The sequence below is a fragment of the Euphorbia lathyris genome, chromosome 2 (assembly GCF_963576675.1).
Source record: "Euphorbia lathyris chromosome 2, ddEupLath1.1, whole genome shotgun sequence".
Lineage (NCBI taxonomy): Eukaryota > Viridiplantae > Streptophyta > Magnoliopsida > Malpighiales > Euphorbiaceae > Euphorbia > Euphorbia lathyris.
In genome coordinates, this window is record NC_088911.1 from 24,211,808 (window position 1) to 24,283,896 (window position 72,089).

A 72,089-nucleotide genomic window follows, 5' to 3' on the forward strand; every position below is an offset into this window, starting at 1 on the left:
TCTATCCTAGGTGATAATTTCTGGATTGGTTGTAGTTTTCTAGAATTAAAATCTATACATATTTCGTCTGGTATTGTTATTATGGAGTTTTCAGTTAACATGTGGAACTCTCTTTCGTTTCCACTTTGGGCTTTTTTTTCTTCATGTCACTTGTCAATTGCTTCCTCCTTTTCACCATACCTCTCTTTCGTGAGAATTATACCTCTTCACGGCCGGGGCCGTGTCTTCTGGACTGCGTTTGGACATGAAAATTTATCTTTAGGTCCAGTCCGGTTTAGACCCGTTAAAATCCGTCTCTTTTTTAGACGGATTTGGAATTTATAAAAATAGCACGGACTGGTCCGGCCCAGTCCGGCCGATTAACAGTGAACTGGACTGGACTGGACTGGACTTGGGCTCGAGTCTGGCCCAACCGGCCCATGAACAGGTGTAATGAGAATGCATCAAAGTTAAAATAAATAAATATAGGAATAACCTCTAACAATGGAAGCAAGAGTAATTTTATCATCTAAAAATGATGTAATGTAAGCAAAGAGTAAATTTACCCAGGTTGAGTTAATATGAAAAATAATCATCAAATTATTTTCTTAATCAATGAATCTTGTCATCTGCACTTCACATATGCGTCATTTTATCACTTATTAATAACATATTATAAATATATGAATATACGTGGAAAAAATAAAATTAAAAATCAATGTTTTATAATGATGTCTGAAATTGACCAAACTTACTAACGTTAGGGGTAAAATTATATTTGGCTGACAATGTTAAAGGTAAAATTGCACCATTTTAGATATTAGAAGTAAAATGGTAAATAATTGTAAATGTTAAGGATATATTTACACTTTATTCAAAAACATATAATTAATTTTAACTAAAGCTCTAGCATTAATGTCATCCACAAATAATTTTTTATTTATTCCTAAAATAAAAGGATAATTTAAATTATTTTATATTTGGTAAAAATCAATTAAATGTATATGCATTGAATCAAAACTTTATTTATTATTTAAAAAAATTAAAAATATATTTACTATGGAGCGGATGGAGTATTTTCATGAATGGGTATGTATTTTCTATAAGATATATTATTCCTGAATAGTAGTGTTCATATGGATTTTGACTAATCAAATCTGTTAGATTTGAACTTTATTAGAATTATACGATAGAGATTAAAATTATCATAAAACTTAAATCTAATTGGCATATGATAATTGACCAACTTCATTTGGCCAGTCAAGAGTATATGAATACTATTGTATTCTTGAAATGCGATAAAAGTCTCATCATTTACAGTCAAAGCAAAAGCACATTTACAACTAATAATTTTAAGAACTACACTCTTAAAGCAATTTTGAGCTTGCATGAAGATGGAACCAGTGGATACAAAGGTGTTAATACATCTTCAACTAACGAAGACCATCCTTTATAAGGATAGTTCCCCTTGTCCACCCATCTATTTTTATCTATGGGAGGTTGATTGCACCCCCAGTAGATAAAAGGTTGTATTTTTTTCTGCACCGACCTAGGTCAAACGGTGTCTTTTTTGCTGGGATAGGAACAAAAAAAACTCAATCAAATAGACTGAATTTATTTTTTGGACTCCAAAAAGTTAGATGTTGAATCCACAACTGTCTAAATCCAAAATTGTTCCGCTTTCCTAAATTTTTTACTATAAATTTAGAACTTATGTCCATCTTGTGCTAAATAAAAATAATAATAACATAAGTAAATATTAAGATTAGTGTTGAGCGATTTCCGCAAGTGCACAGTATACGCTTATAGTAATAAAAGATATCGATTCCACAGGGGACGCTTTTTAACAAAAACTTATTTTGAATCAGTTAGATTTACTTTTAAGGTTTATAATATGGAAAATCGTTTAATTGGATTTGGTTTTGAAATCGCTAGAGTAAGAATTAGATTAGAGTATAACGAATGTTAGAAATCACTTCTGATTTAAGGATAAATTTACAAAACAGAAACGTTTAGTTCTTTAGAAAAGTAAACAAATGTATTCGTTTGCATTAAGCAAAGAAAACAACTTTAAACTTTGTATAAATTATAACAATGAAATAAACGTCGATTCCTCTAATTTTAAGGCTTTGAACTGCAGTCAATCCTCCTACGGTCGGGTTAGATTGCTACCTTAACCAAATTGATACTCTACTGATGATATCAATTTGCCTAAGTGTTCAACAAAGTTTCCTTGTAAAGATTTTGAATTCAACTACGTTTTAATGAAAACACCAGAACTCACTTCGGATCATTTACCAAAGTGCTACATAAAAATCTATCGAATAGAATGAACTTTATTAGATGAAATATGAATTTGATACAAGTTTACAGAGAACAAGAAGCATGGAAACTTTCGACGACTTGCAAGTGAACGGGTTGTCAATCCTTTCCTTGGGTTTCGTTAGAGTTTGTCAGACTCCGGGGCGGATCATCTACTAAATCTTCTCGCTGTAACTTCGTAATAGAGATACGGTCGGCTTGTCAAACCCGACCCAAAATAAGATCAGATAAGACGGTGAGACATTACCACCGACTTATTATATAAACCAGTAGCAATATCTCTCAATTAAGGAGAAAAATCAAATCAAAAACCAAATTCTGGTTTAAAGCTAAAATGAATAACATATATCGTTTCGAGCTTAACTTTTTCATACGGAGTCCGATTAAGGCGATTCAAAAACCCCTGGAAACATAAGATAAAAATAAAGAACTTTCATTTAGGACTCCATGACAGATTCGGCCTATATCTGGTCAAAACCTGAATGTCAAGAAAGTTTTAATATATTAAAGTCAAGACTTATCAGTGCTCCTGTGTTAGCACTACCTATAGTGGGTGAAGGTTATACAGTGTACAGTGATGCATCAAAGCAAGGTCTCGGGATTGTATTGATGCAGAATGATAACGTTATTGCTTATGCATCACGACAATTAAGGCCACACGAATTGAATTACCCGACACATGATCTTGAATTAGCTGCTGTGGTGTTTGCTTTAAAGATTTGGAGACATTATCTTTATGGTGAAAAGTGTCTAATATTCACTGATCATAAAAGTCTGAAATACATAATGACTCAAAAGGAATTGAATTTGAGGCAAAGGAGATGGATTGAGTTTTTGATTAAATCCTTTATAAATGTATATATGTAGTTATATTAAGTAAAGTTGATTTTTATAGCTGATAGTTTCTTATTGAGATTTTTATCTCATGTTTTCCAAATGTTTTTATTGTTTTGTTTTAGGCGAGGAAGTGCAAGGTACCGAGAGGGGTACTCGATCCTAGGGCGAGGTTCGGTTACAGCTACGAGGTGCAAGTCGTCTCTAGGGTATTGCATCCACTTTGTTCATGTATATATATGTGGATAGTATACGGACACTTGTATAACTTGTTTTTGGCAGTGTCCTTTTGTTTGGTTTGAATTATCTACTGGTATATCTATAATTAGCTGGAGTTGAGAACTTATGGAATAGTGTGATATCGGTTATGATTAAGTCATAACTTTGAGCTAGTGATATAGAGAATGGTCTATATAGGTGCTGCTGGAAGATCAGATTCATACCTGAATCTTGTGATGCATTTATCTAAATATCAAGCAATGGTAGATTGTTCTAAAAAGAAAGTTAATCTAGTATTAGCTAGTGGGGAGGGATATGTGTTTTATGGTGAGAGAGGTGTACGTAGAAGTATAATCACAGTTATGACAGCTATGAAAATGCTAAGGAAAGGATGTGACGCTTTCTTGGCATATGTGGTAGATAGTAATAAAGAATCTCCCAAATTAGAAGATGTGCCAATTGTGAATGAGTATCCAGATGTCTTTCCGGATGAAATACCAGGGTTACCACCAGTAAGAGAAGTAGAGTTTGCAATTGATTTGCAGCCTGGTACCGCTCCTATATCACTTGCACCATATAGAATGGCACCGGCAGAAATGAAAGAATTGAAAGTGCAGTTGCAGGAGTTATTGGATAAGGGATATATTCGACCTAGTGTATCACCATGGGGAGCTCCAGTTTTGTTTGTAAAAAAGAAGGATGGTACAATGCGGTTATGCATTGATTATCGTCAACTAAACAAGGTTACTATTCGTAACAAGTATCCATTACCTAGAATTGACGATAATCTTGTATCCATTCTTGAGTTCATCCCCTTATAATTCAAATCACAATTCACAACATATACGAGACGTCTCTTAACATTGCCTATCCCATATGGTCTTACCCAACACTTCTCTGCCATACCCAATAGGTCTTCAGACTGTGTACACAGGCCATATTTCTCACTAAATATGGTCTTTGAAAATTAAATCCACCATACCGGACTACTCTCAATGGATACCAAACATTTAATTCCATATATATATATAGATTGAAACCAAAAACATATATGTGTATATGTATATACTTCACTTGATCATAATCAAGCTCACAAGTGTTCAATTCTCCAAAATATCAATCCTTAATCAAATAAAATTCCAAAGTTAATCAATCAACGAAAACCTCAGATCAACATAACCAAGTAAAATCTGTAATTCATATAAACATAGTCCCCTATTTCAAATTAAAGAACTCATTTCTCTTCGCTTTCTGGAATGTTTCAGTCAGATATTCTCTCATAAACTCACGTTTGAAAACTCCCCAATTCAAACCTTCAGGATACAAACCCCTAACTCGAGTTAACCATGCATCTGCTGGTCCATGTAATAAACCAAACACAACCCTGACTTTATCCTCATCCCGTAACTGCATAGTACTAAAGGCCTTTTCTGTAGCTTTTAACCAATTATCAGCTTCCCCAGAGTCAATTGTACCTTTGAAATCAAATGCCCCACAATTTTTGGCATCCTCAATCAGCTCACTGGGCCTTCTATGTGCTTCCCGTGTTTCCATCATGGTAACAAAAGCTTCAACTAAAGCTCGGGGCTCAAGTTGTACTACTTGTGGCATTGCAGCTTGTGGAGCCACATATGGTGCAGGTTGTTCAGCTTGAAGATTAACAGGTCGACGTGGAGGTGATGGTCGTTGTTGTCTTTGAGGTTGGTTAATGGGTGGAACTCTTGCATCAGAGGCTTCACTATCCCCTATGCCCTCAAGACCCCATCCTAACTCTCTTCTTTCCTCATCTCTACCTCTACCTCTACCTCTATTTAGAGGCGGTCGGCCACGCGGTCGTCTCGGATGCATCTATATGATAAAGACACCATTATAATTATATGTAGATATATGATATGCATGAATGTCATGTGTGCAACACAAGAAATACAAAGAATCACATTATATTACCTATATATCCACTTATGGATATAGATTAAACCTATTCTCTGATACCAAAATGTCAAACCCGACCCAAAATAAGATCAGATAAGACGGTGAGACATTACCACTGACTTATTATATAAACCAGTAGCAATATCTCTCAATTAAGGAGAAAAATCAAATCAAAAACCAAATTCTGGTTTAAAGCTAAAATGAATAACATATATCGTTTCCAGCTTAACTTTTTCATACGGAGTCCGATTAAGGCGATTCAAAAACCCCTGAAAACATAAGATAAAAATAAAGAACTTTCATTTAGGACTCCATGACAGATTCGGCCTATATCTGGTCGAAAAATGCATCACAAGATTCAGGTATGAATCTGATCTTCCAGCAGCACCTATATAGACCATTCTCTATATCACTAGCTCAAAGTTATGACTTAATCATAACCGATATCACACTATTCCATAAGTTCTCAACTCCAGCTAATTATAGATATACCGGTAGATAATACAAACCAAACAAAAGGACACTGCCAAAAACAAGTTATACAAGTGTCCGTATACTATCCACATATATGTACATGAACAAAATGGATGCAATACCCTAGAGACGACTTGCACCTCGTAGCTGTAACCGAACCTCGCCCTAGGATCGAGTACCCCTCTCGGTACCTTGCACTTCCTCGCCTAAAACAAAACAATAAAAACATTTGGAAAACATGAGATAAAAATCTCAATAAGAAACTATCAGCTATAAAAATCAACTTTACTTAATATAACTACATATATATATATATTTATAAAGGATTTAATCAAAACCTTGTAAAATATACTCAAAACTAAAGTTCGTAATAGGATCAAGGTATTAAACCAAAAACCAAAAATATATAATCTTGTATCCATTCTTGAGTTCATCCCCTTATAATTCAAATCACAATTCACAACATATATGAGACGTCTCTTAACATTGCCTATCACATATGGTCTTACCCAACACTTCTCTGCCATACCCAATAGGTCTTCAGACTGTGTACACAGGCCATATTTCTCACTAAATATGGTCTTTGAAAATTAAATCCACCATACCGGACTACTCTCAATGGATACCAAACATTTAATTCCATATATATATATATTGAAACCAAAAACATATATGTGTATATGTATATACTTCACTTGATCATAATCAAGCTCATAAGTGTTCAATTCTCCAAAATATCAATCCTTAATCAAATAAAATTCCAAAGTTAATCAATCAACGAAAACCTCAGATCAACATAACCAAGTAAAATCTGTAATTCATATATAAACATAGTCAATAGTTCATTTGAACTATAATTTCACAATAAAAAAGTAAGATTGTGAAAAACCTCAATTTTACAAAATTCCGGCATAACCCTAAAATATCAATTTCTGGAAATTCTTTGATTATATATATATCTATATACATAAAACTCAAAATATAGTTGATAGTTACTTACCTTAGCTATGAATTGAAGAAAATACACCCGTTCAATTCTCCGTTAAATCAGTCTAAGATGTTTCCCCTCCAAACACTTCCGAAATTCAGAAACTCTTCGATTAGGATTTAGATCTATGCCTAAGGATGCTATAGTTTAAGTTTCAAGTGATTTGGACGGTCGAATCTCCGTAAATCAAAGAAACGGTGGAGAAACGGTCGAAGAACGGTGAATTTGCAAGGAGCAACCATATTTTCAAAAATTGACTTGAGAACCGGGTATCATCAATTGACTTGTGAAAAACCTCAATTTTACAAAATTCCGGCATAACCCTATAATATCAATTTCTGGAAATTCTTTGATTATATATATATCTATATACATAAAACTCAAAATATAGTTGATAGTTACTTACCTTAGCTATGAATTGAAGAAAATACACCCGTTCAATTCTCCGCTAAATCAGTCTAAGACGTTTCCCCTCCAAACACTTCCGAAATTCAGAAACTCTTCGATTAGGATTTAGATCTATGCCTAAGGATGCTATAGTTTAAGTTTCAAGTGATTTGGACGGTCGAATCTCCGTAAATCAAAGAAACAGTGGAGAAACGGTCGAAGAACGGTGAATTTGCAGAAGAAGAAGAAGAAAAAAAAAGAAAAGATAATGGTGGTCGTCGTATCCTCTGGAACATTTGGATACATATACCAAATTTGGCAAATATCTCTTTTGGTCCTCCATCTTTATATAATCTTTTAATAATTACCCGAAACTTTTAATTTACACCTAAACCCATCGAATTAATTTACACCTAAACCCACCTTAAGAAATTTCGTCCATGAAATTGTACTTACCCGTCTAGGTGAATAAATGGGGATATTATTGTCTCATATTCTCCTCTCTTTCCCAGGTTGCTTCCTCACGAGAGTGTCTGTGCCACATGACTTTAACAAGTGATATGGTTTTGTTCCTGAGGACTTTCTGTTCTCTAGCTAGGATAGCTACTGGTTCCTCTTTATAGGACAAGTCTTCAGCCAATTCAATTGGCTGCTCTTGAATGATGTGATTCGGATCACTCCTATACCTCCGTAGCATTGAAACATGGAATACATCATGTATATTAGAGAGATTCTGAGGTAATTGTAATCGATATGCAACTGGTCCAACTCTTTCCACAACTTCATATGGACCAATGAATCTAGGACTCAACTTCCCTTTCTTGCCAAATCGAAGTAAACCCTTCCACGGTGATACTTTCAGAAATACTTTGTCTCCCACATCATATTCAATTGGTCTCCGTTTCAGATCCGCATAGCTCTTTTGTCTGTCTTGTTCTTCTTTTAACTTCTGTTGTATGATTTGCACCTTTTCTGTTGTCAACTGCACTATCTCAGGCCCTAATAACTGTCTCTCACCTACTTCAGACCAACATAATGGAGTTCTACATCTTCTTCCATATAAGGCTTCATAAGGTGCCATATCAATACTAGATTGATAACTTTTATTATATGCAAACTCCATTAAAGGCAAATGTACATCCCAACTACTTTGAAAATTCAAAATGCTAGCTCTCAACATATTACAATGGATTTTGTCAGTGGATTACCTCGTACACAACATGGTAATGATTCTATATGGGTAATTATGGATCGATTAACAAAATCATCCCACTTTCTTCCGATGAAAGTGACTTTTTCTTTAGAGAAGCTGGCACAGTTGTATATCAAGGAGATTGTTAGACTTCATGGTGTACCAGTTTCTATTGTTTCTGACAGGAATCCTCGCTTTACATCAAGGTTTTGGCCTAGTTTTCAAGATGCATTAGGCACAAGATTGAATTTCAGTACAGCTTTCCATCCACAGACTGACGGTCAAAGTGAACGTACCATGAAAAGGAAAAAGAAAAGATAATGGTGGTCGTCGTATCCTCTAGAACATTTGGATACATATACCAAATTTGGCAAATATCTCTTTTGGTCCTCCATCTTTATATAATCTTTTAATAATTACCCGAAACTTTTAATTTACACCTAAACCCATCGAATTAACTCCAAATTTTTCCTATAATACCACATAAAAATCACATACCCCATAATTATAATATATATTAATATCTAGATATAAATTCTAGAAATTTGGACACGGACATGACACGGCTACTACCAAAATGTAAACTAATATGAACAAATCTAAACGCTACTGTGTTTATAATTATTTAATAAACAATGTGTGTACATCATATTGCTTTTTACATAATCGAACTTCTAACTCTGAATCGCTTGACTCAGAATTTCTGCATTAATTCTATACTAATCTTCTCCTCAATTTTCTATATCTCCAACTCTCCATCAACTCTTTATTTATAGATGGTAAAGAGTCGCGATTGAAGTGTCGTGTCCGTTGTGAATGGTCGTATCCTCTGCGAAGAGACGTTTCTATCCACCCGAACGAACGCTTTTCGTCGAAAACGAATGTGTATGAATAGCTCTCCAGGAATTTCTGAACTATTCTCGGCCGAGAATGGGGGAGCAAATATTTTAGCCTTCGAAATGTCAAGGGGAGAAGCTGGCGACGCGTGTCGCGACCAAGAATGGAGGATTCTCGGTCGCGACACGGAGTAATTTCCGTTGTCTTTGACTTCGTCCTCGTCCTCGTTTTGGCGTGTTAGATCTTCGTCGTCTTTGACTCCTTTTGTAGGGTTTTTATTCTGTTTTTAACCTCTTTTCGTTCCTATTTGGATTTTACCAAATATTTAGGTACCTTACAAGAAAGAAACATATTCGAAAGTAAAAGTATTCTAAACAGGTATAAATAGCATGAATTCGTAGCAAAACTGATGTAAATATTAATGATATTTTAGGTATATTTTGGGCTTAACAAATCTCCACACTTAATCTTTTGCTAGTCCCGAGCAAAATTTCACTGAATTTATTCTTTAACTAATCTCTTTATAAAAATAAAACATATATCTCTGTATTACTTTTTAAATTAGTTAAGCCGAAAAGACTAACTTCGCATGGTAAATTTATACGCAAAATATCAAACTAACAAGTATAAAGGCGATATATCATTCGTCTCGTATCTTTATTTTAAAACTGAAGTATTCGGGACGATATAAGCACGCATGTTATTGAGTCTTTCGTCTCAAGGCATTTCAAAGCACAAAATTTCCTTTCCCAAACCTAAACTAATATATGAAATATATTAAATGAATAAGTACTTGGGTTAATCTTATTTGCTTAGTTACGCCCGAGATAAGGGTGGTCTTGATCGTAACCTTATACGTATTTTATTGCTTAGTGTTCGCTTAAGAGGTCCCGATCATGCCATGGGTGGACGCAATCGTTACTTTAAACTTTAAACACGCTTAATTTTTGTTTAAACGTTCCTTCCATACCTCGATTGTGATAAGGGTGGTCTCAACCGTGGCCAAAAGTAAACGGTACTTAATTTTCTTCCCTTTCATACCTCGATTGTGATAAGGTTGGTCTCAATCATGGCCAAAAGTTAAGAATTCAACTAATTGATTAATTAATATGAATTATAAAATTTAAATTGTAAATTGGGAAAAAGAAAGATAGCACATTCATCCTATATTGACTTAAAATTCAACATGTATTATGGCTAAAGTTTCCTTAAAAACTTCAATTGGTGTTAATGTAAGACGAAATCAAACCGAGCTAAAATTGTTAGTTCAATTTAATGCCTATAAACCTAATTGAAAATTTAAAATGAAATTTATTGAATCATGAATTGCATGATATAAAATAGAGATTGAAATAAAGAATTTTATTAACTTAAATACATTCACTCGAGACAATTTACTTAAAATTGTATCGAAGATTTGTGAAAAATTTGAAAAATATTACCCGTATAGAAATATTATTTCTATCGATAATGATAACCTAAAAATAATCATAAGTTAAAATATTTTAAACATATGAAAATATATGTTTTATAAAAATAATGTTAAATAAATTGTGTTGCAATATATGTTACATTTGTATAAAACAAGTGTTACATTTATAAATTATTCTTATTCATTGTATAAAAATTATTCGTTGCATTTATTCGTACTAAAAAAATAAAATAAAATGATATATGTATATCTCCTCCCACACTTAAATTGGACCATGTCCTCATTGGTGCAAAAATAAGGATATAACATGAAAAATTAGCACGAAATAAAGCATACGAAAGAATAGAGAAATTTAGCAAAAGAAAAACATCCAACATAATATAAAATTGTACGAAACATAATAAATAGAAATATTGTACCATACTGAAATTGAAAAACAACATAATAAGATAAAAAGAAAAGATAAAACCTAAGCATTAGGCGGGGAATCCGGAGGGGTTGGTGAAGTTTCCACATTTCAGCGACGGAAGAATGAAAGCATCCGATGCCGAGTAGACTTGTGCTCTCTCATTCATCACTATATTATTCTCCACCAAATCATCAATTCTTAAATTCATTTGGCGATTATTGGAATTGATTTGGTTCAAAATCCGCCTTAAATCCACCGGATCATCATCTTGAGGTGCTTGGGGTTGTGGTTGTGCGTGCGGTACATCTTCCTTTTCCTCCGCCGCGCCTCCTTCGTCAGTACCTACAAATTGGGAACTAGAAGCTCCTCCACCCATAGTGCCACGAAGATGGGCAATACGGGAAGCATATGAAATAAAAACGGGAGGAACCGAAGTAAGCAATAAGTGAGCCCGCTCAAGAGCCGAAATGTCCAAAATCGGAACATACCCATGGTAGGTGGACATGTCATAATCGGCTAATTCACCCCGTGCTCCCAAAACAATAGCAGTGATAAAATTATCGAGAGGTACTTTAATTGTATGAGCCCTCGAAGCACGAAATAAATTATCAAATAGCAGACCTATGTTATCAACCCTCAAACCCTTAAACAAACAATCCAAAACGAACAAATCCCGAACTTGAATTTTTGAGCTCTCAACATGACCAAATAATGAAAAACTCAGAAATTTATGGAAGAAGAACACACAATTGTCCCTAATCAACTTGCTTGAAGTATTTTTCGAGTTAAAATTATCTTGATCCGAAAGAGTTTGCCAAATAGAGTCGTTATCAAAATCCTTAGGCTTGTCATAGAAATCACTAGTAGGGAAACCAAACATATTCCCCATAGCCTCATAATCTATGGTATAAGTCACTCCATTATTTCTAAAGGAGATTGATGTCTTCTTCTTATTCATGGTCAAAGTGACCAAAAATTCTACTACATATTCCGTAATACGGGGAAAACGCATAGAAACAAAAGCTTGCCAACCCAAAGTCTCAATGAAAGCGTTAATTCGAGTAGAGAAATTTAACTCTCTTACCGAATCGAAGTCAAGGAAGTGCATATCCACAAACTCCCTCTTAGAGTTCGAAAAATGAATGAATCGAGCGGCTTCCTCCTCCGTTTCCATGTCAAAATAGGCTCCGCAATGTATACGAAGGCGATTAGCTTCCGTAACCTGTGGCTTGTGACCAACACGCGTTGTTCTAGGCATGTTAATGGTGTTTAGGGTTTGCAAAGAAGAAGAAGAAGAGATGAAAAGAGAGAAAATCAAAGGTGGAAGATGAATTGGGAGTTGTAATGTGTAATTGAATGAATTGATAAGTGATTAGAAAGGGTAATGAATAAATTGGGAAGAGTAAAAGTAATGTATGAGGAAGAGTTTAGAGTAGGGGATTGGGTAAAAAGTGAGGTGATGTGAGGTTTGTGTAAGGAGTAGGGTTATATAGGATGAAATAGGGAGATGTATAGGTAGAGTAGGAATAGGAATAGGCTAAAAATATGTCAAAAATCCGGATTAAATCGGCCTATAGGTCGCGTGTCGCGACCGAGAATACCGATCCGCGGTCGCGGCACGCGAATTTCAGAGAACATTTCGCTCTGAAATCGGCCTGTTTTTGCTGGACTTACCGAGAATTCATAATTCTCGACCGAGAATCGGTCCCTAGTGGCTGTTATATGTGTATTTTGACTTGGTTTGTGCAATTTTCTGATTAATTGCGTCCTGAATTGAATTAAAACTGTATCTGCACTTAAAAACTTAAATGAAAAACATTAAACACAAGGAAAACCAAAGGTTTATCTTTATTAATTGTAAAAATAAAGAAAAATAAATGTCTTAATAAGAATCAATGAAACATTAATGTACATTTATGCATATAAGTTAAATGAATCATGTTAAATGAAATAAATACAAGTTCATGTATTAATTAATTGAGTTAAACCTTAAGTTATAATGAAAATGGATTAAATGTATAATGTGAGGAAAGCATGAACATATTTGTTAATTAATAAAAGCCATATTAGTTCATTATAACCATTTTTATCTCTATTTGAGCAAGAATGATTAGAATTGGTCAACATGAAGTGAGTTAGTATAGATTGATCCATGATCACATAGGAAATGGAACAAATTTATATTAACTATAGTCAAATCAAGAAATGAACAAAAATAAATAGAAATTTTTATTGAATCAACATAGATGTACAAAAATTGAAACAAAACATAAAAACAAAGAATGAAATTAAGGAACACAAAATACATAAATATTTACAAAATATTAAAAGAAAAACTTATAAACTTGAACTATTCTATATACTCATCCCTATTAATCGGGATTTCTCTAGCCCTATATCGTTCAATTTTCAATTGCACGAAAGCTTGACATTCTGGTGCAGAAAGAAAATGCGGGCCTGCTCGAAAAACACGTTTCACTAGACCTTCATATTCTAAAAACTCATAGTCCAGTGTCGGAAAAGATTCATCCTCACTCCAAGCAACAGTGATAGCACCCTTGGTACCCAGAATTATTTCGCAAATTATATTCCCGAATCTAATCTTTTTATCCTTGGATCGAGAAGCGGCAACAAGACCCTCCATTAGAATCTTTGAAGAATCAACTGTATTCCCTTGAAATATATCTCCAAGGACATATAAGTCGGTGTCTCGGACAACACTGCTAAATGTGCGACCGAACAGACTGTGACACAAAAATTTGTGTAGATACAGCATTGAATTGGAGTGAAAGCATTGATTGTAGGCTAGTCGAGGATTGAAACGCCAAAATCCAGTGAGCATTCTCCATATATCTGTGGATGTCATATCTTTGCTAGGATGACGTTTGATTGTATCTCTCGGGGGAAAACCAAACCAGGCATGCAACTCGGGATATCCGAAAGTAAATATTTCGCCATCTCGACGAAAACTGAGACGCACCCTTCGTTTGTTAACAAAACGAACGGTACAGAAAAACTTGAGAATCCAATCGCCAATTATAGGAAACCGCATGTTGGCGAATTTTGTCCATCCCAATCGTTCCAAATAGCGACTCATGTCATCGCTTATGCCGAGTTGTTTATTAAAAAACTCATCCATATATAGCTTTCCAACGAAGAACTTGTAACGAAGCCTATAGTAGCGTCTGCCTTCATCATGATTGAAGATAGGAAATGGCGCACCATATCGTTTGGATAAGTCGGGACGCTTATTGCTTGAAGCATCAATTTTCTTAGGGGATTTGTGTTTAGTAGTCATGGTTTTGTGAGGAACTAAAGAAACAAATGTGTCTGTAACTTAGTTAATAATGGTGTTTTGAGAAAATCAGAATTTTGTTTTGACAGAGATGAAAAGAAAATAATGTAACAGAACTCTGATCCTCTAGGATTTATTTATAGAATTTTAGGACGAAAAAAGGTGTTGTTTTGATGCGAAAAGGCATAAAATCATACCTCAAAATGTTGAAGAAACTCAATTTTTCGAGTTTGAAAGGCTATGTCTGCAGGATAAAGAAGAAACAGGTCTGATGGTGCAGAAAACACCCATGTCGCGACCGAGAATCCCAATTCTCGGTCGCGACACGCTGATTTCCTTGCGGAAATAAGACGTCGAAACCCTATATTTCTGATTCTTGGCCGAGAATATAAATTTTCGGTAAGTTTAGAAATTTCTTACCTGTTTGGACAATTCTGAAAATGTGAATTCTCAACTGAGAATTCCAAATTCTCGGCTGAGAATCACCAAATTCCTCCTAATACGAACTAATGACCTAAAATTAAAATAAAAGCATGACTTAAACATATTTTTATGCATCTAAATCTTAATATAAAGTCTATTAATAATTAAAAATCATAAAATTGGCATGTGTAAAAATTTAAACTAAATCAAAAATCATTAAACTAAATTAAAATTAACAAAATAAAACAAAATAAAATAAAAGTAAAGCACATTAGATTTAAATGAATTAATCTTCAGAAAAATGCGTTACGAACGCAATTTCTTCGTTTGAAGCATTTTCGTAATAGATTTTACATCTATTACCGTTAACTTTGAAACAAACTCCGTTAGGTCCTTCAAGTTCTAAAGAGCCATAGTCAAATACTTTAATGACTAGATATGGTCCTGTCCATATGGACTTAAGTTTACCTGGAAATAAACGGAGTCGTGAATTAAATAACAGCACCTTGTCCCCAATGTTAAAGCTTTTGACTTTAATCTTGGCGTCGTGCCATTTCTTCACTTTTTCTTTATATATTTTCGCATTTTCGTAAGATAGATGACGTAACTCATCTAACTCATTTAAGTTGAGTAAACGTTTCTTACCTGCTTGTTGTAAATTAAAGTTAAGTTCCCTAATAGCCCAATAGGCTTTGTGTTCTAATTCGACTGGCAAATGACATGCCTTCCCATAAACTAATTGGTATGGCGTCATTCCTATTGGTGTTTTAAATGCAGTACGGTATGCCCATAACGCATTGTTGAGTTTACAAGACCAATCTTTTCTTGAAGACGAAACTGTTTTCTCTAGAATCCATTTGAGTTCTCTATTTGATATCTCTATCTGACCTTTCGATTGAGGATGGTATGGCGTTGACACGCGGTGGCGTACTCCATATTTTTTCATAAGTATATCAAAAGTTCAGTTTATGAAATGGGTACCGCCATCACTTACAATGACTCTAGGACAACCAAATCTACAAAAATATATCTTCAAGAAAACCAACAACAACTTTAGAATCGTTCGTCGGGGTTGCAATTGCTTCAACCCACTTCGAAACATAATCTATGGCGACTAATATGTAAGTTTTACCAAAAGAATGGGGAAAAGGTCCCATGAAATCTATTCCCCACATGTCGAAGACTTCAACTTCTAACATGTTCGTGAGGGGCATCTCATCTTTCCTGCCTAAATTCCCTGTTCTTTGGCACCTGTCACAACGAATAATAAATGAACGGACATCTTTAAACAATGTAGGCCAAAAGAATCCACATTCTAATATCCTGGCTACTGTCTTACTAATGCCGTTATGTCCCCCATACGAGCTAGAATGGCATTCCGACATTATAGACTCATATTCATTTTCACTAACGCATCTCCTAATTATCCCGTCACCACAAGTTCTGAACAAGAAAGGATCTTCCCAAAAATACTGTTTAATGTCAAAAAAGAATTTCTTCTTTTGGTGGAAATTTAATCCTTCCGGAACAATGTTGGCTGCGAGATAATTTGCAATATCCGCATACCATGGCGACATGAAACTTTTTATTTGATAGAGATATTCATCCGGGAAATCATCTCGTATACCGATAGTCTCACCTATAGGACCGTTTTCATCTTCGAGTCGTGATAGATGATCGGCGACAAGGTTTTCTACTCCCTTTTTGTCTTTAATTTCTATATCAAATTCTTGTAACAATAAAACCCATCTAATTAGACGTGATTTTGCATCTTTCTTAGCAAATAAATATCTTAAAGCTGCGTGATCAGTATAAATAATAACTTTCGAACCTAACAAGTATGACCTAAACTTATCACATGCAAAACTACTGCTAACATTTCCTTCTCGGTTGTGGTGTAGTTTAGCTGTGCACCGGACAGTGTGTGACTTGCATAATAAATGACATGAAGTTTCTTATCCTTTTTTTGTCCTAAAACACATCCGACGGCTAAGTCGCTTGCATCACATATGATTTCAAAAGGTAAATCTCAATCGGGTTTAGCAATAATAGGTGCACTGACTAAAGCTGTTTTCAATGTTTCGAAAGCTTTAACGCAATCTTCATTAAAATCAAAGGTCGAATATTTCATGAGTAAATTAGTAAGTGGCTTGGAAATTACAGAGAAATTTTTAATAAATCTCCTGTAAAAACCTGCATGTCCTAAAAACGACCTTACTCCCTTAACAGTAGTTGGAGGGGGTAATTTTTCTATCACTGAAGTTTTTGCTCTATCCACTTCTAATCCCTTTTCAGATATTTTATGACCTAAAACAATTCCCTCGTCAACCATGAAATGACATTTTTCCCAATTTAATACTAAATTCGTTTCTTCACACCTAGACAAAACTTTATCCAAGTTCTGTAAGCATGAATCGAAAGAATCTCCATAAACGGAAAAATCATCCATAAAAACTTCCATGATATCTTTAATGAAATCATTAAAAATCGCAGTCATACAACGTTGAAATGTCTCTGGTGCGTTACATAGACCAAAGGGCATTCTCCTATATGCAAATGTTCCATAAGGACATGTGAATGTTGTTTTGTCTTGGTCATCCGGGTAAATATATATTTGAAAGAATCCGGAATAGCCATCTAAAAAACAATAGAAAGCATGACCAGTTATTCGTTCAATCATCTGATCAATGAAATGTAGAGGAAAATGGTCTTTCCTAGTTGCTTTATTAAGGTTCCTGTAATCTATACAAACCCTCCAACCGGCGGTGGTTCGTGTAGGTATTAATTCACCTTCGTCATTCCTTACAACAGTTATGCCTCCTTTTTTAGGTACACAGTGGACTGGACTAACCCATTCACTATCCGAAATAGGATAAATGATTCCATTGTCTAAAAGTTTAGTAATCTCGTTTTTGACTACTTCTTTCATATTCAGATTTAAGCGTCTTTGCCTATCCGCTTTAGGTGGCTTATCTTCTTCTAAGTGAATTCTGTGCATTACAATACTAGGATTAATTCCTTTTAAGTCTGAAATTTGCCATCTCATACTTCCTATTCTACTTCTAACAACTTCCTTTAATTTTTCTTCTTGAACCTGTGTTAGTTTGTTAGAGATAATTATAGGTAGAGAATCGCCTTCGCCTAAGAAAGCGTACCTCAAATGGTTTGGTAATTCTTTAAGTTCTAATTTAGGTGGAATTACAATTGAAGGCGGAACTGGTCCATCTTCTCGAATCAAAGGCTCTGGGTCCTTATCTTCTAATTCTTCACTCATTATAGGTTCTATTATTTCTTCTTTTTGAATAATGTCATTAACACATTCTTCAACTAAATCAAGTTTCATACAAGCGAAATCATCCATACGATATTTCATTGCTTGGTTCATATCAAACTTGATCTTATCGTCTCCTATTCTCAAAACTACTTTCCCTTCCGACGCATCAACTAGAGCACGTCCCGTGTTCATGAACGGTCTACCAAAGATTAGTGGACAATTAACGTCATATGCAAAATCTAATATAACGAAATCGGTAGGAAAAATAAATTTGTCAACTTTAACTAAAACATCCTCGATTATACCATATGGTCTTTTAGTGGTTTGGTCCGCTAATTGTAAAACCATATTGGTACGTTTGATATCTTCTTCTAAGCCTAACTTATTAAAAATAGATAATGGCATCAAGTTTATGCTTGCTCCTAAATCACAAAGACAACTTGTGAATTCAATATCTCCCAACTTACAAGGAATGGTAAAACATCTGGGATCTTTGAGTTTAGTGGGCAAATTACTTGACACAATTGAACTACAATCTTCAGTTAGCGAAATGGATGAAATTCCTTCCCAACTGATTTTCTTTGAAATTAAATCTTTTAGGAATTTACCATAATTAGGAATTTGCGTAATCGCATCCATAAACGTTAAATTAATATGCAAATTTTTAAGTTTGTCTAAAAACATTAAAAGTTGTTTGTCATAGTCCTTATTGCGGACTTTGTGTGGAAAATGTGGTTTGGGTACAAAAGTTTTTGTACTAGAGTCAATTTGTGTTTCTTTTTGGTTTAATGTATCTTCTTTGGATTTTGGTAAAGCAGTTCCTTGTAAAGTTGAATTTACGGGCATCTCCGGACCTAAGTAATTTTTCCCAGAGCGAAGAGTGATAGCCTTTACATGCTCTTTCGGATTTTCTTCCGTATGGCTGGGAGGACTTCCCTCTTTGCGGGATGGAATTGATTTAGCGAGTTGTCCAATTTGAACCTCCAAATTATGGATGCTAGATGATTGGTTTTTAATAAGCTGATCGAATTTATTCTCGATCCGTTTAAAACCATCATCGTGATTACTTATTTTTCCGCTCATAGCATCAATAAATTTGTCGATCTTAGAAGATAAAGTGCTAATCGTATCTCTTGATTGATTTTGATAATTAGTGGTATGATTTTGATTAGCATTTGTATTATTATTATTATCTCTCCAGTTAAAGTTAGGATGATTTCTCCATCCAGGATTATATGTATTGGAATAAGGGTTAGTAGTTTGGTTTTGCCCTTGGACAAAATTTACCTGTTCAATTTCGCTCATACCTTCATAATCCACATCCGTTTGGATTGGCTTACCATTAGGATCGCACGGTGCCATAAACCTATCAATTTTGTGCGATAAGGCAGAAAATTGGGCTTGCAACATCGCAACCGGATCAAGATTCACTATACCTTTAACTGATAATGTAGTTGAGGATGATGGTTTCGCCACTGGTATATGTCCACGCTCCGCGGGCCACATACTACTGTTGATTGCCATTTCCTCCAAAAGTTATCTTGCTTGGGCCGATGTTTTCTTCATGAATAACCCTCCAGACATAGCATCTAATGAACCTCTAGTTGTAGGATTCAATCCATTATAAAATGTTTGCATTAAAAGTTCAGCGGGCAATTGGTGGTGTGGGCATAAACGTTGAAGTTCTTTAAAACGTTCCCAAGCCTCATAAAGAGTTTCATTATCATTTTGGGAAAAAGATGTTAACTCTTTTATGACTCTTGCGGTTTTTGCTAAAGGAAAATATTTTGATAAAAACGCTTGGACTAATTGCTCCCAAGTTTCAAACGTTGCGGCTGGCATAGAAGTTAACCATTCTTTGGCTCGATCCTTCAAAGTAAAAGGAAAAAGGCGAAGTTTGATTGCTTCCGCAGTCACATCTGTTATTTTAAAAGTGTCACAAATTTCTAAGAAATTTGTCAAATGGGTGTTAGGATTTTCGTTAGGCAACCCGAAAAATGTTACGTTATTTTGTAACATATTAAGCAATGCTGGCTTAATTTCAAATTGGTTTGCATTTATTTGGGGTCTAACTATGTTGTTTGTTACACCGGCCACTCCTGGCCTAGCGTAATCCATAAGTGTAGCCATAATTTCTGGCTCAGTAACTCTGGTTTTTATTGGGGTCTTGTTTTTGTTTTTGTTTTTCTTGTCTTTCTTGTTCTTTTTAACCATTTTTTCAATTTCTGGGTCGAGCGGTTTTGGTGGAATGCCAGAACTTCGAGAACTGCGCATGAACTTGAAATTTCGCACGAACCGAAACTACCTTCAAAACAGAATTTTGAAAAATAAATATGTTAGTAATTTGAAATAAATAAAATATAAAAGTTTGAATAAGTATAAATAAACCTAGATTCGAATTAAAACATGAAAAATCTAAATTTTTGTCAAAAATTTTGGCGTTCCCCGGCAACAGCGCCAAAAACTTGTTGAGCGATTTCCGCAAGTGCACGGTATACGCTTGTAGTAATAAAAGATATCGATCTCACAGGGAACGCTTTTTAACAAAAACTTATTTTGAATCAGTTAGATTTACTTTTAAGGTTTATAATATGGAAAATCGTTTAATTGGATTTGGTTTTGAAATCGCTAGAGTAAGAATTAGATTAGAGTATAACGAATGTTAGAAATCACTTCTGATTTAAGGATAAATTTACAAAACAGAAACGTTTAGTTCTTTAGAAAAGTAAACAAATGTATTCGTTTGCATTAAGCAAAGAAAACAACTTTAAACTTTGTATAAATTATAACAATGAAATAAACGTCGATTCCTCTAATTTTAAGGCTTTGAACTGCAGTCAATCCTCCTACGGTCGGGTTAGATTGCTACCTTAACCAAATTGATACTCTACTAATGATATCAATTTGCCTAAGTGTTCAACAAAGTTTCCTTGTAAAGATTTTGAATTCAACTACGTTTTAATGAAAACACCAGAACTCACTTCAGATCATTTACCAAAGTGCTACATAAAAATCTATCAAATAAAATGAACTTTATTAGATGAAATATGAATTTGATACAAGTTTACAGAGAACAAGAAGCATGGAAACTTTCGACGACTTGCAAGTGAACGGGTTGTCAATCCTTTCCTTGGGTTTCATTAGAGTTTGTCAGACTCCGGGGCAGATCCTCTACTAAATCTTCTCGCTGTAACTTCGTAATAGAGATACGGTCGGCTACTACCAAAATGTAAACTAATATGAACAAATCTAAACGCTACTGTGTTTGTAATTATTTAATAAACAATGTGTGTACATCATATTGCTTTTTACAGAATCGAACTTCTAACTCTGAATCGCTTGACTCAGAATTTCTGCATTAATTCTATACTAATCTTCTCCTCAATTTTCTATATCTCCAACTCTCCATCAACTCTTTATTTATAGATGTTGAAGAGTCGTGATTGAAGTGTCGTGTCCGTTGTGAAGGGTCGTATCCTCTGCGAAGAGACGTTTCTATCCACCCGAACGAACGCTTTTCATCGAAAACGAATATGTATGAATAGGTCTCTAGGAATTTCTGAACTTGCCGAGAATGTAAATTCTCGGCCGAGAATGGGGGAGCAAATATTTTAGCCTTCGAAATGTCAAGGGGAGAAGCTGACGACGCATGTCGCGACCGAGAATGGAGGATTCTCGGTCGCGACACGGAGTAATTTCCGTTGTCTTTGACTTCGTCCTCGTCCTCGTTTTGGCGTGTTTGATCTTCGTCGTCTTTGACTCCTTTTGTAGGGGTTTTATTCTGTTTTTAACCTCTTTTCGTTCCTATTTGGATTTTACCAAATATTTAGGTACCTTACAAGAAAGAAACATATTCGAAAGTAAAAGTATTCTAAACAGGTATAAATAGCATGAATTCGTAGCAAAACTGATGTAAATATTAATGATATTTTAGGTATATTTTGGGCTTAACAATTAGACTTGAGCAGATTGGAATCTCCCTTTATGCCGAGTCAGATGTCACATCCGGATTTCTAGAAGATTCATTCCTTATTCTGCCGAAATAAGAAATTTTATCCTAATTAGAAGTCTTTAACCTGCATAGATAGCATCACACAATAAGGAATGTTGAATGTTGACTTTCTGTCATATCCAATCCAAAATAGAATTAGATATGACGGTAAGACATCATCATAGATGTCTACGAGTCAGAACCAATGCCTCACGATTAAATTTTAAGTAATTCCAATTTCTTTTGAAACTTAAGACATAGGGGTAAATATAAACTAATAACCTTGGGACTGGATTTTAATAAATAAAAGAGTCGACTTTCCAGCTTAAACTTGAATAATGAGTAAAACGACATATATCCATTGTTTGCATAATAACTCTTTCATTTGGAGTCCAAATGTGGTGATTATAAAAATATTGGAAACTTCAGAAAATGTTTTAAAACTTACTTTTATATTTCAACATCTAGTTCTCCCTAGAATAGATTTAAAAATGACTTACAAATTTCAGGTACAATCTGTTTAACTGCCTAGAAAATAAAGAAACCTTACACCTCTACCTATTAGCTATTGATGTGATGGTATGCTCAATTATGGTGAGGGAAATAGACGGCTAGCAATATTCAGTCTATTATACCAACAATATATTAATGAGTGTGAAACTCCAACACCCAAAGATAGAGAAAAAGGCTCTAGTTGTATTAACAACTTCTATTCGGTTGAGGCCTTACTTTCAAGCACACACTATAGTATTCAGAACTACTTTTCGCTTGCGAAAGGTGTTTTTTAGGCTAGGAACATATAGTTGGGTTGCTGAATAGGAAGGAAAACTGAGAGAATTTGACATAAGGTATGAACATCATACAATAACCAAAAGTCAAGTTTTAGCTGAGTTTTTGCTTGATTTTATAGGAAAGATCACCGAAAATCCTAGTGCAACAAGAGGCTGGGAAAAGTTCGTAGATGGGGTATACTCTACATAAGGAGTCAATATTGGGATCTGAATTCCAGGTCCATCAGTTATTAGAATTCTCTATGTCATTAAACTAGACTTCCCCATAACTAACAATGCAACTGAATATGAGGCCATCATCCGAGGTATACATATCCTAGGAGAATGAGGCTAGAGAAAGCATAAATTTTTAGTGATTCTCGGTTGTTTGTGAACCATATTAATAATAACTATGAAACAAAAGATGCATCTATGGTTTGGTACCTTGAAGAGGTAAAGGAATTTCTCTATAATTAATAAAACTAAGGTACCAAATGGGAGGTTGTGACCATACCAAGGGAAAAAATGTGGAGGTAGATAGATTGGCCAAATCCACAGCCAGCAGATGGATGGAAGTGCCTGGCTTGCCCATTCAAAATCCAAATCGTCCCTAGGATATAAGTCTAAAAGATAATGTTGGCCCAAGAAGTAGAAGAGGACAGAAAGACCCATATTCAAGAATACTTGATAAATGGAACTTTTCCCGAGAATACGGCAGAAGATGGCTAGATTGTACGAAGGGTGTCTAGGAACTTCATCTTGTATAGTTATATATGGGGACATTTAGACGTCCTTATTTGAAATACATATCCTCTAGAACTGAGAAATATATGTTGAAAGATCTCCAAGAATGAATATGTAAGTCACATAAAGGTGCCCAGTCTTTAATCTGAAAGGCAATGCTCTCTGGACACTACTATATAGACATGGACAATGACGCTAAACAACTAGTATAATGTGTCACAACTGCCAATTCCATGCCAATGTATCTCACTTTTCCATAACCAATCAGAAACCCATCTATACTATATGGCTTTTCTCTACTTATACAATATGTTATAGGCTTATAGAACCACTCTAAGAACAACAATTAGAGAAACTCCCTTCGCTCTAATTTATGGGGTGGAAGTTGTGATTCTAGTAAAGATAGGGGCACCAAGTGATAGAGTTACATATTACAGTGATGCGTAGAACACATTAAACATGCAACAACATTTGGACAGTCTCGAGAGTAGAAGGGATAAGGCCTATTTGGTCATGAAAACATATAAGCAAAAAATAGCTGCATACCACGATAAGAAGGTCAAGATAACTCTTTTGCAAGAAAAATACCTCGTTCCCTGCAATAATAAAGCCTCATGGTTTAAAGAAGGGAAGGGTAAACTTGGCTCTAGCTGACAAGGACCATACCGAGTCACTAAAGTCATGGGTTCGAGTACATTCAAGCTCTAAGACATATGGAAGGACACAACATGTCTGAAACTTGGAACCTTCTGAACCTTCGCAAGTATTATGAGAAGATATAATAGACATGTTATATACTTTGATATATCTTGAATTCAGATAAATAAAATAGATTGGGATAAGTACAAAATACCTCTAACATTGACAGCTATGAGCAGTTTTACTCTAACGTCTAAAATGGTGTTATTTTACCCTTAACGTTGGCAGTCATGAGCAATTCTACTCCTAACATTGGCAAGTTGAGCCAATTTTAGACATCATTATAAAACACATATATTTTGTTCCTTATTCTACACCAGTTGCATATTAGTTGGTTTTAAAAAATATATATATATTTTGTGGTTTAACAATAGAATTAGGAATTAATATTTTTAAAAATTCAACGAAATATTTGAATTTTTTTATCCAACTCGTATAAAATATATTATAATTTTTTAATTTTTTTCATGTGTATTAATATATTTGTGATCATTTATTAACAAGTGATAAAATGACACAAATATAAAATATAGATGATAAGATTCATGATTGAGAAAACGCATTATTTCTCTAATCATTCCAACTTAGCCAACGTTAAGGATAGAATTGTTTTTGGCTACTAACGTTAAAATTTCATCATTTTTTATATTAAGGGTAAAATTATTGATGGCTTGCACTTTATCCCAAAGCAATTTCTTTCAAATACTTGCATTGCATTTTTTACTTTGAATCTGACATTAAGCCAAAAACAGTCTTAAGCATACTATAAAAAAGACTCTTTGGATAAGGTAGATGTACCTTCAACACTTGATAGAAAAAGAACATATCCTAAATATGAATGGTCAAGTTGGGCCAAAACCCACTATAGCACATGTGCACATATCCGTCTTTTGTAGAATTTAAAGTTTTCAGATAGAGTTCAAAGACCACACAAGAATCATATTTTACGGAATATGGAGTGTCTAGATAGAGTCTCAAAAGGGACCACCAAGGTTCACAATATCTCAAAACTCTATATTGCAAAATAAGTTGGGACAATTTAGGGTGTCTAGGACATACGCGATTAAAGTTGTTAAAAATGAGAGTAAAAAAGTTATTAGAACCATATATTTATGGAGTAGAAAACTTCACCCGGATATAAAAAGAAAGAATTTTTATCAATCAAATCAAAATACATGCGACAAAAACAAGAGGTGCATTAAAAAATTGTATGCATTATATCTCCTGAAAGTTGTACTTGGCTCTTAGCATATCTAGCTCCGAATTAGATGGAGGCATTACAGTAGACATATCAAAACCCTATCAGTAGAAGAATAAAGGATACTTAACTCAATATTCGGATTCTTTGTAAAAGTGATATCTCTACCCTATGGGATCCCACTCTGCCAGGAAAGATGGTTCAGATATGGCTCATTTGCAAAATCCAAACTTTATTGAGAGGCGGATATAGTTAATAATTCGGTGATTGATTATCGTTCTGCCCTGGTCAGTTTCTCCTTCCAAAAATTGTTAGATCTGTTTAAGGTTCCATTGAATTTGAAAATCCGTGTTATCATTCTCTTTTATAAAGAAGAACTTGGTGGTACGGCCCATCAATAGTGTAGACGAGTAACCAAAAAACCGATAATCCTCATTCTTATAGAAAGACAAATGATCCTCTGTATCCTTCCTACCCGCAGTGGCGGAGCTAGGAATTTAAAATTGGAGGGGCTAATTTTAGTCGAGCGGTTGAGGGTAAATTTTCAAATAGGACATCTCAAATAGGAGTATGCATCCTTAATCATCCCATCTACCTTTAAACATTCAAATAATACTACGTAGAGTCAATATATACTAATTTTGGAGGGGGCTACATGGGAAAAATCGATCCGTACTCAGGGACGGAGCCGATGGCCGAGGGGGCTCCGGCCCCCCGAACCCTGGGCTGGCTCCGCCCCTGCCTACCCGGATGGGCAAAGAAATGGAATACTCTCTCCATGCGTTATGATGTATATGTTGAAGTGATTGAGAATGGAAGATATGGTGCTAGACATGGGTTAAGTGAATCCACCAAGATTTGGTAATTGTACAAGGAAAAATGTCCATCAAGAGCTCTGTCCACCATCTCTTCAAGACGAGGATATATGATGGTGCATTGGGACAAACAGGGAAAATCGTAAGTCATGTGAGTCATGTTAACTAGTGAGGTCGTTGATATTGCATCCCGTGCAGTGAGATCTACCCTCAGAACTTCTACTTGTTCTAGGGTGGCGAGGGAAGGTGGGGTCAGATGGCATGCTTTGAGAAGTTCCTGAAGTATCTTACATAGGATTTCAAGAGATATGGATGAGATAACCATGTTCTGACAAAGTCTCTTTAACTTTGGCCATAACTCCTTTGAATTCTCTAGAAAGAAAACCTTTTCCATGGATCGATGTTGTTTTCAGGTGATCGTTGAGAAAATTTTACATTGGGAAAATGATGACTTCTAAAGAAAGGAGATTGGAAGAAAGAAGATACTTAGAATCTCGAAACACACAAATAAAAACAATAGTAGCCACTTGAGAACTTCCCCCTTATATGAATGTTAGTAATAGCCATTTTTCTATGTCAGATGTTAATACGAATTGGTTTTTAAATATCAGCTTAAACTTTTAGTTTAACCAGTTCCAGTATATGGTGTCGAAGTCTCTTTAACCAAGTAATCAAGAGTTTGATTCCTAACAAGCTCATTTGTTGATTTAATTTCAGGATATGATAATATGAACATGTGTTGTGCACGCTTTAAGCTCAGTGAGCATTCGCGTAAAGTGTGTCAAATATTAAAATGAATTGAACTTTTAAGTATCAACTTAACCTTTTAGTTCAATTCGTTTCATGGCACTCTATGTTCAAGATGACATGTTTGTTCATGATTGGGAAGCATATTCACCCCAATACATGCTTGCATTAACATCATAGTTAATAGCAACACTTCATGTTTAGGGAAAGAGAACGGATGCGAACAAACTCCTTGAATGAACTCCCAATCATAGATTTACCGTTTGATAGAAAACTTATTAGCAAATATTAAACCTTTTGGGGAAACATAAGCATTAGCAACCTGCTCTATCCGTAAAAAGTTAAACTCGGTTTAAAATGAAGTTTCAGATAACATAAGTAAATATTGAGATTCGATTTCAACAAGCCAAAATCTCCCCTTTACGTTGAGTTAGATGTCACATCTAGGCTTCTAGAAACTCCCTTCTTTATCGTACCAAAATAAGAAATTTTCTCCTAATTAGGAATCTTCAGCACGTATAAATAGCGTCCCACGATAAGGAATGTCAACTTGTTCGGTATCTTTTTCTTATTAAATATGGAGTTAGTTTTCTTTTGTTAGACTAGGAGCCCCACTCCTATATAGAGAAATCCAAACTCCTTCCACAAGGTATTATCTAATCTCTCTCTAAAAGTAAGTAAAGAATTCTTACTTTCTCTTTACAGTTGACTTGAGCATAACATCGAAAGATCTTTTGTTGAGAATCCAACCAAAGTTCGTTTTGCAGAACATTCACGAAAATCATTCCTATCTTATCTACGAAACTTTATCTTGGGAAGCACATCCTGAATCCACCAACAATATTGATCAGATCCATTATAACGGAATTTCCTGATATGTTATCAAATAATGCATGTAAAAAGTATCAGAAACGGACACGAAACCCTACTAAAGCAGAATTTATATGCACTATAGAGCGAAGTATAGTTTCAGAATTAGAAAAGAAAAGGAAATGAGGAGCAAAAGAGAAGTAAAACAGAAATTTTCAAACAATCAATGAAAGATAAAGAAAAAGAACAAACGATTTGGAAGTTGGAAGTAAATAGCAAATTAGAAAAGCGCAAATAAAATACCTAAAAAACAAAATTATGTATCATTCTTGGCAATATAAACAATCACATTAGAATTACTAGGTTTGAAAAAGGAGATGATTATCATTTATTCCTTCAATTAATTACTCTAACTTTCCTGTAGCGTATTAAAAAGATACAGACTGTTATACGTACATGGTGTATATGATATTATCAATATGGACATCAAAAATGATATATTAAGTTACATTCTGTACATAAAAACTGAATTGCTGAGGTAGGGTAAAAAACTCAGCAAATTCAAAGTAGCTGAGGTAGAAATTTCTACCATTTTAAACCCGTAAGAGACTGGTGTCACCGTCTGCTTGTTCTCTCTTTGCCTACCAAAAAATGATGCAATGCAGGTGTTAAATTGGAGAATTTTGGGTGAAACAAACTTTAACATCAAGGGATACACTCACCAAATATACTTGATTTAAATTGGAAACGGCGAGACGATGCCCTTGCTTTGCTCGATTTTTCAACTTTCGCTATACTACTGCTACTCTCCCCGGCCAAAAGCTCATGTCCTTTCTTTATCCTTTCATGATAAACAGCTGGCGGAGCAAGCCTCAACTGAGGAATATTTTCTATCTGGACTAATCTCCGGTCTTTCTGTAGGCTAGTCAAGATCTCAAACTGCAGTATCCAAGTACTCTTTAGGTTAATTACCATTATCTAGCTTTATATTTTCTTTTAAGCTACTACAATGTCAATAGGAATTCGGCATAAAGAGTTGCAGTCTATGTTTCGAATTCCTATTATTATTTGATATCAGCAATAAAATAAGGCAGTGACTTACCCGTGATATGTGTTGCAGGCCATATGAACTGTCTAATGAATCTTCATATGGATGTAAAGTGGCAGTTCCTTGTGCTCTTTTGTATCTTGATGGAACTTTATTTACTAACCCATTCTCAGGCTGGACTGATTTATTTCTAGGTCTCTGAGTGTTCTTCTTAGGCATACAAAGTGGGCAACCTGACAACGAACCTTTACTTGACTCGCTTTCATATTCACATTGAAGATGAGTTGCATGGCCGCAATTGAAAATTCGGATCTGAAAACTAGGGGAATCTTTGGTGAGAAGGCAGGTACATATACAACACATCAGACTCCGAGGGGCATACCCATGAGATGCACCCTTCTTGAGTAAACTCATGGTATAGAACGAATCGTCTTCTATCAAGGACTTGGCGGTATCCTAAGCAACAGAGTAAATAATTTGAATCAATTATTAGTAATTTACAACACAAAAGGAGTACCAAAAACAGACGCCAGTAAACTTTTACAGCATATAAACAGCAAAAATAAAAATAAAAATAAAAAGAACCCCACATATAGGAAAATTTCCAAAAGAAGGATATAAAGCAAATTCAATGACCAAAACTATTACCAGAATTCTCCTCTCAAAGCCATAAGTTCCAAGCATCCCCAATATCGTAATTTTGAAGTCACCAAATTCCTGGCTGCCATTATCAGAGAGGAGTTTTGACATGATTGTTGGAAGGCGAACGTATCCTATCATTCCTTCAACAATCTCTTTGATGAACTGGGAGAACAATTTCCTCAGTATATGGGCACCTTTGTGGGACTTGGAGATTTTCCACTTGATGACAGCATCTTCATTTGCCTGGTCACCCAATGTACCATCTAGCTTTCCAACATGATTATCCCCTTTTGATAGCCTTTTATCAGCATACGAGTCCATCAGAGGTGAGCAAAACCTGTATTAGTTTTCGGGGATTGTCAGCATCAGGAAAGACGACCACAACACATGTGAATCCGTGACAATGCAAGAACCTCAAGGTGCAGTTATGCATGGAGATTGGAGATCTATGTATTTTAGAACCCAATGCATATAAAAAGTACGAACATGATCCTTAATGAGCATGCACACATTTTCTTGATGTAAGTATGGTTGTTTCTGAAAGGAAAAAAATATATCACACATAATCAAGAAAAAAAAAATGAAATATCATAATCACTGATGGGAAAACTAAATCAGAACACTGGAGATTTATCCAGCAGAGCATCAGTTGTTCCTTAAGCATATATGTCAAATTCCATCAAATAGAACAGATGTTAGTGCAGGTGCATCGAGTTCTTGAAAGTACTACGGAAGCGGAAGATATTAAAAAGTCCCTTTAAGCTCTAGAGCTTAGCAAAAATCAAGGACTTCAGCGTTTAAACAGTGATTCATCCAACAAAATTTTCTCTTTAAGAACAAAGTATTCCATTTAGAGATTGAGTTTCTAAGCATGCCAATCTGCTAAATTAACTGGAAAACATCAAAGTCAGAAATAATAAAAATGAGAGCCCGGAAGAAACTTTAAATAATTTCTTCTTTCAAAAATGAGAACCTACTGATTGTTATACTAGTCAAATTTTACCACAATAATCTCTACTTGTCTATTAAAAGCCACTTAGATTTTATGTAAAAGAAATGATAACATTCAAAGTTTGCTAGAAACCAGACACTGTTATAACTTACGAGTCAAGTAATCTGAACCAGAGTGTCTCTGACTCTTCAGGTTGCAAACGAGGGGTGTTCCGCTGACACAATCCGATGCAGGCATTCAATATATTCCGGATGTCATCAACCTGTGGAATAAAGATCGGAAAATGAATAGACTTTCCAAGGACTCCACAATAAGCAATATTAGAGAAAATTAAAGCTAAACCATGTAAAGCGATCTGCAGACCTCAATTCTTTGTGAAACAGTGTTGTAAAGGTCAATGCCAGTAGAGCCATGTAAAGCCATAGTTGAAATAACATTTTCCACAGCTGTATCAAGGTCAGGGAATTTATCGTTGAGGGCAGTAATTATAAGTAAAAGAGCGCTTCCTACATCACCAACTCTCTCCAATAAAAATGCAGCAGCGTCTGTTATTCCATATTCCTGGCAAAGGCGTAAACAGTGTTCTACCCGGTAGCTATCAAAAGTTTCTAGGAATTTGAGTACGGAATTTCGCTCATATTGGCACAATAACTGCAGAAAGATAATACAAATATTTAGAATCTAGTATTTGTAAAGGATGAGACAGTTTTCAGAGGGTATCTTAATAATTAAAAAAAAAAAAGCACAAAAACGTAAACATTAGTTATAACAGCAAGGCACATACTGAAATAAACCCCTTAAGCACACACAAATGAGAAAGCTAAATTCAAGCCCCTCGAGAACTTAATTCCAATGCTGGACTTTTCTTTTTTCTTTTTTTCCAGGTACATTCCAATTCTTTTATTTTTATCAATTAGTATTCTGATCTATAACATTTATCAACAAGTTTAGCCAATTATCTTAAAACTATTACATAGGTGTCAAGCATACAAAAGTACCTAAACTAGCAACATGACTATGATTTTTCTTTCTTTGCAACACTAATAGCAAATTGACATTAGTTTCTAACAGTTGCGTTCACATGGACCCTAATGACCACGTAAATTTGGTCATTCACCGTTAGATCTAGGCTGATTAAATATAAGCCTTAGGATGTTTTGAATCTCCACCTTAGAATTTTAATCAGCCTAGATCTAACGGTGAATGACCAAATTTACGTGGTCATTAGGGTCCATGTGAATGCAACTGTAGTTTCTAAATTGTTTCCTTCAAAATAAATTAATATTTCTTCAAATAATTACTAGAATTTTTTTTTTTTAACAGAAATGCTGTTTCAGTAAAAATAAAATAAATATCGAGTGATATAATTTGGACCAAGCTTGATGAAACTAAATGGACAGAATATAATTGGAAAAACAGGTATTTTTCTTTTTCCTTCTAACATTTGAGCGTATTTTTGCAAGTTTGCTTTTCATGTCGATGTGAGCTGCATCACAAGACAGAACAAAGCAAACTTTGATTAGTCTTTGTGACAGATTTTCTTTACATGAACTCACCTCCATATAAAGCTCTATCATATCATCAGTCACATGGACAGGATTATTCCGTATGAACTTAGGAAACTCAGAGATTCTTTCCAAGTATGCTTGAAGCCCTGTCAATTCCTGTTTCACTTTTCTTCCACTAAAAGTATCTAGTATATCATCCTTATTTAAACCCGAAAAGTCTAGGGTTCCAGACAGGTAAACCTCAATAACAGTCTTCAAATAGAGAAAAAGGCTTTTTGGATGAGAATGTAGTTCAGAGAGAATTTGTGCAGTGTAGCTACTAAAATGGTCAATGACCAACAAAAATGTTCCCTCTCTGCAGAAGATCATAAAAGATTGATTAGAGAAAAATGAAAAATGGCATAGAATAGAGAAATCCAGCAGATAGAAAAATGAAAGATGGCATAAAATAAGATTGCTTTGAAATGGCATAGGAATAATTGGGATAGAAGGCATATCTCAAAATAAGAAAAGGCAATACCTGCATAAGACAACCAACTCCGGAATTCTAGACATGATAGCTGATAGAAAACTTTTTTGCTCCGTGATACTGAGCTGCTGCAATGTATTGTTGATATAGCAAAAGGTATGTATTGGTTCATCCACATCTTTCATATAGCTATCAAGAGCAGCAACATACTGGCTTCTGATGGTGTAAATAAAACCACAAACCTGAAAGCCACATCAGAAATGATGTAAATTAAAAAGAACTCTCTGGGTCACAAATTTGTATAGGGCGCAGATACCTGGTGAAAGCTCGCTTTCTCACATAGATCTAACACATAAGTTGAATTCCATTCAGTCTCAGGCACTACTTCTAAAAGGGCGAGCATCTGTTTCTCTCTCTGTTTTAGTGTTTTGACAACATGTTCAGGATTACTTGCTGAGAAAATTCTGTCCGAAGTCAAATACTCCAAAATTTTACTCAGAACACTGCTTGGAACATGAGCTTTTCTACGTGCAACATGATCTGCAATGAATTCAAACACGTTTCCCATGTCTTTCTTTGAAGGCCATGCTTCAACTGATCCAGTATCATCATCAGCTGTAGCAGTTTCAGCTGCTTCAGAAACATCTACTTCAATGATTTTAACAAGAGCATCTATAGTATCTTGAGCCAGAAAATTCTCAACTTCAAAGAGTGTAGCATTTTCTTGCTCAGTCTCCATATGTACATTGGCACTAAAATTTGAAGAGCCCTGTGGTGCTGGGTTTCCTTCATCTAGAAAAGCCAACCTCAGAACATCCAAAGTAGCTTCAGTATCCAATTCTAAAAGATGATACAAGTTTAGATACATTCCTCTTGCTGACAATCTTGAAGCTACTAGAGAATTCGGGGCACTGGAATTCTCTAATAAAAACTGAATAAGTTCTGTCCTAACAGATGGCAAACGTTTAGCTGAAAGAGCTCCATGTCCTGAAAATAGATGCTCATCAAGTTAGAAAGCAAATTTTTAATCTATGCAGAAACTTCAAGGTCGATCGAGCTGTTGAGGACTTGAGGCTGAAGTACATATTGTCAAACAATAAATTTAGTGAAAAACATATGGTAACAGATATATTCAAGTCATAAATATAATTGCATGAATTCACCAACACAGTTGTGCAACAAGCATCAAGCTGTTTGAGTAATGCTCCTGTTGCAGACAAAATTCAAAGATATCATATAATTCTTTACGCTTTGGATGTATCACAAAGAAGTACACTTTTCTTCAAGACTAAATCTGGTTTCATGAGGGCTCTGGAAGATATTAATAGGGCTGGAATACCTAGATTTAGTATTCAGGAATTATTTTTATCAAGCACTTTGCTTAAAGTTTTCTAGCTCATTTCACCAGAAAAACTGCCCAACTATGTTGCCCGGACACCGATACGGTATCCGACAGGATACGGATACGGGAAACGTCATTTCTATAAAACACAGGACACGGATACGTGGGGGACACGTGTAAATATTAAAAATATTGGGGCACATTTATAAATATTAAAAATATATTTTTATATATGATTTTTTGTAATATAACTAAATAAATACATATAAACGAATGTGAATGAATTGTGAAAGATTGTTAGCAGCCCTATTTATATAGATGGATGGAGAAGTTTGAGAGTTTTTGTATTAATTAGGAGTTTCTGGCATTAATTCCCCCTGTCCTTTGGAGTTTCTGGCTCTCCAAATCTATTTGGAATAACGACGATCGGTGATTGAAGTTGAACGGCTGTTTTTTCACATTTGAAGAATCGCTTGTTTTTTTTTCTGGGACAAGCGTATCAGTTACGCGTGTCCAACTTTCCGATATTACGGAAATGGCCCCGACACCGTGTCCCAGGCGTTTCCGGCCGTTTCCGTATCGGATACGTATCCGACACGCGATACGTTGGGTCTATGGCGTGTCCATGCTTCAGAGCTGCCCACTGGCCGAATCTTTGTTATCTTTGTTCTCTCCTCATAAAATTATCTTACCCTCTTAAAACCCAAGTAGGACTAGAATAAGTTACCAACATCACAGAGACATGGTTGTAGCAGTAGCATTACATAACAAAAGTTCCAGACATCATTCTTCGTTTTATTCATATTCTTCCGATAAAACCTAAGTTCATATAAATTTCAAACAAGAACCTATTTCCCTTGTACCATCACTTTCACCTCCCAAGTTTAAACTACATTGCATAGAATTGTGAGCGCGATTAGCACATCTAACCAAGTAGTTATGGCTGATGTGATATCACAGAAGGAGTTTTTAAACAACAAGGATTATCTAGTATCTGACACCAGTCGAGTGATTAAAAACTACCAGGAAGTTCAGAATATCCAAAGCTCAATCTCAATAAACTACTTAATCATATACTATCTTTTAAAGGACAACCATGAGTATAATCAGTCATTTGCAGGTTTGTTTGTTCAAAATTTACACACTAGCAACTTGCATGCAAAAGCATTCCCTGCTAATATTTGAATTGGATAAAAGCTATGATGACCAGGAAGAATACCTGGTGGAAAGGCAAGACCTGAAAAGCAATACTTCAGATAAACAAGCATTCTATACCTGTTAATGAGTAGAGTAGCAAAAGGTGAGGAACTGATCCAGTGAAGTGGTAAAAATACAAATGTCAAAAGGTATTTTCATGACAGACTATGATACTAAAAGTAATCTAATTCTTTTGTTTAGATGTAATTATGATGATAAAGTCCTGTGATTTAACTTCAAAGTTATTATATTCACTTCACAATGTTCCTCATTAAATATCCTGACACAAAAATCCATCAATACAACTTTAAATAAAAAAAGTAAAAGCTTCGAAATCAGTCACATTTTACCAAGAGAACGTATCAAGCATTCAGCATGCAACATTAAGAGTCAGTTACACATGTCAGGAAATTTTACCCGAGGGCAGCAGCACTTTCTTTTGCACTATTTCGTGATACTATTAATAATTCCTCTAAAGGTGCTCTGAAATCATCCAATCCTTTATTGAATAGATACACCAAAGCACCATATAATCCATGTTCACGGCAGAGCCTGACAACCTAAAGAGAAATTACAATAAGGATTCACTGTTCTAGGAGGAAAAAACAGAAACAATTGCACCAGTTGAAGAAGAACATGAATAACAGACACCTGATTAAAATCCAAGGAAGAGATGTCCATATGCAGAACACATTGTTCTACTCGCTGCAACCACCCTTTGCTGCTATAATGCTCTACCAGTGCTTGCATAATCTTTCAAGGAGGATAGAGGAAGAGAATAGAAAAGACAAATTACAATGTGTTAGAAAGCCACGGGTACTCTCTTAATTATATTTTTCTTGGGAAAAGAAAGCAGCCAAAAATTTAGCCTTAAGCAATACCTCAGGAGGTAAGGACCCGAGCATGTCCTTCAATATGTATGGCTCCAAAAGCTCCAAAAATGTATCTAAACAAATCAAGCAATTCTCAGTGCCTCACCCAAGAGGGTAACTATATGGGATCAAAACTGTAGAATAGTGTCTCATGAATATAGAGGAACAGAACATTTCCACAACCCATAATATCTGCCTTCTGAGAAATGCTCATTTGAATTGCATTACTATACGTGAAACATACAACTCTAACAACTCACTCTTTCATGAATCTCAACAATACCTATTCATTAATTTATGTGGGTTCTAAAAGGGTACCTCTATGTTGAATGGCCACAAACTTGGAGAAAATTTCATCAAACAGGATATCAGTCCGTTTTATATGGACACAAAACTCTACAGCAACCCCACCAACACGAGAGAACTGTTCTTTTATTTCTGAGCGCACAGAACTGCTTCCACTTTTCAAGTCATCTTGTTCCACTTTTCCAATTTGGTTACAGAAAGCCACTGAAATATAAGAAAATACTTCCTCTACATATGACAATAACAACTCTACCAGATAGGGCATTACAGTTTCTTGTACGGCATCTACAGATCTCGGAAGGTCAATAACACCATGAGCTTGGCCATCATAAAGTGTCATAGACATATTCAAGGCACCCATCCAATCCCCTGCTCTTCGAAGAACTTGTATCCGTTCCTTCCATGGGAGAAGACGTGAAACTATAAGATGCATTGGTCCAAGTATGTATAAAGAAGCTCCTCTTATTGCTAGACAATTGTGATAGGCTTTCTCCGGATTCCCATAAATATTCATGAAGTGGGTATGATATGCAACAAGATCATCACCTCCTGAGCCATCAACAGCTACGCTAGTCTGGTGAATTATGGTACCATCCTTGGCAAACAAATAAAGCTGTCCAGTCAACGTAAGGACCACCAGCATCTGCTCAAACATGAAACAAAATTAGCCTCCATTTGAAGAAAAACTGAGCTCATAAACAAGGATAACACTGAATACACAATTTAAAAGGAACACTTGGCATGACATACAGCAATACAAACTCAAAACATACATGAGCATCCAACCAAACCACACCTATGGCTGCACTGTCCACTGACCAAGTTCCATATATTTTCAATTCTGATTTGACCAACTTTGCAACTTGAACTTTCCGGTCCCATGCAATTGCAAGAAATGAAACATGCTCTGCTGCATCCACAGTAGCATTTTCTGCAACAAAGTCAATTCTTTAGGCAAAATCCCACTTGTAGATAAAGAAATCCAGTCAAAACTTACCTGATGATGAACTGCATGATTGCATAGTGCATTTCCATGCAGTGTACGGCATGGAACCCTCCCGAACTCCATCTGGTTTGGAGAGTTGTGCATAGACTTTTAAAGTGGGAGTAAGCCTAACCTGTAATAAATGAAGGTTTCAACAAATTCGAACTAATAAATATTAATAAAGAAACAAGCATCAACAAATTCATAGCACAAGGTACATGCAGTTTTGTGCAATCATCGGAGGACCTCATACCACCAGAGCAGTTTGATGGGTGACGAGTATGACCACACCTTCTTCAATCACAGAAGAGCCCTCACTGAATAGTTTCCATCCTGCATCTCCTCCAACTACTCCTCCCATCATGTTACTAATGCTGCCTGATGTAAGTGAAGTATTTCCCTGTGATGATGACAAAGCAGCTCCGAACGATTCATCAAAAAGGAGGGGTGAAGCTGATAGTACAGTGCCGGTTTTTTGTCCATCAAGAAGACACTAATAAAATCAATTAACTAAAGGTCATTGATTTGGCAATCATATACCATGGATTCCAAGAAGGAACAGGTGCAAGCAAAAAGTAATGTTTTACCGTTGTTTTGATGGTGAACCTGTTAAGCAAGGGAACTACGGAGAAGGCATGTAAAAGAACCAGACCCTTACTATCACCAGTAACTGCTTTAAATTGGCGAGTAACTTGAGAATCCTGGCCAAGGAATAATGCATGTACTACTGGTGCTGTATGGTCCCCTGTTATAACTTTCACTGCTGTTGCTCTCTGGACATCCCAAACAGTAATGTGACCATCTCCGTATCCAGCCAAGAGCAGGTCACCTTGTTGATTGAAGCACATGGAAGTTACAAGTGCATGTGATCTATCTCCTTGCAGACCAAGTATTAGCATCTGTATAGTCATAGGATGTTTGAGTACATGATATTGACTACCTTTAATGATGAATAAGAAACCTAAATGCTGAAACTTGATACTGTCGGATCAATGATTTTTCATGCTGAAACTCTACATCGTTTGGGCATCCACTATTGAAAAAATAAATTTATTCCTGTGCCAGTTAGGTTTGTAGAGGGGTATAATTCATGAAGTATTCACTGGTTCTTAAAAACAGTGTATTTCTAAAACCACTATATGCTTCCTCGGCAAAATTCAGTACTTCTAGAGTTAATTAACATTTAGAATGTATATTGAATATACCATCAATTTATTATTTTCATTAATAAAAAACCAAGATAAAAAGAAGACAAAAGCAGCAATTGAAAACAAGCAGATTGGAGAAGCCCCAAAAAGTAAAGTATTCAGGCAAAGTGAAGCCACCTTTGCATCCATGTTGTCAACATTATAAGGAGAGTATCTACTTGGGACAACTACTATGACACCTTTTGACATTCCCACTGCAATGTAGTTAGGATGAACTGCCAGGACTTGTGGGGAACCATGATCTCGCCTAAATGCTTGTGATCCAATAGTCCTTGTAATGGTATTGCTAACATCAATGTCAAAATATCCCAAAGTGGTAGACCCCCTACGAACACCCTCAAGCTTCATTGGCTGAGCGGCTGCACCCTCCTCCCAATGCAAACCAGTAGAAGCCTGTTTTTTCTCAAGTTCTTCTGCCAATTCAAGAGGCTTCATAGTGGGCCTATGCTTCTTCTCGGCTCTTTTACTAATCCTTTCACTCTCCAGCTGCCCAATTCTCTCTTCCACAAGCTCAGCAATGTCACTTAATGAACTTGTCTCGTCATCAACAGCAGCAGCAAGACCTGTCTCGTCATCTTTAAAGCTCCCCATACCGTCCTCCAAATTATCTGCCTCTGCTAAGGACACCATTGTGGAATGAACCTGGATCTTCCCATCATCATGATCCCCAGAAGAGGCCGTAGCACCTATTTTACAGGAATCATTCAAATACAAAAAATTTGAATCGACATCATCAGAAACAGCTAAAATCACTTCATTTTTTCTCTCACTCAAACCCACATTTGTCGAGCTAGCATCAAAATCCAAGCTAACATTCTGACTGGAAGTTGATGTAACGGTATTTAACAGATCTTGCTCGTCGCTAGTGGGCCTCAGTTCCTCAATTTCATGTGGAGCTTCTAATTCACCATCCAAACCTTTATTAGAAAAAACCTCACTCGTACTCTCTAAATTTGTTTTTCTTATAGAAACTTCATTATCTACAGCTGATTGAAAATCACCAACGTTATCATCTTCCTCCGCCAATTTACCATTTGACCTAGTTCTCTCAATAACAATTCCATTAGAGTCTCCAGTGGATGAATTTGAAACTGTCTCATTATCATCACCAAGAAGGGAACTCAATTCTCCAGTATCCAAAGCCTTCTTGAGAGTGACCGCTCTCCTGGACTTGATCGCAGCAGCATGCGGGGTAGGGACTGATCGAGATGCTGCAGCAGCTGCTGCAAGAGCAGCACCTGGCTTCGCATTCGATCTCACCACACCGAACAAAGACGGCAATGGTCTCGAAGAGGAAGGAACCCTCCATATCGGATCCCCGGAAAACCCAGCGGAATTAACCCTGGCAAAGGAATTGGCGCGATTATCCGGAAAAAGTTGAGAGTGAGTGAGCTTTAGGGATTCTGTGGAATCGTCCGAAACAGCATCAGATTGGGGAAGAGGAAGATCAGAAAGTCGACGGTGGTGGAGTTGCAGAGATAATGGGGAAGATGGAGGGGAAGGTGAAGTGGAAGAATCAGACTGGTTGAGAATCTCGTCGAGCGTGCGGTGAGGAACAGATGTGGAATCTTCGTCGGAGCCGGAGTGCAAACTGAGGAAGGAGTCTAGGTCAAGTTCAGTGGAGAGTTTCATAGTCATATTGTGAAAGAAGAATAAGAATTATCCCATCATCTCTGTTCTCTGCATAGACGATAGACTTTGCTGTTTGCTTCTCTTCTCGTTAGCTTGCAAAGTCGGTTTTTGACTTGCCTTTCTGCCTGCTTTCTTCTCTCCGCTGCCTCCTTTCATCGGATTTTACTATGGGATTGATGAAACTTAACTGTATTTTATTTTAGGGTAAATTTCAAATAAAACTCACGTGGTTTCACTAATTTTCAGATAAAGGACCGTGGTTTACTTTTTGTCAAAACGAGGATTGAGGTTTCGCACTTTTAATAATGCTATTAAAACTATCTTTAACGACCTGAAAATGAAAATTTTCAAGAATTAAAGTTGTTCAATGTTATATTTGCTATGGAATTACATTTTCGATTTTAGAAAATCATATTTTTTGGAACTTTCTCTCTCTAAACATTAACTTTCTCTCTCTTTACCAAACATCATCTAAATAATCTCAAAATAAAAAAGTTGAAGAATTAAAGTTGCTTAGAATATTAGTAGTTCTTAAAATATGTCATTTTTGAAGTCGTTAAGGATGATTTTAATAGTATCAATCGAAAAAGTCCTTATTTTGCTAAAGTTGAAAATCTCAGTCCTCATTTTGACAAAAAGTAAACCACAGTCCTTTATCTGAAAATTAGTGAAACCACAGGGGTTTTATTTGAAATTTACCCTTTATTTTATTTTACTTACAATAATAATAGGAAATTCATGTGATTCTTACCGTACTGTATTCACTTCTTATTTATTATTTTATTATTAAAATTATTAATTATTATTGTATCTAAAATTAGAAAAGATTCCTCAGTAGTAAATTATTAATAAAAATGAATTTAAAATGTATTAAGAGATGGAGAGACTCAGAGGATGAAGAAGCTCTTAGTAGTTTGAAGAGGCACTATGAAACTGTTGAAACTAATTTTTAATTCCTCCTCCTCAAAATTTAACTTAAGAGCCAAACTGAAAAGTTGTTGGAGATACTCTAAATATATTTTTTAAGAAAGGAATTCATTTTTTTCTTTTAAAAAAAAGAAAGGAATTCATGAACATTGAAATTAGGAATACATCAAAACAAACTTCATTAACGTCACTAAGAAATTGTCCACCCTCCTAGAACCAACCTATAACTAATAGCTCGAGCAAAACAATGAATCACTGAATTTAATGAACGCTTAATGAATCTTTAATTATTTAAATCTCTAAGTAACGAAACACAATCAAACATTACATCAGACAAAAAAGATAAATGATACAAATACTGAAGAATGACTTGGATTGCTAAAAGACAAACGGACAAGATAATTACTTTACAATAATTAAACGCTTTAATCCATGAAAGAGCTTCCAAACAGCGATCGATAGCTTACTAGCTCATAAAAGACCATTTAGCAGCACGTGATAAGTAAAATGGTAGGGCCTTTGATGATAAAATACAATTATTAATATACATAATATATAAACAATGTAATTAATGCATTTGTGACAAGAAAATACAACAATGAAATACATTACTTCATCCATTCCCTTATATAGGCCATTCTAGTTTTTTCACAAAAAATAAGAAAGACAATTAATATAGGTAAAAAATACTAATTTACCCTTTGATCCCGTAATTAATCATTCTCTAAAAAGAATCAACGCTTAACTTAAAAAAACTCTATCTCATTAATACAACAAAAAACACGTTGGCTTCCTAAAAAAAATCTCTCTCTCAACAATTCATCATTTCTCTCTCTAAACTCATAAATACTCCGCTTTCTCTTTGAAATTTAAAGTTCCGCTAAATTTTCACATGCTTTAGTTTTGAACTTTGCCACCAAAAAATGGAATTAAAGAGACTCAATTCATGTAGAAATAAATTACAGAACCTATCTTCAACGTTGCGTCCTGATAATGGAGATTAGTAATTGAGACGAGGATTGAAGAGACTCAATTCATATATCTTCTTCCTTTTTCTCTGTTTTTTATTATTCTGTGATGAATTTTCGTGGATCAGATGGTAATGAAGATTAGTAATGGAGACGAGGAAACAGAGCATATTTTGCCAAATCTTAATATTTCTGCAGAAAACCTTGGTATTGATTTTAGTTTGATCCATTCTGATTTTTATTTTTTACTTGATAGACAATTGTGTGGTTGATAATAAAATCTTGTGTTTTATAGTTTAGATTAATTAGAAACAAACCTTATTTCACTGAATCACATTTTGAATATAGATGCCAATGTTTGTTTGATATACAATTGTTTGATAAACAATGAAAAAAATAGTTTTTTCTAAATTTGTATGTTCTTAGAATTTTATTTTTAATTTTCCTTAGTGCTTATATATATATATAGATTAATTAGGAAGAGTGCTAGCTATTTTGAATTAAAAACAAAGCACCAAGTTCATGAGAAAGTATCTTCTTAAATCTGTATCCGACTTGCTTATATATATATTTAGATTAATTCGTAAAGAGTGGTAGTTACTTTCAATAAAAAAAAACAAAGTATTATTTTCTTAGAATTTGTAATTTGGTTGTTTGTCCATTTCTAAATTCACCTCTATAATTGTGGTTAATTTAGATTTTTTTTTTTTTTGTTATTGTGGTTAATTTAGTTTTTAAACATATTCTTTTATGTTTGCAGGTACAGAAAGTGATCACACATCATTTGAAAAAAGAAAGAGGAAAAATTTATCAAATACTCAACGCTAGGAAATATACGATATGCTTTTACAGAAAAGCAATAATGGGAAATTTCCTAAAGGGACGATCAAGTTAGTGGCATCATTGTTTTCGATTAGTCTTCGAGTTGTTCAACGCATTTGGAAACGGTGGAAAAATGATGGATTACATGCTGATGTTTCTCACAGAAGGACAAAGAATTATGGTTGTAAGAGAATTGAGATTGACTTGGATCGATTTCGTGAGATCCCTTTGTAGCAGCGGACAACCCTTACCTCTTTAGCTTTTGCTATGAACATAACAAAGACCACAATGTTTAGACTTTTGCAATCAGGAGATATACGATGACATTCAAATGCTATAAAGCCGCTTTTAAAGGAATAGAATAAGAGATCTCGTCTGCAATTTTGCATATCAATGCTTCAAGAAAGCAACGTACCGCATGATCCAGCATTTATTGATATGTATAACATTATCCATATTGATGAGAAATGGTTCCAGATGACAAAGAAAAATAAAAAATATTACTTACTGCTAAATGAAGAAGATCCATTACGCACTTGTAAAAGCACAAATTTTATTGGAAATGTCATGTTTCTCGTTACCTTAGCTCGTCTGAGGTTTGATGTTGATTATAATTTTTCTCTAGGAAAATTGGTGTTTTCCATTGGTTACACAAGTTCCAGCGAAAAGGAATAGTGTTAATAGAGATGTATAGACTTTGGAGACAAAGCTAATAACTTCAATTACTAGAGACGTTATAAGGTCTTATTTGATCGAAAAAGTACTACCTGCAATTAAGGAAAAATGGCCAAGAGAAGATTGTGGATATCCAATATTTATTCAACAAGACAATGCAAGAACACACATTGATCGAAACATTTAAGAATTTTGTCAAACTGCTGCCCAAGATGGTTTTAATATTCGTTTGCTATGTCAACCTGCTAATTCTCCAGATATAAATGTCTTGGATCTCGGGTTTTTTAGTGCAATTCAAGCTTTACAGCATAAGGAGGCACCAAGTAATGTTGACGAGCTTGTACAAGCTATGATGAAATCTTATGAGAATTTTTCTTCAACATTATCCAACATAATATTTTTGACATTGCAACAGTGCATGATAGAAACAATGAAAATTCAAGGTTCTATAAAATACAAAATTCCACATATGAAAAAGGCTGAAATGCACAATTGAGTTAGTACAAAAAGTTCTTAATTATCTTAATACTACGACTTGATTACAGGTATGTGGTTGTAGTGTTTTTGTTGAGCATTAGTTGTCAATTAAATACATTTTGAACTTTAGACAATTCAAATTAATTAATCCTTACATATTTTTGTCTGATACTTGTAGGTATTAATTGCTGCATCTGCCGTTTTTTGCTCGACTGGTGGAAATTGATTGTTTTATGGATGTCTAGAGTATTTGATTGTTTTTTAGCATACAAATTGTAGTAATTTGTTATCTTATGAATTTTAGTAATTTTATTATGGATATTCCTTGTTGGATGGTCTGCATCTCTTCTCGGATGTACTTAATTCCTTGTTTAAATTGCTCTTGTTAGTTTAAAGTTTCTTGTATATTTGTGTCTTTATTCTAGGTAGGCAAATGTATTTTTCCAAAACTGATTGATCCTCTAAAATATAGAGTTTTAATTGAATTTCAATTACTGGTACTTACTGCAAAGCCATGTCTATAGATAAGCTCATTGTTATATCTCAGTCAGTTGGAAAGTTCATATCGACCAGTGATTGTTAGTTGTCATATATGGGTGGAGAAGCTAATTCTATTAGCATATACTGTGAAATTAATTTCAATGAGTTGAGGTAAAATATAACAAAGATGTGAAGTTGTAATACTGATGAATTTACCATGAGATACAATGTATGATTGATTAGTATACATTTAATTTTTCTAATGTATGTCATTGGTTTACTGTTTTAAATTGATCTCTTATCTCGTGATCAGGAGTAGAAATAACTGCTAACACTTGGAATACCTCGTGCACGATTTGGTTTGCTTTGGGTTCTTAATTCCCTTTTTATAGTCAATATCAAACCTCAGACAAGCTAAGGCAACTAGAAACATGACCTTTCCAATAAAATTTGTGCTTTTACAAGTGCGTAATAGATCTTCTTCATATGGCAGTAAGTAATATTTCTGATTTTTCTTTGTCATCTGGAACCATTTGTCGTCAATATGGATAATGTTATATATGTCAATAAATGTTGGATCATGCGGTATGCTGCTTTCTTGAAGCATTGATATGCAAAATTGCAAACGAGGTCTCTTATTCTATTCTTTTAAAAGTGGCTTTATAGCATTTGAATGTCACCTATCTCCTGGTTATAGACGTCTAAACATTATAGTCTTTGTCATGTTCATAGCAAATGCTAAAGAGGTAAGGGTTATCCGTTGCTGTAAAGGGATTTCACGAAATCGATCCAAGTTAATCTCAATTCTCTTACGGCCACAATTCTTTGTCCTTCTGTGAGAAACATCAAAAAATAATTGATGAGGAGGTTAATTTATCCATATAAATGATGGAGGGCTTAATCAAGACTTAAATGCAGTCTTTCCTATTTATTTAAATTTAATATTTTGAGTCTAGTCATATATGATTTTTTCATCCACATATATATTCTTCATGTTTTTCTCAACCCATACAAATTTTGATGGTATTAGTTAGGAAAAAAATATGATGTCCCAACCTATATGTCCCCTTATATGCCCCTCTATTAATTTTTGACATGTCTAATTTTTATCTATTAACCATTTAACATTTTAAAATCTCCTTAACTCTAGTTAACTACTAAAATTTTGAATTTATAATTACCCATGTTTCTTGTTTAACAAACCATTTAATAAAGCTCTATCCAATAAATAGGACTCTCATTCTCTCTCTTTTATCAATTTTTTCTCTTGGAATCTCTTTATATCACCTCAACAAAAATCATATTCCACTTAGTTTTTATTATCTTAACCATCATCCATATTCATAGGGATTTGATTACCAATTTTTTTCAATTTTCCATTGAATAGTACACAGTTTTGCTTTTGTTATCGATTGAATGGAACTTTGTTAAATAGTACTCCTGCTTCCTTTACGTTGCTGATACTTTTTTATTTCTAACTTTTCTCATCAATCAAATTTTCTTCTTCCGATCATTGTTGACGTTTCTCTTTCAATCAAAATTTCATCTTCCAATTCGGATCATTGTCGTTTCTTCCGATCAAATATTTGGTCTCTTCAAATTTCTCTCTTTCCAATTTCAGTCCCTACTGTTTCCAACTCCACCTAGTCGAAACCAATTCGACTTTAACCATTATTAGGGTAGAGGTGTGATAGATAGAGCTTATAATTCATGGAAGATGGAAATTATGTGTCATTAAACTCAAGCAAAATGACAGAATCAATAGAGGTATTTAGAAGACACCATTTACATATTTTACATTATAATTGATCAAGGTTTCAGTATGTCAAATTGAAATATCAATGGTTTAATGCATCAAAAGTATCAAGAGTTTCATGGGGAATTTTGTTTGTTTTTTTTGTTATTCTAAAGTTATAGAATTGGATATAAAAAAAATTCCAATGGAATCTAATTAATAGAGTAATATGGAAGCAATCTAAACTAAATTATTGATTTTCGTCCGATTGTTTTTATCTTTGTTTGATCATAATATATAAACAACCTACATTTTCTATCTTTGTTTGATCATAATATAGAAGCAACCTACACTAAATTATTGTTTATGTTTTGCAATCTGCAGAAATAGTTTTAGATTATTTTATTATTGTATGTTTATATCCATGTCTAAGTAAGATAGAGTGTTGTGTATATAATATTAGAATCTTTTTAATTTGTATACTTCCTAGTTACCATAGGATTCATATGTAACTTCTAGTTTCTTATTATAATTTGGACTTGTTGCACTTTCAATCCATAGGCCTCCTAAGTGTTAATGTGGAATAACAACACTCAAATTAGGCATATATATTTAACAACAAGCTAAGATAATGAGATTAAATACAAAGGCTAATTTCATGTAACTAGGATTGTTTTTATTAAAAAAAATAAAATTCTTAAAGTGGAAATACAAGTTAATCTAGCTAGTTATTGAAATGATATCAAATTACTTAAGTGTAAAATAAATAAACATAAATATTTATTTAGCTTTCTATGGCCAAATAGTAATTTATTTTTTATTTGAACTATAGGTTAATATTATTTAACCTTCAAAAGTTGAAGTTAAAACAAAGATTTGTACTTTTGAGTGCCTAACATATTGATTATATATTTTTTTGAAGGAGGTTGAAAGTACAGTTATTAATGATGATGTAATATCTAGCAAACTTAATTATGAATGTAGTGAAGAAGAATCAAATAAATGCAAAGGATTGGAAGATACTGATTCTATTCATTCAAGAATGCATTAAGAACTAATCCTTGTTGTTGGTATGGAGTTTGAAACAGAAAAAAATGCACATGATTTTTATAATCGATATGCATATAAATTCGTTTTCGGTACTAGGCTAAGTAAAAGCACATACATCATCCACTAGCTTTGTGACAGAATATTTGTTTGCTCAACTGAAGGTAACCGTGTAAAAGACAAGAGAAGCATGTATGTAAAATTTCATCGTGCAGAGACAAGATTTTGGTTGTGGAGCAAGAATGGAGATTTGGTATGATCTGTTGTCTTAAAGTATGTTGTTTCAGACTTTGTTGCTAATCATACTCATTTGACTTCAACTCCTAGTAAGACACGTCGATTTCGATCTCATAGAAAAATATCTTTAGTACAAAATATTATCGCTGACATGGCTAATGATTCAAGACTAGATCTAAAAGAATCTCTTAAGTTATTGAGTAGACAAGCTGGTGGACGTGATCATTTTAGATTTATTACAGAAGATTATAGAAACTATTTGCGTTTAAAAAGAACAAGAGAAACGAAGTCAGAGGATACGTGTGGTGTATTAGAATATCTACAAAAAAATGCAATCAAATGATCCTAGTTTTACCTATGCTATACAAGTTGATGCAGATGATTTGATAACTAATATTTTCTGGGCTGATGCAAATATGAATGTAGATTATGATTACTTTGGTGATGTAGTATGTTTTGACACCACTTACAGGAAAAATAAAGAAGAGAGACCATTTGCAATTTTTGTTGGTGTTAATAATCACAAACAAACACTTATTTTTGCAGTTGTATTGTTATATGACTAGGGGTGGCAATGGGGATGGGATGGGGACGGGAAATTTGTTTGTCCGAAACCTAAATGGGGATGGAGATGGGGATGGGGATGACTATATCCGTCCCGTGGGGATCCCCGTCCCGTTACCGTGTAAATTTCCGTGGGGATCCTCGAATAAAATTATTAATTTTAATTTTTAACTATTATTTTATATCAATTAATCAAAATAAATTAGCATTGGGGCTTTTATAAAAAAAAATATATGTACAGAAATTGTAGAGGCAATATTGAACTTTATTTGTAAAATAATAACCTAATAATCAAAAGAAACCCTTGCCCTTTCTATGAAACAGCCGCTTTCATTCTTTACAAACACAGCACAGCCGCTACTCTCTCTTCTTTACGAACACAGATAATCTACATCTATTCCGCCTACGTTGCGTCTCCGTCTATGTTGCTCACTCTGTTCACTCAACCTGCATCCTGCGTCTAGAACTGTTCATGCTCAACAGTACCGCTTACTCAGTTTGTGTATGCTGCTCTTTTATTTAGAAGTACTTTTAACTGATAAATTTTCTTAAACAAATTGTTATGGTTAGATTTGTGAAATTGTTTGTGATTTGTGATTAGTGAATTGTTTGTGAAATTTTCATATTAATATCTGAAATTGTTTGTGATTTGTGATTTGTCATTGTTTGTGATTGTTTGGATGGTAACTAGTTTTGCTTTGTGATTGTTTGTGATGGTATGAATATGAATCTATGATTGCTGCTCAAATGATAAGTTGTTGAAAATTAGCTATGGTTGCTGCTCAAATGATATTTTTTTATTGGAACAGCTAGTCCTTTGTTTCTGGTGGGAGGCTTGTTGCTTTTTGGAATTATGAATAATTTCAATTGTTGTTATGTCAATTAGTTTATTTAAATTGGATTTATTTTAATTGTCAATTACACAAAGTATTATTAGGTTTACCATTTTGCTATTTTTTCTAGGTGAAATGGACAGAGTTACTAATCTAAATTCATCGTCAAATAATGACACTATTAAAAGTGTCACTAAGTGTCAAGGATCTGTTGCTACAGGACATGAGGTGTAACATCCCAAAAAAATATATATATATATTTAATTAGAGTAGTGTTTAAAAAAAATATAGAACTACTTTTTGATAAAAGTCAAATAAAAAGAAAGGGTAATAAAGGTAAATAAAGTTAGTATATAAATGGTAATGGTTAATTATTTTAAATGGATAAAATAAAAAGGGTATAACAGTAATTATATTAAGTTGCCGTGTATATTAGAGAGAATAGTAGAAAACCCTATGATTTTGTTTTGTTGGAGCCGCACTACTGTCTACTCTTCTCTATTTCTGTGCAAAACTCAAAGATTTTAAAGAGGTAAGACTATTTCTTTAATGGGTATTTTTCATATTTGTAAATTATTGTTTTAAGTTTGTCTTTTGCTACTTCTTTGTTCTAACATCACAATGATTTTATTTCCATTTGGTTTCAAATATTATTTTAAAAAAAAGGGTTATTGATTTTGGAATCCGCATATATTGTAGTTGTAATTCTTTTCTTCTCCACAAAGAAAAGAAATATGATAAAGCTATTATATTTACACAAGTTGTATATAGAGCCAATTAAGTATATCTTTATTGGTTAGTATTTCATCACTATGTACAAAAAAAAAACCCAAACCTTCCATTTGGGTTCCAAATATTACAATTTAGTTAAGTTTGAACCATAGGTTGAAGTTGCAACTTCTGAAATTCATATTAGTTATTTAACATTAGAAAAAGATTTTTCAAATTGTTTTGTCTCATGCTATGATAGTTGTAGGTGCTATGGGCATATGATGAATTAATAAATTTCATATCTGATTAAATGTTATTTTATCTTCTGTAATGTTTTAAAAGATTAATTTATGGAAATATTACATTAAATTTGTCGAATAGCATTTGTTTTAATTTATATAAATTAGTGCGTTTAATAAGATAATAAAACAAATTATTTGTTATTTTTAGACGATGGTGAAAGAGTTGACGGGTAGCACTCAGGACTTAGCGTTTCGTTGGAGTTGCTTGAATTACCAAGTAAGTGATAGTTGATATATATTTGTTTGATTATGGGGTTCTATATGTTTTTACATAATTAAGTTGTCAGGGATTGATACAATGGACTTGACGTTGAAAGGATTATGATGTGTTGTGTAAATTGAGTGTTTGAGATCCTTGTGACATTGGTTTGAGTTGGAATTTATGAATGCTATGGACATGTGTAATGATATGGTGCTGGAATGTCTGATATGGGTTGTGTTAGGAGATAAACATGACAAATAGAGAATAATGGTTAATTAATAGCTTGTCATAGTGGATTTATATTCAATGGTCATTTCCTGATGTTGGTATATATGGTTGAGATGAGATATGATTTGCTAGACACTGGTCATTGTGGCCAGTGTCGGAGTATCTCAGGATGTTTGGAGATACTCTGTGTTGTTTTTGCTACGCACTGGGATGGTGCGGGGATACCTGGCGGTGAGTGGTATTCTGTGCTGTTAATATATAATATGATAAGTTTGTGACTGAGGTTACCGGTGAACCATTGAGTATACTTCTACTTGACAAGCAGGGCCCTTAATTAATAAACTAACACGAAATCATGTATGAAATTATAGTATGAGCTATACAACGTTATTTATGTGATAATTTATTTTCTTGTAATTATATTCATGCATAAAATATTTTGGTGATTTATATGTTGCATGTGACATATATATGTTGCATGTGCCACCTATTTTTTAGGAGACAAAGTTTAGCGGTTCAATTCTTTTCCTCTCCAGTTCTTTTCCGTTTCTATTGACCGTGCTAGGTGGACCAGCGGCATTGAAATTTTCTTTTAGATTTAAATTATAGCTTTGGACTATAGTATGTGCTTAATTGGTTTGGAGGATTTATTTGGAATTTTATTTGTAATTTTTGACTTAGAATTTAATGATTGAGCTATGAGTTTTGACTAGTATTTAATAAGACGTATTTATATGTTTGGGGAGTAATAAATGTCTTTTGAGAACCGGGTGTTATATGAGGTGTCTACACAGAAAGATCCTAATAAAATTGCTTCTAATTCAAATGAAAAAGTAAGCATGGGATCCAAGAGAACTCGAAAATCTGATGTATGAGATCATTTTAAGAGGCGAAAAATTGATGACAAATGGAAGGTAATATGCAATTACTGCCACAAGAAACTTGGTGGAGAGTCAAGGGATGGAATGACCCATTTGCGTACTCATTCTAAAAAATGCCTACTACGAAAAAATAAGGACGTAAGGCAAAGTATTTTGGGGTCTAAGATAGATGAAAAAGGAAAGTCGCTTGCAAATTGGGAGTATGATGCTGAATTAGTAAGACAAGAGTTGGCTTGTATGATTGTATTTCATGAATACCCGTTAACAATGGTGGAGCATTATTGGTTTCGCCGATTCATGGGTGTTGTTCAATCACTGTATAAGACCGTTGCACGAAATACAGTGAAAAATGACATTTTCAAGGTATATGACCAAGAAAAGACAAAATTGGCAAAATTGCTTCAAATGAATGATAGTAAAATTACCATCACAACTGGCATGTTGACATCTACACATAAAAAGAAGGGTTTTATGGCAATAACAAGACATTTTATTAATGAATCATGGAGTTTACAAAGCCGAATCATCGGGTACTTTTTTATTTCCATTTTTATTTTCATGTTTATTTTCTGCCTTTTTAGGTGAATTTGTCTACTATTACTTTTGATTATGATTATATATCTATTTTGGTTACTTTCGATTATGAAGTTTGTAGCACATTGATAATTTTGATTTTATTGTCATTTAATTTTGTTAGGTTCATACACATGCTATGTCCACATATTGTTGAAGTTATTTGTGATATGCTTTGTAGTAGCTTGTTGGATTGGAATATTGAGCACAAGTTATCTGCTTTAGCTTTGGATAATTGCTCAACAAATGATGCAATGACAAATTTGATTGGTAGTAAGTTGCAATCTAATTCTCTTTGGTTGGATGGAAAGATGTAGCATGTACGTTGTGCTGCACACATTTTGAATTTGATAGTAAAGCAATGCTTAGAAATTATTGATGCATTTATAGAGAATGTTCGTGATACTGTCTCTTTTTGGACTACTACACCTAAGAGGTATGAGAGGTTTCAAGCACAAGCTAACTTATTAAAGGTCCTTTTGACAAAAAAAAAGTTGCCCTTAGATTGTAAGACTAAGTGGAACTCGACCTACCTTATGCTTAAAGTTGCGATCTCTTATTAAGAAGTTTTAAGCGTTTGAATCTAAGAGAGCCTCTTTTTAAATGTAATCCATCTGATGGAGATTGCGAAATTGCTCAAAATATTTGTGATAAGTTAAGTATTTTTTATGCTGCCACTGAATTTTTCTCTCGAACCATACATGCTACTGCTAACCTTTTTTTGCCAAAGATTTGTGATATTAGAATGAGTTTGAGACAGTGGTCCAATTCTGATGTATCATATATCAGAGATATGGCAGTAAGAATGATACAAAAATTTGATAAATATTGGACTGATTTTAACATTGTTTTGAGTATAGCTACAGTTTTAGATCCTAGGTACAAGTTTAAGGTATCACAATATTATCTTCCACTTCTTCATGGTGATGTAATGGCAATGGTTGAAATTGACAAAATAAAAAAGGGTTGGGATGCGCTATCAAACGAACCACATGGGTTTAGCGTGTCACGACCTCACGCAATGTGAGGGCAATGATAACTTTTAGGTTTTGGCATGACATTGATCCATATGGTATAGCGAGGGTCGGTCCTGATAATTCATAGGCTTTATGCAGAATAATAAATAAGGGACCCTTTAATAAAAACATTGTACGTAAAAAAATTAAAATTATATTTAATTATATGATAAATAAAAAAGTATTTCATTAATAATTATACGATACGTATTATTACGTTCACTAAATATCATTATTTATTCAAAATCCAAAAGATGTTTCACAATTTCTTTAAATTAAGAATCTCAACACAATATGTTCCGATCATACTGCCATTTGCCTGCAAATAAAAATATGGATTAGGAGTGTGCACCCCCGAAGGTTCAGTTTTGAAAAGATTTGGCTCCGAGACGAGTGGTGCAGTGAAATCATATCCCAAGCGTGGAATCGCAAGGACGGAGCCTCAATCGAGATGAAAATTGCAGAGTGTGCTGCTGCACTGCAGATTTGGAGTAAAACCTGTCAAGGCAATTTTAACAAATGAATTGTAGAGTTACGAGGTCTTGTAGGCGAACTGAGATATTGGACGGACCGAGCAGGCTTAACACTATTCAGGAAAGTGACGCTAGATTACAACAACGTCTTGGCTCAACAAGAAGACTTTCGGAAACAAAGAGCCAAAATCTTCTGGCTGCGTGAGGGTGACTGTAATACTCGTTATTTTCACGAATATGCTTCCGCCAGAAAGAGGAATAATGCGATCACTGAGCTTGAAGACGAGAATAGGGTGAAACGTAGTTGGGGAGGAGGTCTCGAGGAGCTGCTAGTTAATTATTTCAGTGACATTTTTTTGAGTAAGGGATGCGCAGCGGCAAGTGTGCTCAACGTGATTAATACCAGAATTTCAGATAACGATAATGAGTTACTGACGCGGAGGTTCTCAGCCAAGGAGGTGCGATTGGCGTGCTTTTTTATGCATTCGGATAAGAGTCCTGGACTAGACGGGATGAATCCGGCATTCTTTTAGAGATTCTGGAGCATCATCGGGGATGATATAGTATCCACTTGCTTATCATACCTCAATTCTTCAAGCATCCCATCAAACTTGAATGAAACATTCATTGTCCTAATTCCAAAAAAGAAAGAGGCGACAAAGGTAACGGATCTTCGTCCAATTGCCCTATGCAACGTCCTATTTAAGATCCTCTCTAAGATGTTGGCTAATCGATTCAAAAAAATCCTACCAAAGGTAATTTCAGATAATCAGAGTGCTTTCCTAACCGATAGAGCAATCTCAGATAACGTCATCGTTGCCTTCGAATGTTTGCATAAATTGAAGATAGCTAAGGGGTCGAGTATGGCTGCCCTTAAGCTCGATATGAGTAAGGCGTACGACCAAGTTGAGTGGGAGTTCTTGAGTAGTATGCTACGAAAATTGGGGTTTCAAGATAAGTGGATAGACTGGATGATGATGTGTGTTGGTTCGGTTTCCTATAAAATTCTTCATAATGGGAGAACGAGTAGCACGATTATTCCGACAAGAGGACTTCGACAGGGGGATCCGCTCTCTCCTTTCTTGTTTCTGATCTGTGCGGAAGGCCTCTCAGCTCTTTTATAGGTGAATGAAAGGGCGGGTTTGCTTCATGGTTGTTCCGTAGCCCACTCAGCACCCCCAGTTTCTCACATTTTCTTCGCCGGTGATAGTTTTCTCTTCTTCAAAACCAAACCTCAGGAAGCTGACACAATTTTCAAGTGCCTAAAGGATTATAAAGAAGCATCAGGGCAGGTAATTAATTATCAGAAATCTTCTTTGGGGTTCAGTAAGGGGGTCACATCAGCCACCAAGTAACTAATAGTATCACGACTGGGAGTGGAGGAGGTGTCGGAGATATGAATGTATTTAGGGGCCCCAATTACGGTTGGGAGAAGCAAAACACAAGCATTCGGACATATTAAAGAGAGGATTTGGAACCGTATTAATAACTGGAAAGAAAGGTTTCTCTTCCGTGCGGGAAAAGAGATACTTATCAATGCGGTTCTACAAGACATTCCGACCTTCATCATGAGCGTATTCCAAATGATAGAACAATTCTACGATGAAGTTAATAAAATGTTGAATCGGTTTTGGTGGAGGGCTTCAGGAGGAAACAACTCAGGCATTCATTGGCAACAATGGTCGAGACTTTGCAGACCAAAAAGTCAAGGAGGGATGGGATTTAGAAATATTAAGCACTTCAACTTAGCGCTATTGGCTAACTAGGGATGGAGAATTGTACATGAGCCATATTCATTAATGGCTAAAGTGTTAAAAGCGAGGTATTTTCCCCACCTCTCCTTTCAAGAAGCAAGTCTGGGGCACAATCCGTCGTACATTTGGAGAAGCCTGTTAGTAGGCCATGATTTGTTGTTGAAAGGCTTAAGAAATAAAGTTGGTAATGGCGTATCGATTCACATTTGGGAGAGCTCGTGGTTACCTGACTAGACGAATCCTAAGCCAACTAGCCCCATTGATTTTAGTCTTCCTACGGGAATAGTACGTGATCTGATCGGCAGTGATGGTAAGTGGGACAGAAGCTTGATACAACGAACCTTCAATCAGCGCGATCAAAGACTTATTCTAGCTATCCCGAGAAGCCGAATTACACAGGAGGATGGATGGTTCTGGGGACCAGAGACGCGAGGAGAATACTCTGTTCGGAGTGGGTACAGGCTAAGTGTAGGAGAAATTGAAGGTAAATTTGCAGGTACTCAAAATTTCTAGAAGTATATCTGGTCTATAGATGCTGCGCCTAAAATAAAAAATTGCATCTGGAGGCTGCTATCTCGAGTTCTACCCACGATGCATAACCTGGCGGTAAGACACAACAGCCTGTAAAACATTTGTCCAGTTTATGGTATGGAGGACGAAACGGAACAGCACCTCGTTGTGGAATGCGATTTTGCGAGGCAAGTCTGGAAACTATTATTCGGGAACGATAGGATGTCGTTAATTGACGACTTTTTGATCTGGTTCAAAAAATTTCTAATCAATAATAGTGGCGAGGCAGTTCGGGAGGTCGTAGTGGGCGTCTGGGGAATATGGAAAAATAGGAATGAAGTGGTTTGGAGTCTTACCAGAAACAGTGCTAGGAGCATGATTTTGCGGATCCGTAACGAGTCGAGGGAATGGAATTTAGCGAAGGAAGCCAGGACCTATCAGCAGCAGCAGCTCGTACCAGTTGCTCCAACAATATGGCTTCAGCCGGAGGAGGGCCGCCTAGCATGCAACATTGACGCATGAACCTTTGAGGAGGCCGGATACAGCTCTATGGGATTCATTGTCTGCGATGCTACGGGGAGATGCACCTATGATTTCCATGGAGCGTTGGATAGTCTATATGAACCAATCGTGGCAGAGGCTCTAGCACTAAAGGAAGTGCTATCTTGGATAAAGGAACATAATTTCAGTAATATAGATATTCGCACAGATTTTCTATCTATCGTCCAAGCACTTCAGAATCAGCAGCTACACAATTCTTACTTATCAGATATTCTTTCATCTATTTCTATTTTGTTACAAGAGTTAGGTTCAGTTTCAGTCTCTTTTGTTAAACGTTCAGCAAACATAGCAACCTAGAGGTTAGCCTGGGCGGTTATGTCGGAGTCTGTTCGTGGGGAGTGGGCATGTCCACCTCCCTTTCTAAACGATGTTCTTTTAGCCGATTTGGCTCATTAATTCAATTGATTCTTTTATTTAAAAAAAAAGAATTAAACCCTTATTTGGCCCTCGTGGTATCCACAATTTTGTCTTTTTGGCTAATATGATATTATTTGATAACTTACCTATTGGAGTATTTCCATATAGGATATTTAACTCATTTGGTAAGAAGCCGTTCCTAAGACTTGAACATGTGACATCTCGATCACACGACAACAACGTTTACCATTGCGCCAAGACTCGCTCTCAGACTTAATACGTAGATAAATAAGAAAAAAAATTAATTTCTTATTTTTCAACATATTAAATCTATATGACAAAAAAATCAAATCAATTGCTACGTGTATATATCACGTGTCAAAAATTATGTCATATGGTAAATTTTTTTAAGAAATCAATTAATTTTCTATTCAAAATGGGTTAAATGTCACTTACAGAAATACTTGAATGAACAAATGTTACCAAATAATACCATATAGACCAAATATGAGTTTAAAATTAAACCTCAACCTATATTTAAAAAATGAAATGGGTTTCTTTTAAATTTAAAAACATTAATTATTTGAATCCGATAAAAACCTAAATAATATGAATATTTGTATAATTCATATATATACCTCTAATAAATTTTTTTAGAACCCCTCAAGCCTTGGGCTTAGGCGAGTCCTAGGCCAGGGCTGGCCCTGGATATTGTCGGTCGTCACTTACAGTCTGGGTTGTAGCTTGACATTGATTCATGTGGCATAAATTAAATCTCTAATTTAATTTAAGAACATTATTCTCTTATTGAAAAAGTTTTATTTCTTGGAGATATTTAATGAGAATTAGAGAGCTACACTTTTTTTTTTCCTTATAGGTCTAATTTAATTTCCCCATAAAATTAGTAGCCAATAGCAATGATGTTGCTTGATTCACCTGCATAATGAAATGTTTTGGGAAGAACCTTCTTTACACTTTTATATGGATTTCAACCAATTATACACCTCGCATGCCTAACTTTTTAAACATAAAAAGTAGACAACAACAACACCATCTCCCTTGGATTCCAGAATCCAATCAAAATTAATTAATAATATTAACATAATGCAAAAGAAGGATTTGGAAAAAATATATTTATATCATAAATAATGAACAAACAAAAAAATTACAAGTTATTGGATGAGCAAAATCCCATCTCACCCCATCTTCTTCCCTAATTGACCAATAATTAGGGGTTAAAAAGATATAAAATCAATCTTTAAACCCCAAATTCAAAATTATAAACAAGATTATACATCATCGGATGCTCTCTGCTTCCGAGATATAATAATCATCTGCTAATTAGTGTCTTCTTAGGTAAGAATCCAATGCCAATTTTGGTTTCCACCTTCAAATTATGCTAATACATGAATATGATTTTTTTAAATTTGCTCCTACAATTCTAATTGATGACTAATTAAAGCTCCTCCTAAATTAACCAAGCATTATGATGATGACGATGATGATGAACCTTTTTCTAGTGTCGGGGAATGAACGATCTCCATGGATGAAAAAGATATGATTTTTGAATTAATTCTCTAGCTAGCTCCATCTGTTTCTTCAATGTTCATTAATTTCTTCCCATTTTGCTTGCTTCTTTGATATGTTGTTAGTCTTGTAAGAAGACACTCCAATTTAATTCCTTATTAGCTAGGTTGATGAAGTCTTTTCAGAAGCAACTTCTCCTTCTCCGACCACCCCTACCGCGGCTGCTGTCGTGGTGGAGGTTGCTACTGGTGTCCCCAAAACTGGAGTAGCTGAAGTAGTCGTTATTATTGTTGTTGTTGCACCTGTTGCAGTTTCAATTTTAACGTGTTACATTTTTCAGAAGGTTAAAATTTTAACTTAACATTTGTTGGGAAGTACGGACACAACAGAAAAAAAATATAAAAACTTATTCTTCATGTTTTTAATTTGAAGCAATATTAGATTTTTGAAATAAATTTGAACGTATGTAACATAATACGACAAGACTTATTTAAACTCAGAGACGGAGTCTAAAAACGTTTTTTACTTGGAGATGGATCGTTGAATCCAGATAACAAATATATAAAATGAAACTCTTATCTAAACTCAGAGTCAGATTTGAGAGGGAAAAAAGGTGACAAGGCACACCTAACGGTCAAGACCACTACTTATAGTTAGGGGTGGTTCTATCCCTGTTTATTCTTCTAATTTCACCCTTAATGGTAGAAGACTGCATTTTTTTTTGCCTAAAACTATGTCATTTTTGTCTGGGTAGGTGAAAAAGAAACTGATCCCATTTAAGGTATACACGTGCTTACTACAAAATGTTAATAGTATATCCTTTATAAGAAATAGAATTTACCAAACTTAGATCTAACTCAATTAGAAAAAACTCCTTTAACTCGCTTATAATCGACACATTGCCTTTCTAGTTAACCACGCGTCTAGAAATGGACTTATGGAGCGTGACATAATTATAAAAACATTGTGGCATTTATAAGTAGTTATCTATGTTGTATGGAAACGGAAATTAGCTAGCGGATATAATATGAGAGGCAGTGGAAAGAATCACCTGCGGTAGAATTAGTAGGCACTGGCATTGAAGAAGGGAGTGATAAAATTCCGGAAGAGCCATAGTTATGAGGCAAATAGGGGTAGTGTACCATTTGAGGATATTGAAGACCGTAGGCATGATGAGATTGGCTATTTTGTGCATACTGAGCAACAAATGGGTAATAATTGTGGAACATCCCTCCTCCTGATGCCCCCCCAGCTGTGTAATAAGGCGTTATTTGCTGACTTCCGTATACCCCATAATAATTCTGCTGTATATATGTAACCAAACAAACAAACAATGCCTTCAATTTAACAAAACCAAATGAAAAAATCTCAACTTTTTATTGGCTATGGAAAAATCAAACTGACCAGAGGATAAATGTTGTCCTGAGAATATCCTCCAGTGTACCTGTTATTAGTTGTTGACCAAACAGAAAAAAGGGAATTTAAGAATTTAAGAATTTAAGCATCAAATGAATAATTGAATGCACATTAAAGACATGGATCATAAAAAAAACAGAGACATTTTATTCCTCCAACACATTTCTTTTTGCTTTGCTTACCCATAAGCTGAATAAGGAAATGTGTACTGCCCAGCCGGTTGTTGATGAATGTATGATGATGATGAACCATGATAACCACCACCACCAGGTGGAGCCACCAAACTTGGCGCTGCTGCTGCTCTAAACCGTCCTGTGCCGCCTGCAATGTTTTTTTTTTAACTTATCTGCATTGTTCAAATTGATCTTTACTTATGAACCCAAATGAGCAAATTAGAATCCTACCATGTTGAGAAGCAGGAGGGCGAGTTTTGTTTGCACCAAGAGATGCAAGATTGCAATTTGCTCTTCTTCCATCAATGACTGGAGATGGGTTTTGACAAGCTCTTATGGCTGCATCAGGATCTTTGAATGTGACCTATAAAAAAAAAAAAAAAGACCCAGTTTTTAAGAAACATATGTAGTAATATAATAGGAAGATAATGTGTTTTGAAAGGGGGTTGGGGATGCTTACAAAGCCATAACCCTTGGATCTCCCAGTGTTCTTATCTGTGATAACAACTGCTTCTAAAATATCCCCAAACTGCTCAAAATAACGTCTCATGGTGTCTCTCTGAGTCTCCCAAGCCAAACCACCCACAAATATTTTGGTAAATGTTGTGTCATTGTACTGCTGCCCCTGCTGCCCCCCACCCATCATCTGAAATTGTCTTTGTTGAGACATAGACATACCCCCAAAATAAGAAGAAGAAAAACAAAACCCTTTTGCCTCCCTTCCAAACAGAAGAAATTACACAAATAAAGCTAGAAAAAGAGCCGTTTTTTTTTTTATGATGATCACATCTAACACTCGTGTGTTTGTAATGTTATAACTGCTACTTTTTCCACATCCACACCCCTCCTAAGATTCCTCAACGAGAGAGCAAAAAGGAGAAATCTTTGTAGAAGATGAAGAGAGGAACAAGAACAAGGAGAAGAAGAAGAGGAAGAGGAGCAGACAAAAAAGCTGCAAGTGGGTACCCACAAAGGTTGTCCAAAGAAAATTTGGAGAACCAAAGACTATACCTTTTTCGCTGTATCAGCACTTTTTCTCTCAAATTTTACACATTTCGATATTATTATTATACATAGAAGAAGATTTTATAAATGGGTCTGCACTGCACAAGCATAAGCATAAACATAAGCACAAGCAGAAGGACCTGCTTCGCTGTACTCAACCTTGACCCTTTTTTCCTCCGGTTCGGTTCCGTTTAACTTCCTCTCTGATATGCTAACCGAAAAAGTACAGGGTCTGTTTGGTGGGGCCTAAGCTTTCTGGCACGACCTTCTAAATCTCTCTTTAATTAAACAAACAAACCCTTAACTTAAGACCGCCATTAATTCTCATCTCATCACTACATACAAACACCCTAAACTACCCTTCTTTTTGTTTACCCTAAAATCAATCACTGCCCTAAAATTTCTCATTATTAACCAAAATGGGTATTTTTTCATTAATGGCTGTAGATTCTAGAGTCCTTTCTCATATTACTATCATAACCATCATTATTAGGGTACCTAATCTATTCTAATTAAAACCCACCCAGCTGTAATGAATTACAGGGGGTTTTATTTGAGCGAGGGGCAACATCGTCATTGTGATAAAATCAAAATCAAATTCTTCTCCGGGAACCCACCATTTTAGTATTTTAAACCTTTAATAGGATAAACAACAATAATTAATGAATGGTAATTAATATTAATTAAAAATAAAGATAAGATGGGGATAAAAATTAACCAGTGGGCGAGCGGAGTAAGCGGCGTGTATGATGGGGAGAAGGGTAAAATAGTAATTAGAAGTAGGTAATTAAGAATTAAAAATTAAGAGACTGGAACAGAATCATGAGTGTCGCTACCACCACAAAATGCCCTTGGACTTGGACTGTCGAAGAGATCGGTCAAAGGTTTCGTATGGGCGTTGGTTTGTCGGCTCTAATGGCGGCGGCTACTTGCGCTGCCCTTTCTTATATATATTTTACAGATGTCGATCACTGATTGGAATGAATTCTGAAATTAAAGAAATTGTTTTGAAAATATATTGATTGACAGTGACTGCTGATCCGGACCTTAATTCTTTTCTGTTTAATCTGATGGGAATGGGATTATACATCATAAAATCTTTAATTTACAATCATTTCTACTCCCTTTTCCTTAATTAACATTTCTATGACCTCTTCAATTCTTTATATACTATATAATATAATATGAGAAATTTACAAAATTAAGTCTTTAAAAAGGTTAATTTATATCTCTAGATCAAAGGCTAAAACATGGTCATTTCAAATGTTGTTTGCTTTTTTCTTCGGTTTAAATTGTTTATTAAATTGTTGTGATAATTTTTATAGTTAAATTATATGTTAATTTTGTGATAATGCTTCAGGAAGTGCATGTCGGGGAAAAAATATGAGAGGTTTGAAGAAAATGAGAGGTTTGTGAGGTTATTTTTGTAAAAATATATTGGAAGAGTTTAAAAATGTAAATTGATCTCTCTATTGGACCAAATTTATAAATTTTCCATATAATACAGAGATTAACACCAAATTTGATCCTCAGTGGTGAACTGCAAAATGGTTCAAACTCAATCCTAATATTTCAAATCAAAATCAATTTTAGTCGGATATTATCGAAAATTTGAAAATGATGGGTGTTTTTATTTATCTGTAACATGGGACATTTCAAATATTAATTATATCTAAGGAGATAAGGTGCAAAATACCTCTAATGTTTACAGTTAACGTGCAATTTTACCCTAACGTCTAAAATGGTACAATTTTATCCATAACATTAACCGTCAAAAGCAATTTTACCCATAACGTTGACAAGTTAACTCGGTTTCAGACATTATTTTTCTGTTAAAGTGTGTAAAATGTTTATTGTATTAGAGTTAGTTACTACTATAGTAACACAGTTACAAAAAAAAACATGTTAAAATGCTAACAATCAAATCGATCAGATATAAGGTTTTTTTTTGTCAAAGCGTGTAAAATATTTATTATGTTAGTTACTAATATAGTTATAAAAATCAATAAAAAATTTAAGAAACTACTTTAGTTTATCGATAAATTTGTTTAGAAGATCTGAGGTAATAGTTAAATAACAGTCAAACCAAAATTTTCAAATTTTCGATAATAGAGGATTAAACTTGATATTATTTGAAAATGTTAGTGTTAAAATTACATAATTTTAATCTTAGAGCTAAATCTACACTTTTTTTTTAAATGTTAATGTTAAATTTAATCTTTATCCGTAATTAATATCGATGAGGGATATGGGCCAGACCGAATCCAATTCAATCCCAACCCAAATGAGACGTGGGCCCAAAGCCTCACTTACGGCACAAGCCCGCCAGGAGACAGAGAAATCTCTCTCAACTATAAAAGGAACCATATCACCACCAATAAAAGGTCCATCTACTTTTCTCTCTCTCAATTACTTTATCTCTCCCTATCCAATACTCACTTGAGCGTCAGAGTATTTTCAGAGAGACCGATACCCATACAGAGACGTCATCCGAGCACGCAGGTCGAAAGCCACTCCAACTCCACATTAAATATGATTGCTCGATTGGAGATTTTCAGGTAGATTCTCCTCCCATTATAGTTTTTTTTTTTTTTTTTTGCACATATTAAGATTTAAATTTAGATTCTTTAATTTAAATGATTTGAAACTCTTAACTATCTAAATTAATCTTAGGGTCTGTTTGGTTCAATTGTTAGCTAATAACTATTGCGGTTGCAGTTAGCTGTTTGTAGTTGCAGTAAGCTGTTAGCTGTTGCTGTTGGGTGTTTGTTATTAACTATTTAATTCTTAGTGTTTGGTAAAATTATATTGAGCTGTTGCTAATATGAACATGTTTTAAATTAATCAACAAAGAAATTATAAAATGGATAAGGTGAAAAAATGCCCGTAAAGTTTACAACTAGGAGCAATTTTAATTAGGGTTAATTATAAAAATGGGTCAAATGGGAGGTCCATTTACATATTTAACCCATTTACTCAACCTACTACATATCTAGACTGATTTTGTGTGACTTTCCATAATACCCTCAATATTTACGCGCGTCCCCCTCCCTCCCGCCTGACTTCGCAGATTCGATATTATGCGAAGCTAATGTTTGGGTTTACTTGATAAATTTAATTAGCATATGCGAAGCCTACGAAGCTAATGTTTGGTTTACTTGATGAATTTAATTAGCATATGCGAAGCTTGGATGCGTTTTGAAGATAATTCGCGAAATGGTATATAACAAAAAATGCCAAACAACAACGGATTCTAACATTAAAATCATAACATTATCAAAATTTACAACAAGATTGCCACAATAACAACATTAAAATCATAACATTATCAAAATTTACAATAAGATTGCCACAACAAACTCCTAACAAATCACTTCATAATACATAGGCTACTATTCACTAAGATTGCCATGATAAACTCCTAACAAATCACTTCATTATACACAGGCTCTTATTCACCACCGATGGATGGATGTCTTACGACACATAGGCTCTTATTCACCACTGATGGATGGACGTGTCCCATGGTGTAGACTCCTATTCACGACCGATGGTTGGAAGTCCAGACATTTTTGAATGGATGTCTCTCATGGCACCCTAACACGCCGGCTTCTAGGAATGAATATTATGTATTCAACCACCTTCAGAAAAATTTAATCGTGTTAGTCAGAAAAAAGGAAGATTTGGCTTCGCGAAACGATGATTCGCTAAGTATGCGAACATAAATGTGCAAAGAAGAGGGTGATTTTACTTAGCGAAATAATGATTTCGCAACGTCCGCGAGGAGGAATGTGACGCTCTGACTTCGCGAAACAATGATTTCATGGAGTCTGCGAGGAGAAATGTGACGCTCTGACTTCGCGAAACGATGATTTCGCGGAGTCTGCGAGAGAAATTTATCGAATTACCTCGTAAACTTCGCGTAATCATCGTTTCGCGAAGTAAAATCGATAAATTTCTCCCCGAAGACATCGCGAAAACCGCATATGCTAAGTGGATTGGTCTGAGAAAACGCAGAAAAACAGTATATACTTACATTTTTCGACGAACCCAATATGATAAACTGGGAAAAACCATGAAAATAACGTAGAATCACCATTTCTTCGAACGAGCAGGAAATGGAAGATGAAGAACCATGGCTTCGTTTTCTAGGATTAGGAAGTTGCAGAATCAAGAGATGAAGAGAGGAAGAAGAGAAATACATTGTGATTTGGAGAAATGGTCCAGATTTCGTGCAATTTAAAGGAAGATAGGAAGATCAAAAGTCTTATAATCATTAATGGAGGAGTTGCCACCGTTTTGTGCAACCAATGAGAAGAGGGGAGAGGCCGTTCGCGTTTGGGGAAATGGGAAGGTTAGGGGTATTATGGGAAAGTCACACAAAATCAGTTTAGATATGTAGTAGGTTGAGTAAATGGGTTAAATATGTAAATGGACCTCCCATTTGACCTAGTTTTGTAATTTTTCCTTTTAATTATAACGTTGGCAGTTAAGAGCAATTTTACCCCTAACATTGGCAAGTTGAGTCAATTTCATACATTATTATAAAACACAAATATTTTATTTCTTATTCTACACCAATTGCACATATCAGTTGGTTAAAAAAAGATTATATTTTTTTATGATTTAATAATAAAATTGAAATTAATATGTATAAAATCGGCGATATATTTGAATTTTTTTATCCAACTCATACAGAAGACAATATATATATTTTTTTAAAATTTCACGTCTAATCATATGTTTATGATGTGTTACTAATGATGATAAACTCATGCACATGTGAAGTGTAGATGACAATAGTCATGACCAAGAAGACAATTTGATGAATTATTTCTCAAATTTACCAACTTGTCAATGTTAGAGGTAAAATTGCTCTCGGTTGCCAGCATTAGGGGTATAATTGCATCATTTTAGACGTTAAGGATGAAATTGCTCCTAGCTATAAACGTTATGGGTATTTTTGCACCTTTTCCTATTATAAAAAAATGTGTTACACAAATTAATAAAAATAATCTATATAAAAAATAAAAAAATATTATTGAACGCAACAAAACATTGTTCTTCTGGTAATTATGTTATAGAAATATAAATAATATGAAAGAAGAAACATATTTTGTGGAAATAAAGAATGATAATTTTGTCAATAACAACTAACTACAAACAGTTGTTTACCAAATAAGAGCTTTTCGTGAAAAGCTCCAAAATGCTGCAGTTTCAAGAGAAAATGCTAAACACTGCGGTTATATAAACCTAACCAAATGCTATGTTTTTTGCAGTTTGGAGTGAAACGCTAAACGCTCTTTCGAAAAGCTGAAACAAACACCTTCTTAATCGACTTAACTCGTAAATTCTTAGCAACGGGCATATTGAGAATCCTAATTTGTTAAATTGAATTTCTTACATTTGCATTTTAAAATTCTATTTTTTACTTTTTGATATAAAAGAAATTGTTTAGTCTTAATACATCTATTGTCTCCTGTGTTCGGCACGTTTAAAAAATTTCAAATTACCTCCTGTTCTTATCCAATAAATTTTTAACAAGCCTATACTCTTATTCAATTGCATTTAATAATCCTTTCATTTTTGTTCAATTGCATTCAGTAACCCAAAAATCCAACTGTCCAATGAATTTCCAAAAGTTTCTAATTCTTTATATGTTTAGCATTTTCTTTTTGACATGTGACAAACACATTGACATGTGGCGAATTTATTTTCTACATCCAATAAATTTTATTAAAAAAATATAGAGTTATTGAATGTAATTAAATAACATGTAATCATTTGAAATTTTTAAAAGTTTAAAAAAGCAATTTAAAAAGTACAATAAATGTAGTAGACCAGTTTCTATATGCATATAAATTAATATATGCATATAAAAACTGTTTTTTTTTAATTTTAAGTAGTTTTCTATTGTTTTTTTTATATTGAAAATGCTTATATCTATGATTAGAAAAGAACAAGTACAACAAGAAAAACAAACAAGTAAGAAAAACAAGCTTACAAAATCCACATAGGGACGAAAATGACTAGAAAGAGTATAAAAAACCATAAAAATAAAACACACAAAAAAACCCATAAAACATATACTTCATGGAAATCCAAATCTGTAGAAAAGCAGCAGCAACAATCGAAACATCATCATTTAGGCCCTTCCGAACATTCAGATCTAAATCCTTTTTTTTGTTGCAACTGCGTAGATATATTGATACACAGATAAAATAAATCATTTCCGCTCTTGCTAAATCCGAAAAGGGTATAAATAGCAAAATAATAGAGAGCAGATACAATTCAAACGGATAAAGAGATTCGATAAAAATATATAAATAGTGATTAAAAAGAAAATATAAAAAAGAAAAATATGGCCATTCTTCCTCCTCAAAATAGATCCACAAAAGAGGAAGATTTGAAGCACTTTGACCGAAAATGGAAGAGAAGAAAGGGAGGAGAGAAGTTTTCTGTTGTTAAAAATACAAATTTGGAATATAGTACAATGGAAAATGCTCTCTTAATCAAATTTTAATCAATTTCTATATTGAAAAGTGACTTTTTATTTCTTTTAATTATCAAAAGTTTAATGTGAAAAACAAAATAAAAGATGATAAATTTAAATTATAATATATTGAAATGAAAGAATTAGTACGCAAGAAGAGCATAGGATGCGTTTTGACTGAATTCCTTGGGCTGGAATATATATACCATTACTCACAGGCTCTCTTTCCCTATTAAGCATTTAATTTCCTGAAATTTTATTTTCTACAATAACAGCAATACAATTTTGATTTTTTTGTTTTGAAGTACAATTTTGATTATTTTAATGTATAAAAAAGTCAAATATCCAATTCAGTAACGCCAAACTGAATATGGTTTGGCATTGGTCTGGTCTCTATGTTTTCATTACCATAAATTTGTAAATACCTTTGGAAAATTCTATGAACAAAAACATTAGACGGAAATGATTAAAATAGATAAAATATTAGTATTCAATTCAGCACTACTCACTCACTGCATCTAATTATGTTTATACTTTAAAATGTATAAATGGAACAGTAGAATTAAACATAATTGTTGAAAAATTTCAATTGAATCAATCTAATTTGTTTATGGTTTTTTTTATTTTTTTGGTATTTTCGTTTCTCCACTTTCTTTATCCGGTCATACCCTTGTTTCGTAGAATGTCATTTCACATACCATTGACCCAATTACATTTGTTGGCCTATTCCGTAAACACCCCGCAATTACACTCATGGTGGGTATCTAATCGATGTCACTTTATCAAACACGACGTCGCATGCAATTCAGACTTCCCTCTCATTACGTCACCAAACTCCTTTCTCTCCTTATTGTTTCTCCTCCAACCTTGAAGTTTGATTCCTATTATCTTTCAAAATCTTTAGTTTGTTTTAGTGGAGGCATGGTCTCAGTATCGCTGGAGGAGGCTGAAGTACTTTCTACTGAGGACTTGCGAGAATTCTTTCTCTTTAACACTTGTATACAATAAAAAGGAAAAAATGAGGAGAGAAAAAACACTTATATTTTTGTAAGGAGAAAATGGAAGTTCCGAACACAAGGAAAAACATAAAAGCCTAGAAAGATTTTTTTTTTTTGAAGAAGTAGGTGAGAGTTCACCATCAATGAAGATACTATTGGTGTCAGTACTTTTGAAAAATTGCAAACTTTTTTGCCTACTTTCGTCTAGGTTAAGGCGCTCAAATACATATGTCACATGTCATATAGAATCAAACAACGGTCATAATGATGCCTATTAGGGAGGACATCAAGCCTACTCAGGGCAACGACGTCACGCAACGCAACGATCAACCCATTCTAGAAAGTAATAGATAACATGTGATGCAACATTCCCTTCATCGTTTCAAGCAAAACATCTAGAGGGCTAGATATCTATGGGATGCGAACCACTGCTCAAATGATAGAGCCCTATGAGACCTTCATGGGTAAAAAAGGGGAGGAGACCCTTAATATCATGAAAATAATATTACTGCACATGTGTTCTCATTTTAAACTAACAAAGACGCCTGGACCAACTAGAGCCGTCAGATTGAACTAAATATGAATAAAACACTTCCTCGGACAAGTAGACCAATGAGAAGACATCTGAAACCTTCTCGATTTTGAACCCACCAATCTCGTCAAGGATTAAGAAATCCCAAATAAGGTATTATGCAAATTACCTAAAATACGTCCATCATCTAGCTGTCTTCCGAGGAATCTAGGGAGAACATTGACTAACGATTTTACCCATAGCATCCTATAAATACGATATAAAATCATAATCAAGGTACATACATGATATACACATCTATTGTAGCCACTCCTAATTGTTTAATACTCTGTCTAAAACTCTGCTAGCTTAGACATCAGAGTGGAGCGTCGATCAATGGTTTTGCACTTATATATATATATCCAATCTCAGACACCGAAAAGATATCTTTATAAAACTCAGTACTATCTCACATATTCTTTCGAATCACTTTTTATATTTTTTATTTTTTTATTAGTTAACTAGATAATGTTTTAATTTAGCACATTAAGTTATTGATAGATTATAATTACACACTAAGTTATTGATTTACTAGATGAATATTAAACTCAATAAAAAAACATATGGCCAATTTAATGAATAAAAAAGAAAGGGTTAAGGTGTAAAAATACCCCTAACGTTTTGTGTCAGGAGCAATTTTACCCCTAACGTCTAAAATGGTGCAATTTTACCCCTAACGTTGGAAGCCAAGAGCAATTTTACCCCTAACGTTAATAAATTGGGTCAATTTGATAAATAATTCATCAAACTGTCTTCTCGATCATGAATCTTGTCATCTACGCTTCATACATGTGTCATTTTATCAGTAACAAAATGTAAACATACGTTGGGATGTGAAAAAAATAATAAAAAAATATACAGTCTTTTTGTACGAATTAGACAAAATAAATTCAAAAAATTCACAAAATTTATAAATATTAATCTCAAATTCTATTATTAAATTATAATAGAATTCCCCCAAAATTTTCAGAACGAATTGTTATGCAATTGGTGCTGAATAAGGGACAAAAATATTTGTGTTTTATAATAGTGTCTGAAATTGACCCAATTGATTAACATTAGGGGTAAAATTGGTCTTGACTTTCAACGTTAGGGGCAAAATTGCACCATTTTAGACGTTAGGGGTAAAATTACTCCTGATCCAAAACGTTAGGAGTATTTTTGCACCTTAACCAAAAAGAAATGAAAAGATGAAGACCTTAGTAGTATGCCTTTTTCCTTAATGCATATGGTGTTTACAGGTACATAGATTACATATAACGTGAACCCAACTTCTCCTTCTCTACTGAAACTCATTATTATAGCTATGCATATGCTGGTTTAATTATTTAATTGTATGTTATTTATACTGTTGTGCAGTTGTCCAAAATCCAACTCCAAATTGGAAAATAATGTTTGATTTTCTTATAAAATATTGAATTGTGAGTGGAAATTTGCATGAAACAATTAATCAACACGTAGCAAGTGGAGGAATGAATTGATAAAGGCTTATTACCTTGGCTTAATAGAAACCCAACCTCCTAAACTTGTAACTTTTTTTCACCTGGCCCCTTCAATTTAGGAGACACTCTCTTAACCCCTAAACTTTCCAAAAACATCACATACAACCCTTTATACCCCTATGTTCGGTCAAAATATTGATCCGTGTAGAAAATGCGCTTGACTGTTGACAACACCAATGTCACGTGTGAGTTTTTTTATTAAATTTTTCCATTGAGACCCCTGCTCGGCGAGCAAGCCCATTTGTGATGTTTTCTACACAGGTTTTCTACACGGGTCAATATTTTGACCGAACATAGGGATGTTTTCTACATGGGTCAATATATTCAAGCGCGTTTTCTACACGGGTCAATATTTTGATGGAATATAGGGGTGTAAGAGGCTGTATGTGATGTTTTTGGAGAGTTGAGAAGGTTGAAAGGTTGTCCCCTAAGTTGAGGGGGCCAGGTGAAAAAAAGTTACAAGTTTAGGGGGTTGGATGCCTATTAAGCCTATTACCTTCGGACTCCAAATTGTGGAATGCTACAACAGACCCCCAAACTTAGGCCTTGTTTGGTAAAGAGCGTTTTGAGATAAAAAGAGCGGTTTTGACCAACTTTAGAGGTTTGACCACTGAAACCGCTAATTGGAGTGTTTGGTGGAGAGAGGTTTGGGAGAGAGTTTTGGGATGAAAACGCTAATTTAGAAAAAGCTCTTAAAAGGAGTTTTTTCAATTAGCGTTTTGCAATATTAAAATTAATGGACTTTTTCAACCCTAATAGATAGACTCCCTCTTCTCCTGCGCCAAAATTAATGCCCTTATTCGTCTTTTTGCACAAACCGCTATTACCAATCAGCTAATTTTTACCAAACAAATCTACACAAACAGCTAGTCAAATCAGCTCATGTAATAAGCTAACAGCTAATTCCCAAACAGGGTCTTAGGTTCTGTTCTTTATCACTTAATTTCAGTAACAATCAGTTCAGTTCAGTTCAATTCAGTTCAGTTCAATTCAGTTCAATTCAATTCAGTTCAGTTCAGTTCAGTTCAGTTTCAGCATTCAGTTTCAGCATTCAGTTTCAGCATCCAGTTTCAGTATTCAGTAATTTGTTATTATTTATTATATTATAATTATTTATATATAATTTATTATAATAATTATTATTATTTATCTATAATTTATCATTATTTATTATTATTATTTATAGTTTATCATTATCTATAAATTAAATAAAAGTCAAGAAATGCTAGTTTATTAAAGTATATATGGTTTAATAAAAAAAATAAAACTAAAGTATGCATCCATATTTAAAAATTAGGAATTGCATCCATATTATGAATTATTTCTCAAATCTATCCAATTTATCAATGTTAGGGATAAAATTCCACCATTTTAGACGTTAGAGGTAAAATTACTCCTACCCCAAAACGTTATTTTTGCACTTTAACCCTTAATTAAAATAAAAAAGTTAAGAGTTTGTATTTATATGAAGATTTGTATTTAATTTCATAGGCTTTAAATTATATATAAATTTGTGTTTGTATGTAATTTGTATTTTTAATTTAAATTAGACTTATTTTTATTTAATTTCATAGGCTTTTATCGAGCCAAGATTTTATCAACCTGGGCTTTTATTTGATATTCAATTTAGTTTTATCTTTAATAATATATTTATTTATTATTGATATTATTAAATTTATTAGAACCATTATTATTATTATAAGTTCATTAATGTCCAATATTATCACGAAAATTATTTTAAAGTCTAATATCATCATTATTGTTAAGTTCGGTTAAATTCGGTAGCATTCAGTTAAGTTCAGTAGCATTCAGTTAAGTTCAGTATTCAGTAGTATTCAGTTAAATTCAGTTCAGTATTCAGTAGTATTCAGTTCAGTTCAGTTCAGTTCAATTCAGTTCAATTCAATTCAGTTCAGTTCAGTTTTTTTCAGCGATAAAGAACAGAGCCTTAGTCTTGTAACAACTAACCTTTTCAGTTTATTTATTTAGAACAAATAACTCTTCAAATAGGTTAACATTTATGATTCGGAAGTTTTTTTTGGCCTTTTAGTTAGTATATCAGTAGATTCCTTATATGTAACAACGAATACTTTGGAAATATTTCATTTTTGATGTAATATTATATTGAATGTGTTTTTA

General features: G+C 34.3%; 2 protein-coding genes and 1 non-coding gene across 5 annotated transcripts; 1 reads left to right on the forward strand and 2 right to left on the reverse strand.

The window, feature by feature from the left end:
• The first annotated feature begins 19,651 nt into the window (after window positions 1-19,651).
• Window positions 19,652-19,758, forward strand: LOC136221031 (small nucleolar RNA R71). The gene has a single exon (XR_010684823.1). It is a non-coding gene; the product is annotated as a small nucleolar RNA R71 (small nucleolar RNA).
• An 8,373-nt stretch (window positions 19,759-28,131) lies between these two features.
• On the reverse strand, window positions 28,132-40,079 carry LOC136217372 (uncharacterized). Of its 2 annotated transcripts, XM_066003972.1 has the most exons (20): window positions 39,081-39,204; window positions 38,418-38,986; window positions 37,680-37,991; window positions 37,346-37,585; window positions 37,105-37,225; window positions 36,881-37,038; window positions 36,120-36,750; window positions 35,811-35,875; window positions 35,581-35,682; window positions 35,347-35,489; window positions 34,952-35,007; window positions 32,707-33,377; window positions 32,442-32,632; window positions 31,970-32,276; window positions 30,777-31,064; window positions 30,566-30,675; window positions 29,468-29,798; window positions 28,874-29,275; window positions 28,494-28,710; window positions 28,132-28,412 (listed from the first exon to the last, which is right to left on the reverse strand). In XM_066003972.1, the coding sequence occupies exons 2-20, from the start codon at window positions 38,928-38,930 to the stop codon at window positions 28,387-28,389; spliced, it is 4,884 nt and encodes a 1,627-aa protein (XP_065860044.1). In that variant the 5' UTR covers window positions 38,931-38,986; window positions 39,081-39,204; the 3' UTR covers window positions 28,132-28,386. The 2 variants fall into 2 exon arrangements, with proteins under 2 accessions (XP_065860044.1, XP_065860043.1); XM_066003971.1 differs by having other exon boundaries at window positions 38,418-40,079.
• Window positions 40,080-57,406: 17,327 nt separating this feature from the next.
• Window positions 57,407-60,663, reverse strand: LOC136217374 (uncharacterized). 2 transcript variants are annotated; one of them, XM_066003974.1, is made up of 6 exons: window positions 59,842-60,663; window positions 59,613-59,745; window positions 59,391-59,529; window positions 59,197-59,236; window positions 58,844-59,093; window positions 57,407-58,094 (listed from the first exon to the last, which is right to left on the reverse strand). In XM_066003974.1, exons 1-6 carry the CDS (start codon window positions 60,055-60,057, stop codon window positions 57,955-57,957), a joined length of 918 nt encoding a protein of 305 aa, XP_065860046.1. In that variant the 5' UTR covers window positions 60,058-60,663; the 3' UTR covers window positions 57,407-57,954. The 2 variants fall into 2 exon arrangements, with proteins under 2 accessions (XP_065860046.1, XP_065860045.1); XM_066003973.1 differs by having other exon boundaries at window positions 57,408-58,094; window positions 58,844-59,096; window positions 59,842-60,661.
• Between the last annotated feature and the right edge of the window lie 11,426 nt (window positions 60,664-72,089).

Coding starts and splice junctions, on each gene's coding strand:
- LOC136217372 (XM_066003971.1), bottom strand. CDS start 39,938: ATGACTATGAAACTCTCCACTGAACTTGACCTAGACTCCTTCCTCAGT. Junction 36,751..36,880: donor TGGTTTGGTTGGATGCTCAT/GTATGTTTTGAG, acceptor ATGTTTGAGCAG/ATGCTGGTGGTCCTTACGTT. Junction 28,711..28,873: donor GCCTGCAACACATATCACGG/GTAAGTCACTGC, acceptor TGGATACTGCAG/TTTGAGATCTTGACTAGCCT.
- LOC136217374 (XM_066003973.1), bottom strand. CDS start 60,057: ATGTCTATGTCTCAACAAAGACAATTTCAGATGATGGGTGGGGGGCAG. Junction 59,530..59,612: donor CCCTCCTGCTTCTCAACATG/GTAGGATTCTAA, acceptor AAAACATTGCAG/GCGGCACAGGACGGTTTAGA. Junction 59,237..59,390: donor TTTCCTTATTCAGCTTATGG/GTAAGCAAAGCA, acceptor AACTAATAACAG/GTACACTGGAGGATATTCTC.